This window comes from Zosterops lateralis, assembly GCF_965231275.1.
Source record: "Zosterops lateralis genome assembly, chromosome: 1".
NCBI lineage: Eukaryota > Metazoa > Chordata > Aves > Passeriformes > Zosteropidae > Zosterops > Zosterops lateralis.
Genome location: NC_139762.1, coordinates 95,062,205 through 95,134,293, shown reverse-complemented (window position 1 = coordinate 95,134,293; position 72,089 = coordinate 95,062,205). Strand labels below are relative to the sequence as shown.

The 72,089-nt window shown below is 35.4% G+C and overlaps 1 long non-coding RNA gene across 2 annotated transcripts; it reads right to left on the bottom strand.

Annotated features, from left to right (window-relative positions):
* Positions 1–27,434: 27,434 nt before the first annotated feature.
* Positions 27,435–46,859, bottom strand: LOC310918333. Of its 2 annotated transcripts, XR_014591640.1 has the most exons (5): positions 46,666–46,859; positions 37,764–37,857; positions 30,773–30,856; positions 30,158–30,197; positions 27,435–27,719 (listed from the first exon to the last, which is right to left on the bottom strand). It is a non-coding gene; the product is annotated as an uncharacterized lncRNA (long non-coding RNA). The 2 variants fall into 2 exon arrangements; XR_014591641.1 differs by lacking the exon at positions 37,764–37,857.
* Between the last annotated feature and the right edge of the window lie 25,230 nt (positions 46,860–72,089).

Below are 72,089 nucleotides of genomic sequence, written 5' to 3'. Positions count from 1 at the left end.
TATTCCAAAAGAAAGACAGTGTCATTCAAGATTATTCCTAATTACTGTCCAGTCTGTTGGTAAAAACTTCTTTTGTAAAATTAACTTTGGTTAATGAAGAAACATTTGGCTTCTTTAAGCTTGAATCCAAGGTGAAACTGCTGTTTAACTATATTTTGCTTTCTATACAAAGCAGAGGTCTGACGATGCTTTGCAGTGATTTATGACAACTGCTTATTGTCAAATGGAGCTATGAGTAAAATTGTATAAAACACTTGCAAAAAGAGTCAAGAAACTAAGCAACACTGCAAGGTATATTTTCAGAATCAGTCATCAAAAGATGTCTAAGACATATTTTCATTCAACTAAAATTCTCATTCATTTTGCATTCCATTTATTGCAAAAAATTTTTCTCTCAACAAGTTTGAGATTCTGTTGCTAACCATCCTGAAATTTGTATGACAGTTCAAGCAGCAGCTCTGTCTTTTTAACCACATTATTCATATCTCTGAATGCTTTTGTCACTTCTTTCCTTTTACAGTAATAGCAAACTTCTAGAATTGGTCTTCAGTTCCACTTGTCCTTTAAACTCTTCCTACAGGAAATAAGAAAGATCAGTTTCACTTTTGACTGCTTCATGATGACAGCTCTCACTGCCCTTTTGTTTCTGTGTGTTTGGTTTTGGTCACTCTTCTCTGCTTTATGCTGGCACTCAGCATTTGGAAAATCAGCACTGCAATATCTTTCTGCAAACCTCTGAATCCATGAAACCTTCCTAAGAAACAGAAATAAAGCTGAAAATGTGCAGCAGTGACTACCTGTCATATCCACAAACCTGTCATTTACTTTGCTTTTTACTTATGACCACAAATCATCCCTTGCATATCTATTTCATGTGATAAACTTCAAGCAAACAATACTGGGCACTTTTTTTGTCCTACATTTGTATAGTAGCTACAACAGTAGTTACACAAAAGCATCTTGTTGGAACAAATAAAAACACAATTTTTATTGAGATCTGGCAGTTACAGAACGTGAACACTATTGTGTTACATATTCAGCCTTAAATCATAAAACCACTTTCAGTCTGGTATGATCCACTGCTTCAAAAGGACAGTCACTCTGTGAAGTCTACCATTCAAATGGATTTTATCAAGATGGAAAAATTCACATCCTACTGATTGTATTAGGCCAACTGTTGGAAATAACAAGATTCCATTTAGAATGAAGAAAAAAAAAAAAAAAAAGAAAAGAAAGACAGCAAAAGCTTTCTAAAAAGATTTTACTTTGAAACATTTTTTTTAAATAATCCACATCTTCATTTTAAATATTTTTACCATACTGTATATTTTTTTTAAGAACAACAATTACTATAATCCAAAGTATGGAAATATTTTAGCATTTATTTGCTCAGACTCTGGGTAGCATTTGTAGTCCTTTAGAAGGCAAAACAATGAAAAAAATTTGGTCGTCAGGAAAGGTAATCAAAAGCAAGCAAGAATCTCCACAACAGAGGAGGGAGAGAAAGATGTTCCTGTTCTCTTCCAGGAATAATGATGCTGATGCTTACAAATTTGCCTTTCTATTTTGTCTCTGCTTAACCTTCACTTTCCCAAGAGGAACAACACTTGCCACTGACAAATTATTCACATTGTGTCAAATGACACTAATCAAGTAATTTATTAGCATAAGTTTTCAACTGTTCCTCAGAATAATAGCACTAAATAGACAATTAATTCTCAAGTCATGCTGTGGGTATTAATAGCAGCTGAAATGGAGAAGGACAGTTTAGCAGGAACAATTTGGTCAGTTGGGTAAACAATATATAAAACCTCATGTAACTGATTTATTATTTATCTATCTAATATTCAGGTTGATCTATGCAGTCCATAGGGGAAAAAAAAAAGGTTATTGTGAGGATCAGAAAGAAAATACTGCTCACTGCTCCAGGGAAAAGTGAGATTATGGAAACAATATTTGTGATAATTTTGTTTTAAAAATAAAGAATATCTGAATTATTATTTGAATCATAAAGAAGATTTTAATTTCCTTAGTGAAGCTTCACTTAGTTTCAAGCCAGATTTTCAGAATAATCCTGACAGCCCCCTTCAAAAATTGGTTTTTTACTCTTACTATGCCATTTCTTTTGCAAGTTCTTTGTTCAGAGCGGTCAACTGCAAAATCCCTGCAAATCATTCTGTGGGAATGCCTAAAATAAAGATCAAAGCACTGTGCAGCATGACTTGAGCAAGCTGCCCCAAATGACACACAAAAAAGAAATCTGCCAACAAAATGCCTAACACATATTTTTGGTCTGGAAAAAAACTCAACACATGATTCTGATCCTATTCATTTTCATAATTATTGAAAAACTTGATTAACAGTAGCCTTGAAAAACCATATGAGTTCTTCCATCATGGTTTATACTATGAATTGTTGGTATTTCGGCTATTCAAAGAACAAGTTTGTCAATCTCATACTTGAAACTTCATAAAAAATATCATCAAACATGAAGTAGAAAGACCTTGCACACTTCATGATTTCCTCTCCTCACATAAAGAAATTTTGAGTTTGGGTTTAGGTTTAGTATTTGCCACAACTTCTAGAGGAACCAAATTATTGCGTGAGATGAGCAACTAATTAATGCATCCATAACAGAAACAAGGCATGTTTTATCATCCGCCATCTACTATCAGCAAAATTTTGATTCAGAATTATCCATATGTTTTTATTTCTATGTACATTATTTCAGACTTACTAGCACATCATATTTCCTAAAAGATACCATTCTCTGCAGCTGTCTAAACAAAGAACATTATGCTATCAGACAAGTTTGTCGCAATTTCTGTTGGTTCACCTCCTCCCTGATTCATCTGGTTAAATCAAGTTTATGTGATTAAATGGTAATGGGATAGTCAGGAGTATAGTAAATGAGTGGATGTTCTGCTAATATACAAAGCTCTGGCCTTGTCATTTGCACCTGCTTGGCAGAAATCAGGTTGAGAGCAACACTCCCAAGTGCTAAACAAGTTTGACTCTACATCAAAACAAAGCAACTAAGGAAAATTAACTGATTTGAAACAAAATTCTGAAAATGAAACAAATCTTAACAGTATGTTGATCATACCATGTAATATTACAGTAATTTAATTGTAAGAAATATCTGGCATTATTAGGCATGTATATTGTATTTTTATTACTATTATTTCTGGTTTACTATTTAAAAAATCCTTCCATATTTCTATGCATTTAAGGAATACTATTGAAAGCAAAGTGTGGTGTTGTTTGTTTGTTTGTTTTCTTCTGTTAGAACATAAATTGTCTAGCTATCTGTAAGGACTCTAGGTCAGCAAGCATATAGAGAGTTGCTACTGAGAGTATCACTGAAACTATGGTGTTTCTGTATTTTCTCAACTAATTCTTTGGGTTGAAAACAAATACCTCCCTGAAAAAAGCCTGGAGTTACAAGGCCTCTGCCAAGATAAGCATTGCAGCAATATCCAGCTGTCTGAGTTATATTCAAAGCTCTGATCTCTATGCTGATGCACATACTCTGTCAAAAATTGAGAACAGCAGTGGTGCTGCTCTCTTCTGTGATATCTTCATCCTGGCTGACAACTTTGTCTCTTCTCCTCCTCCTCCTCCTAGGCTAGTCAGAAGATAGCTGCTGAGAAAAGTTTGGGTTTATTCTGTTTCCATCAGGCTGAAGGTGTTTGTTACTTCTCCCTTCCCTCTACACATTATATCTTCCCACTAACTGCTGTACTGCTCATTTCCGTGTTTCCACTGATATTATCATTGCCTAGAAGAAATCTGGAAAACTCAGGTGAGCAGCAGGCCAGATCTTAGTTTGTCAACTGTAGAGCTGCTGTGCATCTTATTCCTCATTCCTGGCATCCTATTTTTAAACCAACTACAATTTAATTATTGTTAATTGAAATTACTTTGAGTATATTTCACTGCAACGTTTGCTGACTACTATGTTGATCAAACAGATGAGCTACAATTTTCATTGTTGGAGCTGGCTCTGGAAGGACAGCTCTGTATATGGTAGCAACTGAGTCTGTGTTTTTTATATATGTTTAAAATTTAGACAACATTTTGGCATGCTATAATAACACTTTAGAAACACATCTAATGTGATTACCTGGACACGTGCCATGAATCTGCAGTCAATTCTCTTTAAAAGCCATGAAGCATTTTCTTCTTGTCTATCCAGACACACAAATCTGGGTGTTGTCAAGGTATAGGTGTCCACTGAGTATCACAGTTGGTGGGAATTAGCTGATCATTCAGAAATCATTTTCCCTGGAGTCCCAAAAAAAATATTCACAAGTCCTTGAAGACTGACCAAACACACAGGATGTGCACTACTGCACCATTCTCATTTCTCTGCATCACTGTAGCAAAAGGCAGGCAAATCAGACATTGACAAAACATAAGTGGTAAGAGGTAGGGTTTGATGGGAAAGAATTTGTAGCATTCATCTCTCACACAGAGACATGAACTGAGTGGAAAGTGTGTGAGGGCAATAGCCTAAAATTATGATACTTTTCTTCTGATAAGCAAGAAAAATGTCCACAATTCACTGAAACTGTCAGGGAAGCTTAAATGGAGACACTACAATGAATTATAGTTTATGTCTTATCCTTAAAAAATTTCAAAAATATTTCTTCTATTTTGAAATTTCACAGACTCCTGAACATTATACATCTAAAATAAGGGGAAAAAACATTAGGGAATCAGGAGTCATTTCTTTAAATATTTTCCCCTTATTTTGGAATCAAAAAGTAATGTCTGTATCAAGAACAGTGTGGCCAGAAGGACCAGGAAATGGATCATCTCCCTGCACTCAGCAATGGTGAGTTCATGCCTCAAGTGATGCATCGGGTTTTGGCCTCCTCAATCTATAAAGGTGAAGGAGTGGGTCCAAAGAAAGGCCACAAGGCTTGTGAAGGGTCTAGAACCCACATCTTATGAGGAGCAAGGAGGGAACTCTTATGACCCTCCCCCATGAAGCCAAGGGTAACCCAAGTTCTTGTTAATAGATCCCGTGGGGTGAATTAGAGTGAAACAACAATGAATGATCTGTGTTTGTAAATATAGATATATGCAGGCTTTATTTTAGAACAATCTAGTTGGAGTGAAGGACAGATATGTATCTATTTTGGTTGTTATCTATGGTAACAGCAGTATGAAAGCTTAAAAATACAACTTAAAAAAAAATGTATAAAGAAAAGATAGAAAGAGAAAGAAAGGATAAGAGTAAAAAGATACAATATGACCACCCATGGATCTCACAACAAGGCATGGTTGTTGCAATTTAGCTGTCCATTGGTGGAAGCGACGGTCTTGATCTGTCAGGACCTACCACAAATTCTGGTAGGTTAAAATACACTCAGGCTAGATGGGAACACTCTGGTGACTTTCTTGCGTGGTGGCAAGTTTTACACGGTCTCTGCAACAGACACTTTTGGATCATGTGCAGTCCTTTGGTGAAAGGCTTCATACATGGACCTGGACATCTCTGATTGTTTATGACACCTCCTTGGCTGCCTCTTACACGAGTGTAGTTGAGCCAGTTATGCCCCATCAGACCTTCCCTGGGGGAAGCAGCGTGGGGCAGTTTTACAACTCAGAGAGTTGTGTAAAGGAAGGAAATTAGCCCTCCTAAATCCTCCTACTGTAGGATTTGCCTCTTATTGGCCTCAAAAGTCCAGTTTTTAGCCCCAAGTGGTGATAGCTCACCCCCTCTCTCTTATGCAGACTTGCCATTACACACCCAAAAACTCACCTTCTCCCTCAGAGGATGCAAACCAAGTCCCACCAAAGCATCCCAGTGTCTCCTCAAATGAGAAAATGTTTTGAGTAATTAATCATTAATAGTCCAGTCTCTCGCAGGAGCTGAGTTTGTCTAGTTTGGAGGAGAGGAAGCTCAAGGGGAATCTCATTGCTCTCTACAACTACCTGAAAGGAGGTTGTAGTAGGTGGGGGCCATGTTTTCTACCATGCCTGCAGTGAGGGCCAGAGGAAACAGCCTTAATTCAGATGGGATATTCAGATTAGATATTAGAAAAAATAAATTCTGTTAGAGTGCTCAGACATTGGAATAGGTTGCCCAGAGAGGTGGTAGAGTCCCCATTCCTGGAGGTATTCAAGAGGCATCCAAATCCGGTAATAGGTGATGCTTTAAGGGATTTAGGCATTTCAGTGGTAGTGCTGGGTGGATAGTTGGACTGGATGATCTTGAAGATGTCTTCCAACCTAGATGATTCTCTATGACTTTCTTATTCAAACGTTCATTCAGAAACAAAAAACACACTTCAGTACATAGAAATATCCATAAAAATATTTCTAGTGCCGAGTATCCATTACACTACTATTAATTGGTCCATATTCCATGTAGGCTGAGGATTTATGAAGGAAAACACGCTTCTCCTGGTTTCAATACTTTTCTTAAATATTATTATAATAGATATTTGAGGGACAGAAAGAGGAATAATTGTATTCTTGAGGGAAATATTTGTACATAAAATTCTGCAAAGTCTACTATGACAAATTGCATATCATCTTTTTAAACATGTAGGACCCCATGCTTACACAAGGAGAATTTAAAATAATCCTATAGAGGAAAATACCAATTTTCAGCTTTTTTTTTCTGACTTATTAAACAATTTAATCTCAACATTTCATTATCCAAAAAAACCCCCCTAGGCTAATTTTTCTCTTTAACCCGATTTGGTGATCAGGAGAGGTGTCTGCTGGAGGTGGTACACAAGGTCTTCACATGTAAGCAAGTAATTTTTAAAACCTGTAGTCCAGGGAATACCACAGATTTTATCATCATTACTCAATTAAAAACTGAAGGAACATCACTGGACTCTGATTTTTTTAAGAGTTATGAAATTTTGCACATATTCCTGGGAAAAGGTTGTGACTTAGGAAGTTAGGAAAGACTTCAACAGGTGAAAATCGTCTCTTTCAGTGCTGACTTGTGAATAAGGGAAAGCATACATCATTATCCTTCTTTGTTGGTTCACCTAGACACCTCAGGAGACCAGTACATGAAGCCCTGTGATGTGACGCTGTATCAGCATTTGAGGTACAACTCTCCAGTTTAGCCCATTCCAAGAAAATTATTAAGGAAGCTTTTTCAATTGCCAGGACTGCAGTTTAATCTAGCCCTCAGGTATATAATGAATAGGAACATTAGGACTTGATCAATCACAGCTCCTCACTTTACTCTAAAAACTTCTTTTAATGAAGTGGAATAAAAATATCTAGCAAACAATATTTGGTGGTCCTTTAAAATAAATGGTAAAATTTTATTCTGCATCATCCCATGCAATAGCATCATTCAAAATAAAAATCCTTATTCAGCCTTTTTATTAAAAGATTGAGACATTTAACCATCATAAATCTACAAAGGGGATCTATGCCTTCAATTTTAGAATGTGCAGAAGTAATTAGGCTGACATGTCCAAAGTGGATTTCTTGAGAATCTAGGATAAATAATGAAGAGAGTGAAGAAATTTACCTTTTGGTACTCATGTCTGATCTGTGGAAGGATTTATCCATTTTTCGATATACGTAAAGAACTTCCATTAAAGTTACAGAAAATCTCCAATTTGTTTAGTCATCCTCATTCAGTCAAAATAACCAGGGACTATAGTCACACTTATACAATCAAACTGTCAATTTTTCCCCTTTCCTTTGCTTGTTCCCTGTATTCAGTCTTGTGACAAATGTAGAAACAGTAGACTTTTAAAAAAATTAACCATCTAGGGTTAAATTTCTCATGCAAGCCCACAAGTATTTGATTCCCTTTCCTTTTCTTTTTCCCCATCATGCAAGTATTTGATCTCTAAAAACTTAGGCTTTGAGCTTCCATCCAGAACCTTAGACTTAAATTAATAATCTAAATCAAATTGTGAGTTCTAAGAAATAAAGCCAAATCCTGTCAAAGTCAACCTCTCTTTTTCCAAAGACAGCCAGAACCTACAGAGAACATTTCATGTATCTATAGTTTAGGCTTCTCACGCTAGCAAGGTATTTTGGAGTGGGCATGAGAAGAGGAAGATACATTCTCCACTCTCTCTTCACAGGTGCTGCCATATGGTACAGCTTTGTGCTGGTGTATGTACATCTTTCATTCTTTGCTTTCTCCCATGGGCAATCATCCATCATCCATCACTGCGCTGTGCTCAGCATGCTGCCAGTACAGCCTGCACCTCTCCAGGGGTGCATTCTGCTTCACTTATGCAAACCCCAACATTATTGCTGATTTCCTACAGGCCAATATGTTTCCCTGTGCAATTTAGGTTCATTAGAGTTACTGTACAGCATGCACAAGAAGATAATTTCTCTTTTTAAGTGTCTCCGTGTAAAACATTACAAATTCAAATTAGGAGTTCATGGCTTAACAAGAGATAACCCTGGCCTTTCTCAATGTAAGGTCAGCAAAGATTTTCCTTTACTGGCAAAAAACATGATCTGTGAATAATGATTTTAGAAACTATATTATTGTTAAAAGGGTAATTCAAATGGTTTCAGCATGTGCAGGAAACTTACTTCTAAATCCAAACACCAAATTGAAAAATATGAAGTGTGCCAACATCAAAAGCAGCAGCTCACTAGGTAATAAGATGAAAGCAGTGTGAAAACTCAGGGAAATATGTTGAAAATTACATGTCTAGAATAACGATAGCTGTAATAATTATATAAATATTTCATATGCTAATAGTTCTGTATGTACTTACAAATCTATATATTCATTTTTATATACCATATATGTGTGTGTAATAATTTCCCTTTATAGGAGTTTTTAATATATTCGCATATACACACACATACATATGTACTTTTATATATGTATGCATGTGTATATGTGCATGAAAGCTTTATTTTTTATATATATCCAAGAGTTATTAATTTGAAACTGTGTGCAATTTTGAGTTTTCTTTTACTAAATACAACCCATAGGGCAGGATAGGTGTGGCAAACAGGATATGCTGATTATAGTTAAGTACAGACTGACCTTTTAGAGAAGCAGCAATGATTTGCATGAGGTAATCTCTGCTCTGTATTTTTTCCATCTCACTCTTCTTGCTCTCTCAGACTCATTAAATTAGTAAATCACTTTGTGGCTGATATATCTAGCAAGAGAGGCTGTTTAGTGAAGTGTGGATCAGCACGTCCTGCTTGAACAGTATGTGATATCTTCAAAATCCCTTTCTTTCCTGTTGGGGAAGCAAAAGCTTCATCAGCACTGCTGTGCCAAATGCATTCTCCTGCAAATGGTACTTCCCACAAAAAACAGAATAGCAAAAATCTTCAGTCCCAAAGAGCCACCCAAGTTATACCTTGCTGCACCACAGTGGCAGCACAGACATCTGTCTGCATGACAGCCCTATGCAGGGATCACTGGCAGAGCTATGATAATGCTGAGGGCCAAGGCATTGCACCACATTTGTGAAGTGCATCCTGTGAGGAGACAAACGGGAGGCAAAGGGCCAAGGAGGTCTGGGGTCACTGAGTCCATGATTGCTTTGCCCAGGGGCTAGAATCACAACATCAGAAATGTCTCCAAGCTCCTCTGGGTGAGTAGACAGAAATCTGGAGCTGAGCCCTGTATCCAGATCTATCAGTGAAACAGTGCCAGTGAAAAATGTTTCATCCTTGAAACTGTTCTGGCAAATAAATATTAAAAATACAGTTCCATTTTCACTTCTAGGTAACAGGGAAAATAAATGCAGCTTGTTTTTTTTGGCTCCATGTCCCAATTTTTGTAGGTTCTTTTCCTGTGAATTTTAGTGCAATTGCCTACCACTGTCTTTAAAAGCTAACACTTAAAAGAAAGAAACTTTTAGCTGGGTTTCAGTCAAGCCTCTAGAATTAATTCTCTTCTGACAAAAGAAAATGTGATCCTAGTGCATGCAGTGAACTGCAGGGGAAAATATTCGTAGTTAGATGTCTAAGTGGATAATTTGCTGCTGCTGACACATAGTCGGACAGATACAGTGTCTAATACCTAGCAATTAAATTACATTAAAAATGAAAGAAGGTTTGAAACTGAGTCCATCAAGACAAAGTACACTAAAATTTGAAATTTTAGGTACTGGAAGACTACTGTTTTTAGACATACTACCCTAACTACTGTTAGGGTTTTCTAATCTAGTATCAATACTTAAAAAAAATTCAATATTAAGTAGGCAGTGGAAAATCAGTAAACTAAGCACTCTATGGATTTAGTACTCATTCCATAGAAAATTGTGACGTACACTGCTAGACAGAATACAATATTAATTCAGTGTCAATTGCAGAGTTTTTATTCTGAAGTGCACTTTTTGGTTACAATATTTTATGTGAATCATTAATTCTTACACCTAAAAATATGCATCCCTGAGCTATAAAAGATATGGTACATTCTCATTCTTTACAGTCTGCAAAAAAACCCCCATCCTGATACCAATAATTTTGAAGCAGATATAAAGAATGACAGCACTAGTTGGTTTCAGTAGCACATACTGCATTCTTCTATGAAGCTATTTAATACAAGTCTGCCTCCTATAATGCTATTTAATGCAAGCCTGCCTCATGCTGGTTCCCATTTCCATTGATGTTCTCTACAGCTCATCTGCTCTAAAAAGAGATAGATCTATTTTCAGGATATCCAGGGTAAATTGAAGGGACCAAATTACTCTTCCTTGCCACAGACCAGGCTCAGGTCCCAGTAGTTGCTCAGTTTTGGTAGGTGGCTGTTGACCCTCAATACCCACAGTAGCCATAAGGGCTGCTTAGCAAGGTGCAAGCTGCTGTTCACAGGCTTTGCAATATCCAGCAAAACATCAACAATAACAGCCATGGACAGAAAAGTGAGAATGTGCAATCAGTGTACAGTTCTATATTACAAATCAATGCTTTTAGTTTAAGTGTTTTCCTACATTTTCAAAGCAATCAGAGAGAGAAGTTATTAAGAGCAAAACAAACTGACAATAGATTTTCGAGAAATTGGAGAGAACTTTTCCATCATGAATGATTCCTCATTTTTTTCTGCTTTATATAACAATTCTTCAACACAAATTATGTGGGTTTTTTTAAAATTTATTGTTATCAGCCTCAGCTTCATCAGTTTTAATGGAATTGTATTTGCCTGCAACAATTATGGCTTTCTCTTTCTTTTCTTCAATAGTCTAGCTTCATGACTCAAAAAAAAATCTTGTTGAGCCTCTCTCTTTATCCTAATACAAAAGACAGCAGTGTTGGATGGATTCAGTAACAAATACTCAAAAGAGATTGAATATTCAGCATTAGAATTAAAATGAAGACTCCTCCTCTCTATCTGGTCAACATTGAAGTAGGGAATTGAAGACATTCTAGGGGTAGGAGATTTACAGAAAACAGTTTTTAAATTTCTAATTATTAACTAATTCTATTTATTGACTCTAATTATTAATTATTAACATCTACTTCTACTTCTAATAATTAAATTTCTGCATCATGTGAGGATGAGCCTTGATCTGGTAAATTAATGAGCAGGAATTTCTACATGCTTAAAAAAGATGCCAGGGTGTGATTAGGAACTGTAAAACTCTAAGAAATAAGCAGACAAATTGGGATTTTTTTCAGGGAAACTGGTCAGGCAGACTATAGAAATATCGGAAGAGGGAATTGCAGTTATTTTGATGGTTTGCAAAAGGGATGGCAAAAAATGTATGCGGTTTTAAAAGTGCTCTCAGAATATTCCCATATTCTTCCATACACATGCTTTATCTGTTATATTTTAGTTTCACTGAGAAATGCAGTGGAAAGATGAGGCCTTGAAGAAGCCTAAAGTTTTAGGCTAGTTCCACTTATCTTTCCCTTAATAATATGTTTTGGTTTTAGTTATGGTATTTTGTGATAGCAGTTTGATAACCAAGTAATGTCAAAATCTTTAAAGATTTAGGGATTATAGTATGAAAAATAACAAAAAATTATATTACAAGTGTATATTTCTTCATTGCAAAACATGAAATTTGGAAATTCTAGCTTGAAATCCTGTTCTTTTTCCAGGTTTAAAATTTCTTTCAGCATAATTAGTAAGTGAGGTTGTGAAGTTCACGGACCAGATTTTCTAAGATACTCAGATATCTAAATATGCAGCTGAGTATCTAGAAGGACTGGCTTTAGGCATGTAAGTGCTGCATAAAGTTAAAAATTCTCAGTAATGACCTTTGACAGTACAAACCTATGGGAAGATTACTTTGAATACAGGAACAAAATATTCCATCTTCTTAATCAATTACTGCTGAACAGACATATTCTGAGATGCAGCACAAAAAGTACCAATGAATGAAGAAATTAAGCAATTCAGATGAGCTAAATGAAAATTTCCTGTATACAGTTGAAAGATAAACACTAATTTTTTGTGCAAGGCATGTTTCCTCAATTGTATGTGAAAAATATATCTGTACATTCAGATAGAAAAGAAATAAGCAGAAACTACCTATCATAAAAATGCAATAAAATAGGTTGTTATTGTACTAATACATCTATACAGAAATAATTAGCACAATTTAAGCAAATGGAAAAGTTTGCATGCAAGTTATGGCAGCATCAGACTCCAGTTTATACTGAGATAGTTGATCCTGTTTATACTGGTAGTTGATCCACAAATATATCGCTATGAGACATAAACCAGCTAGTTTTGCATCATCTTGTTAGCACTATTTTATATTGCACACCCTTCTGTGGCTTCCCTGAAAGCATACCCTCTAAAGCAATGTTGTCAAAAAGACAAAAATTCAGTTTCATCTTTTCCTACATGGAGTATGTGGGGTTTTCTGAAGGAAAATACACAAATCTTTTTGTAGGCTCCACTGGGACCTGCAGTGGAAGTGCTGTTCTACATCCAGGCACTGTCCTTTTGTCAGCATATCATATATATAGTCAGCTGCAACTTGTACTTCATACCAAGGACACAACAGTACTTAATGGCCATTAAAAGTAATTAATGGTCTTAGAAGTTACATGTTTGGGAACCGCTGCATATGACTCCTTAGCAGAGAATGGCTTTCTGTAGGCCACCTCGCACATAAAACATAATTCCCAGACCTCAGAGCTACTGAAAATACTTTCATAGACACTTTGATGTGATTGAAATTCCAGTCAGGCTGTAATTTTTCCAGTAAGTTTTCCACTCAGAAAATCTTTGGTAATACAGACTGGTGGCTGCCTGGTTTGGATACTTTCCACAGTGAGGTATTTTCTGCACCCATCACTAGTAAACTCCAGGCTCTGTGACTCTGTCCAGGATTATATTTCTGATCCTCTCTGGTACTACTCATCACTTCCCACAGCATGGCAGACCTTAAGACAAATATTTTGTCTTTGTCACAGATCAAAAATTAAGAATCCACCTCCCATCTACTGTCCCCTCAATGTTCAGACAGACGCTGGCACAGAAACAGGAGCATGCCATTTGAGGTAGAATATATTTTCTGTGCACAGCAGACCTTCCCCTCACAATTTCAACAACAGCATTTTTACCTTAGTTTGCAAAAACGTAAATTAGATTGCAGTTCATTATTTTATCTAATACTGAAAACCAAGTCACAGAATTCATCTCCATCAACCTTCTGCAACCTTGAATTCCAAAATACTGGAAAAATACTCTGTTGGGAGAGGTTCTGTTTTCTTTCTTTGCCTCATATTTACAAGGTATGATTTTGCATTCCTTATGTAATGGTAATAGCCAATAGATACCTTTCATTAAAAAAAAATCATTCAATTGCTCTGTTTTCATCATGCTCATTGATATCTTAGACATACACATGCACACAGCACATGCACGCCTGAGCATTTGTGGACTTCTCTTTTCTCAAGCAGAAAATATTAAAGGAATGTAAAAATTATAAAAAGGAAAAGTATATAAACAAGTCAAACATATAATGATCATTTCCTAGCCCCTGGATATTAAATGGACTTCTTGACCTGGAAGTAGAATTTTCTGATGAAATCAGAGAATAAAATTTAATCTAAGACTGTGCAAGTCAATGATTCTGGAACACATTCAAATGTTTAACAAGAAATCTTGAATGCACAGCCCTAAATTTTGATGATAGTTTAAGTCTTAACTACATAACCATAAAAAACTACAAAGCATTTAATGAGTTAATCAGGCATCCCAGGCCAAAAAGATAAATTACATCCAAATTTGGAGTTTTATTCAAACATTTGTATTCCTCTCAACACCTCTCAATAATTAGAACAGGCTATTTTGAATCATTAGCAAAACAAGAATCAACCATTAGCGCTGATAAAAATCATAATAACACCAATCAAGTTAGTGAATTACAAAGTCAAAAAATAAAAGTGATAAGTGGTTTCTGTTTGAATTAATTAAAGCTGTACAAGTTTATTGCTCAGGAGTAACTCAGCCATATGTCTATCCCTCGAGAGACACTTACAAATTATGACATATTTGAATAAGTAAATTGACCTGAGAAAAGTTCACAACACAAATAGGCAGCATCAGCCTTAATCTGCTTTTAATTTACTTCACACACAGAAATGAGCTGGTGTGAAGGCCAAAGTCATACTGGAATCAGTGTAAAAACAGTGGAAGCACGACAAATAATCATGTCCTATTTTTATCTCTTTGCCCTAGCAGTCCTTCCTTTGCAATGACTTGCTAAAGAGAACAAAACACTCATTAAGACTGATTTCAATTTGTTCTTGCCCTGTGCTGCAGGTCATCCTTTTGTTTTCCTTAGGTTGAAAGCCTGCTTGATGCTCCCCACCCCACTCACCCCAGCTTGCAGAGCAGGGGTGACTCACCCTACACTTTGGCCTTTAAGGACACATTGCAGAGCAAGTGTTTTGTCTATGAGGAACAATGGAGAAATGCAGCTACACTAGCTGCTTTCATCTCAAATGGAAGAACAATACTGTGGAAAGGGCCCTTGCATCTAGGATATAACATCCTAGTGAAGTTCTTTATAATTAAAGAAAGATTCTTTCTACTGAACAAGCAGCTAGAGCCTCACGCTGCATTAGAAAGATGAACACCGGGGACTCATGTCTTCATTCAAAACTGTCATTAGAGGGGTTAAAAGAAATTATTAAAGACTCTTTTATCCACAAAACCAAACAGCTGTAACCAATGCTAACACTGCTAAGCTCCTGTAAAAGAGAGCTTAGCCAACTCCCTTGGAACAATCAAGAGTAACAGCTACATCCTAATTGACCGTACCCATAACCTGAATTCAAATAGTCTTTTTACTCACCCATTGCTAAAGTTAATCCATTAAATCACGTAATCAGATCAAGGGGAAAAATGGCAAGAACAGGAACGGAACGAAAGCCTGTTTTTCAAAACCATAACCATTCAAAATGAAAGAGAAATGACGTTGCAAGATGACTGGGTCCACTCCATTAGAGCATAATATTTTTTTTTACCTCTGCTCTATACTGGCCATTTTCAAACAAAAAGCTTTTTGTTAAACTCATAATAGGAATAATAATTTCAGTGAATAATGCTCTTAAAAACCACTAGACTGAGGAGATCAGCTAGGCATGCCTATCTCCTTGATGTATTTTGTGATCCCAAAAGTACCACCATAACTTGCACTACACTACACAGAAAAATACTATCCGACTATGCTGGCACATTATTGTAACACAGAATGGGAGACTGTTCCCAGGGCTCTCATATGACTATATTTATGCCAGTTATAGTTTCTATATATCCACACTTGCAGTGAATGGTCTAAAACACTGTTTTGAAAACTGCATACTGCAAACCTTCAGAACTAATCCTTAACAATTTACAGCCATATTCAGGTGTAAATTCTTGGTCATTTTTCATCAAATGAGCACTATGTAGAATTTCAAATTTCTGGATCCCTAGAGAATATTTGATTTTTTAAAACATATTTTACCTTCTTAGAAGAGGAAAAAGAATATTGATCTTATTACACAAAAGACCATTTTGAATAATACCGATGAAAGGTTTCCATTAATATTAATAATGGTAATCTATCTGTTTGACTAATGTGTAAAACATGGACTGAAGAGGTCAGAAGTTTAAAAAAATTGCTAAGTTGCTCCAGGATCTGATCCAAACTCTCTGAAATATAGGCAGGACTTTTCAGTGGGCTGACCTGTAGTGAATGAGACAGAATGCTGAAGTCCTTTTGAGCCCAATGAAACATATTTGTACAGAGTATTCCTGATATTCATTCGCACATAATATTAACTTTGCATGCAGAGAAATCTTTGTGAATTTTAAAAGGCTTTTTTGCTATTTTAAATATTCACAGATAAAAATCTGGGCAGGTGTCTTAGTTCTTCTCACAGGTGCTGCGAAGGGGGGAAGTCTAGAGCCATGTGGGCAGGACTAGTTTGCTATTCTATACCACCCACATCACTGCTGGTGGGTGTGGTACTGGGAGAGGTGGAGCAGTGCAGTGCAGTCTGGATGATTCTGCTTGGGTGTTTTTCATTGTCTTGGGGAACGCCAGCTGCAGTAATGTCCACCATCCTGTATTTGTCTTGGGAAAACCGCGTGTCACTGCAGGGCTGCGGAATCATCCACCTCGTGGTCTTTGCCTAGGCAGCTGTATGGAACTCCTCGAGGTGCTGAGCGCCTTTTTGTGTGTAATTCACCTCCTCTTTTATATGCTTTTATATACTTTTGTTATTAATATTGTTGCTGTTTCTGTTTGCATCTTATCCCGTTGGTTGTCATCAGTAGATGGTTGTCTCAACCCATAGTCTCTGCTGTTCTCTCTCTCTCACTGGAGGAGGGCAGGGGGAAGAGGGAGGACTTATTTGGAGTCTAATTCCCTGCTGATTTTAAACCACTACAGCAGAGATACAGGAAGGAAATCCTCTTCTGTGCAACCCAGTGTGCTCTCATTGAAAAATTATACCCTGCTCCAAATTAATAAGCATTTTCTAAAATATTTTTCCTAACTATTAGAATCTTTTTTATGGGAGTTTTATGGGAGACAGTTGTATTTAATTTATGTCAATAACACACACTATTTTAATTTTTCACTATTTTACATTTAAATCATATTCATATTACATTTTCCATATTCACACCTACCAAATAAATTTTAAATATTAAACTAAACATCTTAGCATTATGATTTTCCTTTTAAAATTGGGCAAGTATTGGCTGATTCTATCACTATTTTATGATGTCCTTAGTTTTATTTGTGCTAAACTTGTATTAAAGAATGTGCAGCAGTCTGTCAATAGATCATACTGTAATTATACAAAACCTGTACTGATATTCCTTATTTTATGGCATCAGCCTCCACTGTGTTAACCAGAGCAGAACTCCGCCACTGTATCAGACTATAAACATACTATCAAAATGCAGTTCGCCATGTGCTGTTGCACTTCCTCACTCTACTCATCCCTGACAGCTCACTCTAAATTACGATTTTGCAGAAGTTGAACTCTCTTGAATAAATCTTTTAAGCTAATTTTCCCTCACTTTTCATTTTTCACTCTATTACTCCAGGTTCAATCTATTTGTACTGCTGTCAACCCCTTATATGTATGCATATATATACATTCCTAAATGTGCATATATTAAGCATGTTTGTACCCTTTTTCAAGCCATTAGGATAGAAACACAGTCTTTATCCCTTTAGACATCCTGCTATACTTCATTAGACCTCTCTCTGTGAACATGTTGCCTGTGCATTAGTCATTTTTAGTATTTCAAACACTGATTTCAGTCTCTAATAGTTCTGAAATTCAAACCAGACAGTTGAAATCTTTCAACAAAATTTTCATGGATTTATACCAAGGCCTTTTTAAAAATGCAAATGCACATAAAATAATTTCCATTAGTCTGCTAATTTTGTAATGCTGTGGAAAAGTAAGACTGACAGGAATTCTCAATGAAGTATTAATTGGATCCAATTAATTTGGATTTATGCCTTTTTTCTCTTGAAATTGCTCAACTTCTGCATCTTCTGACCTGACAGAAACATAGGATTACTACTTTTAATACATTTTCTAGGATTATTACTGAAATTTGATGATCCTCTGTGAAAACTAGACTGGATGCTACAAATCTACGTTTTTACCCCTTACCTATCCTCATCAAAATGAAAAAATGTTTAATAGACATTTAAAATATACTTCTCAACAATTTTTTTTTTTTTTTTTGCTAATTTTTTTTGTACTAAAAGTAGAAAAAAAAAGGTTAGGAAAAGAGAAGTTCACATATGACCACTCAGGCACAAGAAGAGAAAATTATATACCAAAAGAGAATGCTTACCTTACATATTAATGCATAAGTCATTTCTTTTTAAGGTCTCTGGATTTTTAAATTTCTTTTTAGTTTTTAATATAATGACATTTTGAAGCAGAAAACTGCAAAATGCAGACCAATCATCATTACTATAGCACTTGATTATAATTAGAAAACATGATATAGAAGCTTCAGAGCTTATATATAGAGCAGAGAAGGGTCAAACTCGTCTGTTGGACTCTGAAGGAAAAATCTGTCTGGTGGGAATCATCATCATCTTTGGCTCCAAAACTGTCCTGAGAAACTGGTTTGACTCTGAATCATAGCACTTCCACTACAAAATACCCCAGGAGAAAAGTTCTTGAAGAACTATCTAGAAATCCCAGATGAGGGAAGCAGAGGAAACCAAAGAACAGGCATGAGAGTTTCAGAGGGATGATACTTAAGGCTGAAGACTGTGTTTTTATTTTGTATTTTTTTACTGAGGAGTGATTATCCACAGTAAAACAAAACGATTTGGCATTTTCTTGACGACTCCAGGGTTAAAATGACTGTTTGTGATCGTGTTTTGTGTCTATGTGGATTCATGTATATTTGTATGGAAATAACACTCTTGCTGTTCTCCAGACTAATTCTGTTTGAGTCTGGACACCGTCCATAAAGATGCTTGTACTACAAGCTAACTAAATTTTAATGTGGATCTTTTGTATGTAACAAACTTTTGTACGTAACAAATAAAAAGCAGAATAACATGCAGGGCAATCTGGATGTGTATAGCACAACAGCACAGCATATACTTCACAATACAGGAGGAAACCCATTTCACTGAAGTGCAATCCCCAATTTGCCCAAGAGTTTGGCTGCCTGGCACTGGCTGATTGTTTCTTCCAATTCTCCCTTCCTTCAATTTCACTTAACATCTTCTGCAGTTTCACTCTTCTATTTTATCCAGTATTATTTGAAGTGCTCTCCTGTAGGGAACCTCATGGAATTAGGCACATTATGCTTTTTGTTTGATAGGTGAGACTAAAGACTCTACTCAAAGGCTTCTCTTTTCATTAAGAGCTCATATATAGGTCTATTCCTATATAAAAAAATATTTTTCTGAGACCTTAATCCTTCCAATAATAATAATTATTATTAATAAATTGTAATAATATATGTGAAATATAAAATATAATAATGGGAATCCATCTCCTTCCTTTAACTGACAAGAAGCATGCACATGTGTTAACACTACCACCTCAATGACTTCTTTACCTATTCTGAAAATATATGAGAAATCTAGAAGGACTTTAAGTAACTCAACAGAAGTTCTCAAATGCATATTTTACAGATATAAAATCTAAAATTAGTTGAAACTGTTCAGAATATACTTTTTAATGAGCGTTTAATAAACATAGTTTTGATTGAACATATTTATAGGTTTGAATTTCTTAAAGAAGGTCTTTAATTCAGAGCTTTGAGCTTAATGTGGGTATTTTAGATAAAGGCTATGTCCCAAAACTACAACAGCATCCTACAAAATTTGACTGTAATAAGATTTTTTTCATACTTCATTCATCACTAAAATAATGTTCTCAAACCCAAGAAAAAAAAAAAAAAAAAAAAAAAAAAAAAGGCAGATTTCAAAGTTTGTAGTTAAAAGTTCAGTCCATTTTCCAGATGGTTTACAAGGGAAAGCTATCTGTGAGCAGATGCAATAATTGCAAATAGAACATGTTCATAATGCTTATGCCCTGGTTTGATGGTGATCTTCTAGTTTCTCATTGTTAGCAAACTCTTTTGGAGCATTGTTTTGAAATAACTTTAATATTAAAAAATCATACTTTTTCAGCAAAAGTTGTATTAGTTTATCAGCTAAAAAGATTATGTATTCTGGTATACCTTTATTACACAGTGTTTGAGCTAAAACAGTTTTGGTTTTCAGACTATTATATTTGAGTAATAAGATAAGATTTGTGCAATCATTTTCAAGAAAATCAAAATGCGTGCGTTAGTATTTATATTTCTTATATTTTCAATAAAATCAAAATACTTAGATTTCCTACTTAATTGCTGTACCTTTGCCTTTATTACATTTCCTGTAGGTATAGGCTGCTCAGAAATATCTGAAGGAAGGATTTTGTCAATGTATTATGAAGGTCAAACAATTCCAGATGCTAAATTTTACTGAATGCTTAATTCTATTAATATATTTATGACTATGAGCACAGAGATAATTTTCTAGAAAGCAAATACAAGGTGCCAACATATAAGTATATGATTATGAATAAATTTCATGGAAAAAAAAATCAAAATTATTCATCAATAGAGGAAAAGAAAAAAATAAATTAAATAATAATAATAATTTTTTATTATGGTACTGTGCAAAAAATTAATTTAGTTTGCTTTCTAGCACATACTCTAGAGTGCAGGCATAATGTAAGTGGATTTCTACATGCAGGTGTTTAGGTTTTTTTGAAAGTCACTCTTCCTTATTTCTTCCAAGTAGAGTTACTTCTGCTCACTTAATTCCTGTCTTCGCATGATGATTTGTCAAACTAATAAAAGCCTAAAATAATTAAACTCAAAGATTTTAGGAAGTGGATTGTAAAATTCTGGCTCTTGCTTTATTATTTCACAAAATAAAAATATGCAGATGAAAACTGTCTCATATTGTATCTGTGGTATTTAGACACTTAACATTCTAATTTCATATTTTGGATTTCAAATAGGATGGCATCAGAAACTGTTCTGAGAAATTGAATCTTCACATATAATGTCATTCCATAAATAAATAAAATAAAAAAATCAAAGGACAGAAAAAGAGATGGATAAAATCTTATTTTAAAATTCATAGAAACTAAAAATTAAATAAAAACATCCAAAATAAAATGTTTAATTTATTGAAAGATTATTTAATAGTAAGTACCTTATCATGGTGTATAGAATAACCCAGTATCCATATTGACAGAAGATGAGAACATGGTTTTACCTTTTATTCATAAAATGCCTTTCACAATGCAGTCTTAATCCTAAGATCACAAGGCAGTCATAACAAGTAAGCTAAGCCAGCAGCATCAGCAGGAAAGATTATTTTAAAATAGAATTCACACAAGCTAGAACCTTCAAAAAGGTATACATAACACATTGAATTTACCCACGTGCTTAAGCATTTTAAGGATCAGGGTCTATGCTAATGACAAAACTGGTAGGCAAAACATGCAGATGGGTAAGGTCAAGAAAGAGGAAAGGAAGAACAACAGTAACACAAAAATATGTTCCACACAGAATGTGTGAGCTGCTGCCTGCCAAGTGGTTAGCAGTAGGCAGTACTGTGTAGGCATCGTGGAAGGAGCCAGGCATGCAGAAAGAGCATGAGCTAGAGGTCTGCTTGGTTTCACATATTGGAGCTCCATAACTATTTGTTCAAAGTCGGTCCTAATATTTCACAAGTGAAGAAACATCCGAATCATGCCTACTGTTCCCATGTCTTCTAAATGCCTAATTCAGCTAAATAATCTAGCTGGACAAATTTACCTTTTCTATTTAAATATTTTAGGGACAGAGCAGTGATTCAGCATAAAGAATATATGCAGCTGGAAGTTTCTTATATTACTTTATATGGCATGTTTTCCCAAAATCTATTTTGCCAATAAAACCTATGTGGTGTGTTCAAGATTTTGTAGCAGTAACATTTAGTCTTCAATATCTGGAGAAAATTTGAGAGCAGTGGGTTATCAAGAACAATATGATGTTTAACCAAGACAAGTACAAAGTCTTGCACCTGGAGGAAGGTAAGCAAACAGCCCAGTACAGAATAGGATTGGTGTGGCTGGGGATCAGCTTTGCTGGGATGGCTCTTGGGGTCCTGGTGAACAAGCGGAACATGAATCAGCAGTGCACTTCTGTATCAACAAAGGTAAATCACATTCTGTATTTAATCTGCAGGAACATCACTAGCAGAGCTAGAGTCATGATCATCCCACTCTACTCAGCACCCCTCAGGCTGCTCCTGGAGTACTGTGTTTGATTCTGGTCCCAGCAATTCAAGAGTGACATGGAGAAACCAGAGGGGCTCCACAGGAGGACCAGGAATAGGACCAAAGGACTGGAAGACCTGCCTTGTGAGGACAGACTGAAGGTGTGAGGTCTTTCCTCCCTGGAGAAGAGACAGTTTATGGAGAACTTATCACTGTATTCCAATACTTAAAACGTGGCTACAGAGAGAACAGAGGCTCTTTCTTCACAAAGGGTGACATGGAGAAGACTAGAAGCAACAGGATAGGTTTCATCTCAGCACAAAAAAATATCCTAACTACCTACAACCATTCACTGGAATGGGATGTGGCAGAGTCCTCATCAATAGAGTTTTTTGAGATGCAGTTGCACAGCATGCTAATTAATCTCATCTAGGCTTCCATTCTCATGAAAGATTGGATCAGATGATCTTCCAAGGTCTCTTCCAAAATGGTCTGTCCTGTGATTCTATGATATTTGTCACTTTATTTTGTAATTGTGGTTTTATAATCTTAATTTATAACACATTTTCCTTGCTTTTAGATCTAAAGAGTCTTAGACTTGGATCTGCTGCTTACATATGATTATTTTTACCAGTTTGAAAGAAAAGTCAATGTAGTTCCATTACTTGAGCAGATTTTATATTACTATGAAGAATCACAGTAATCTTATACAGTTAAAAAGGAAATTTAAAAACCAACACTATTTTTTTAACTGCAGTGCTATTATGGTATTCCACTACAAACCCACAACCACAAGAGATAAACATATTTCCTTTGTATAAGAATTTAAATCAAGTTAATAGCACTGCAAATTTCATAAATTTCCTAGATTAGAACCAGCATTCTGAATCTGTAAATTAAGTTCCAACCTAATTAATCCACCATTGTGTGTTTGAGAAAGCTAAGTAGAGACCATAAATATTCTTTAATCTTGGTGAAACCTGAGTTATTTATAACCCTTTCTTTTTCATTAAGAGAAACAAGTCATTGACCTTGTGTGTAGAAACACAGATTTACCTCTGAAGCATCTCTTCCATGTGTTGCACAGAGCACTGTTACTACAAAGCACTGTTGGTTTAGTATATTTCCTACTAAATTATCTGATCTCATTTGCAAATTTTTGTAAATCTATCACACTGACACGTTGGACTGAGGTTTTGCATCCCAGACATCAGCCAGGTGAACATTTGTTTAGTATTGTTAGGGCTGTAAGGGAAACTAAAACAAAGGAAAGGAAAAAAGAATTGGTCCAGACCTTTTGTTTTTTAATGACTAGTTAAATATGTTTGAAAGCAAGTAATATAAAATTCTGCTGTGGAAGACTGTGTCTGTACTTGTCAAACCAAAATGCTGTGGCTTTCCAGACAGAATCTCTGGGAAAATATGATTTTAAACCTGCCTTGGGAGGGAAAGAAACAAAGTTGACAGTCTTCACTTGATTGTCTCCCATTACAAAACTATTGCCTAAAATCTACTTCTACTGCAAGTCTGGAAAGGGATTGTTTTTAATTTTTCTTTATATCATCTCATAATAGAAAATACAAAGAGAATTCACTTTTTAAATTTTGGCTTTTTTAGAAGTTATCTCTTTTAAAGATTCTAATTTGTGGTGCCTTACTTTCACAGCTCTATCAAATTATAAACAATATTCCAGGCGAGTAACTTTTCTCTCAAAAATCTTCTTAAATCCAAACTACACTTAACTATGATATAAATTCATTTTTCTAAGTAGGATGAGTCAAAAAAGCTTGAAACATAAAGGTTAACTAAACATTCACTCTACTGCTTCCACTGTATACCCACATATTTTCCAGATTCCCTTCCTTTCTCTATTAACTGTACACAGCTATTAACCATGCATGGACAAATTTAATTACTCTGTCCAATCAGTGTCACTCCATAACTTTGTCTCTAAACATTTTTAATGGATTTTTTTGGCAGTTGTTGCAAAAAACCGACAAAAGTTTGGCTTACTAGGTTAGAAAATCTCTTCCTATGAACGTATGACTCTGTTCAGCTGCAGTGTCTTACTGAAGATTATAGATACTTAGCATCTTGCACGCATTGATTTAAAATTATTTTTTATTTGCCTTTGTGCACACTATGTGTGAGGCAATAAGCCTAGCTTATCTAAGCCTCTCTGTAACACAAGATTCATCTTTGATTATGATGTTAAAAGGTTGTTGCCAGATCTCGAAAGCAAGTTAAAATTCTTCACTCTTTCCTAAACAGCAACAGCTAAATGTAAGAGAAAAAAGCATCTAAAATAGCTGATTGCACATAAAAAATAGAATTAAATTTAAAATTCTATAAAATCACAAATTTTAAACCAAGGAAATTGAATGCAAATATTTTGACAAAATATGGATGAAAGAAAGGTCTTTCAGGTATTATAAATAAGTATGGTTTGATTCCAGGTTGGGTTGAAACAAATATTCCAACAGCAATATATCTTTGTGAAATGCAAATGCTGAGTTTCAAAGTGTGAAGAAAACAAAAAAGTTGCAAGACACTGTACTGATTTAGGACTTCCTGGAAACCTTTGCCAACAGGATGTCTATAGATCTCAGCCTTCTTTTTCAGAAACTAATAATACTTTCTGCCCTTTCTCAGAAGTCTGGCACTTCTATGCTCATGTTGAGTGCAGAACTGTGAACTCAGCCAAATGGAGTCTCCATCTGCCCAGATCTATAGAAGCAGTGCTACTGTGCTTATCTTAGTAAAAATATGCAAATTTTCTCCATGTATTTTATTCTAATCATTGATTGATTTTCTTTCTCTGTTTTTGACAACTTTTACCCTGATAACAAAAAGCAAGATGAATTAACACCATACCTGTTAACTGAGACTTTGGCCAAATTAACTCATCACCACCTAACCATGTTAGATTCATATAATGCAATTTATTTCTAGCATTTAATTTCTATTAATTTCCCATAATTTTACAGTCATCATGTCAAGGGTTAGTGTCTCAAATGCTTTAAGCAATGCAGTTACATTCCAGGTTCTTGGGAAGTATTGTCTCTCATGCAAATAAATTACAGAATCATAGCATGGTTTTGGTTGGGAGGGTCATTTAAATATCAGCTTCTCCAAACTCCTGCTGTAGTCAGGGACACCATTCATTAGATCAGAATGCTCAAAGCCCCATCCAATCAGAGTGTTTTCAATAATGGGGCAGCAGGCATATTCATGGCCAAAGACTGTGGGGGGTTTTCCAGCCTTTCATTGTAAGTGGAAGTTTATTAACAATTTCAAACATGTAAGAATTGCTTCTTTTGCTATGAGAATTCTTAATAGAACAGTTGTCATTTTTATTTACTCCTAGTAATATGATTGCAATGAGCCAAATCACTTGGTAAAATTTTGCTGCTCAGAATGCAAAATTCATTTTATAAATGCTCATTTCTATGAATGAATACACTATTCTCTGTTCATAAATTATAGAAGAGAATTCGAAGAAAATATAGACTTTGAGTTAGAGGTCTAAGAGTTTATGCACAGAACAAATAGAGCAAACAGGTCTACATAGCAAGGTCTTTATAACCTCCTATATTAAGCTCATAATGACTGCTGGGATAATGAAATTTGGTTTTGCTTGAAGTTTTGCCTCCATATGTTTTATGTCCAGCAATGGTCTGAACGCAATGATGAAAAACACTTATGACTTATTTCCTTCTTTCTTTTTTAATAATTTAAACTGTAAACCTACTACCAAAATATGTGGTCTGTATAATAAATATTTAAACATATATTTATTTGCATTAATATTCAATAAGAGAATTACTCTCAAGTAAGAAAAATTTTAGGTGAGTACAGTAGTCTTTCCAAAACACAACATTTTCTAAAATCACACTCATCTGAATCCCACACAGAAGACTATGAAATCAGTCAGCTAAATTCCTGTGCTTTCTCTCTGCTGCTTTCCCTACTAGTTTGCTGGTCTGCAAGTGTGGTGGTTTGATGCTGGCTACACACCAGGTGCCCATCAAAACTGCCTTATCATCCCAGTCTCAGATGGGCTAGGAAGAGAAAATAGAGTGAAAGACTCATATGTAGAGATCAGTTCAAGGAGAGATCACTCACCTGTTAACATCACAGACAAAACAGATTTGGGGAAAATAATTTTGTTTAATACCGATTAAATCAGAGTACTGTAATGATAAATAAAATTAAATCTTAAAAACACCCTCCCTTCCCCTGCCTTCTTACCAGGCTCAACTTTATTCCTAATTTCATCTCAACCTTTCCCCCCACAACAGCACAGGATAGAGAATGAGGGTTATGATCAGTTCATCACATGTTGATACTTCTCCTTCCTTCTCAAGGAGAGGACACCTCACACAGTCCTACTGCTCCAGAATGGGGGCTCCCTCCCAAAGGAGACAACCCTCCAACAACTTCTACAAAATGTGTTTTTTCCATGGCAGCTCAATGAACTGCTCCGGCATGGGTCCTTTTCACAGGGTGCAGTCTTTCAGGAACAGGCTGCTCCTGAGTGTGTCCCCTGTGCAATCACAAATCCTACCAGCAAAACTGCTCCAGCATGAGCTAAATTCCTCACAGGGCAAGAAGATCTGCCAGGAGCCTGCTCCAGCACAGGAGCATGGAATAACAGCCTCTTTCAGATGTCTACCTGCTCTGTGATGGGATTCTCCACATACTGCAGGAGGATCTCTGCTCTTTGTGTTCCTCCATGGGCCTGCAGGGGAATCTCTGCTCTGGTGCTTGGAGCACCTCCCGTCCTCCTCCTCCTCCTCTGACCTTGATGCTGCAGAGCTGTTTCTCTCACACAGTCTTACTCCTCTCCCTGGCTGCTGTTGCAGGCGCACAGCAGTTTTCTTCTTAAAACCACATTATCCCAGAGGCACTACCACCATCACTGACGGGCTTGGCCTTGGCCAGCAGTGGGTTTGTCCTGGAGCCAGCTGGCCTGTCATGGAGCCAGATGGTGTTGGCTTTGTTGGACACGGGGGAAGCTTCTGGCAGCCTCTCACAGAAGCCATCCCTGCAGCCCCCCACTACCAAAACCATGGCAAGCAAACCCAGTTGAGGAAGAAAAGCAAGGAGATAAGAATTGTGCAGGTTTTTATTCAGTGAAAAGAACGCTATTGCTACAAATGAAAACAAAATCAGGAATCCAAGTTAAAAAAGTAGAGACGTGTCTCCAGGTAATGTTTCCAGAGAGCTATAGCAAACATTTAACTAATCAAAATGGTAAATTCCTTCAGAAAGGTCCTACCACAGCATGTGTTAATGAACTGCTGTCTGCTGTCTAGTCTGCTTTAGTGGATAGTGATTCCCTTCAGAAGCATTGCCAGCTATGTTGGCACAGGTTACATGAGATAAAGGGAGTCTGAGTGCTGGGATCAGATTTCTGTCCATGTGTTAAGTTTTATTCAGATACAAGACAGCACTCAGGCATTAACAATCTCTTTTTATATCTCAGTATGCAGGTGGAAATTCTTCTGGTTTCCCTGCAAGAATATAAAATCAAGTATTTTTAAAATTTATTTTTAAAGCAATTTTTAAAAAATAAATATTTATTTAAAAATCCCATAAAATAATGTGCTCCCTATAACATTGCACAAAACAGATTTTTTTTTTGTCTCAAGCTGATGCTCTCTTGCATTTTTCGTATTTTTTCCAATGCTGACTCTGGGTTCAAAGGATTTCCTGGGAGCAGCTGGGTCAGAAGCAGCTGTGGCAAGACTTAACTCAGCCTGTCACCTTACGAGAAGAAGAGTGAGAGCAGAAGCAATTTCTATGTCATTCACTGGAAAGGAACTCTGACACTTCGGATGAAAGCTAAATAAAAAATGTGAGCGATGGTCTGCCACTTGCCTCTGCTGAGGTACAACTCACTTGCCTAAATCTGATCTTATCAACACACTCATGCTCAGGACTCCAGTCCTTTAGTTGTGCCAGAAAATATACAGATCTTGTGACAGACTTTTAAGTCTGGTTGAACAGTCACACAGATGCTACATGCTTGCTGTGACTCTTGAAATGCAAAAAACCAAGGCAAACACACACAATGAGAGCCAAGTATTAACAGAGCACTTGTAAAGTGAATAGATTAGTAATCTTAAAAAGAGAAAACACTAAAGTGAAACTTTTAAGTACTATTGAGATCAGTAAATTTCTCAAAAAATCCACTCTGTGCTTCCACTTCTATGCAAGATCCACCAGGTCATATAAGCTATTGTTTCCACGTGTTTGGGTTTGTAGGTTTTTTAATTGTTTTTTTCTACAGAAATCACCATAGGGCTCTCAGAGACATGTGAAAACAGAGTTTTTTGTTTTAAAAAATGTCCTTCAAAATGCCATAATTAAAAATCTTCCTCATTCCCTACTTAGCCTTAACCATCTATTACGTTCATTTGTGTCTGCATCTGTAAGCTATTAACAGTATTATAAGAAGCACTGCAAATTATGGACAGAAGTAAGTGTTTGGAAAGTTCTAGCTACACTTTCTCTGGGAATTAGAAGGTAAAAGTATTAATTGCTATGATTCCTTAAATTCAGGTGTCTTTAAGATTTCAGGTGGGAGTATGTCATTTCCAATGTGCCTTAATTATGCTGCTAAGTACAGCTGAGTATGTATGTCACTGATGTTCTTTAGTGCTTTACTGTTGTTGCATCACGTTGACTACAAGGTGATGATTCATTAAATTAATAAATAAGGAAAAGGAAAACTGACGCAAAATTTTGAGATTCAAATACAGAAAAAAATCCTTTCCTAGAATGCACTGTCAGAGATCAAAACCACCACACAGTACATTCTAAAGATCCCTGTTTCAATTAGTTGTGCTGACAATAAGTAATAAACCTGCTATCTGATGTTCAGAAAAAGAAAAGGAGAAAAGTATATTGGGAAGCACTACAATACTGACACCTCATATAAGCTATGACCAGGAGTTATCAGCAATCAAGGAGGAAATAAGGAACACAAGGAGGTATGAAAATGTCATACAGGTTTTTTTACAGCACAAATATTAACATTATTTCAGGAAAACAACAAAAATATTGTCTCAGTTTTGATGGAGTAACAAAAGAATAGACAAGCAAGTCTGCTATACAAAGCTTTAAAGCCTGAAGTTGAAAGTCTAGACTCATCCCCTCTACTTTCTGGCAGAAAGACAATGGTACAATTCATACTTTTTCAGCATCAGAGTTCCCTGAACATCAAGTAATGCTTCTGGGGGCACCTTCTAGCACCTCACTTTCAAAAGCACCCATTTTGGCTTGAGTCCTATGCCAAACTATTAATTTTTCGGGACCTGTGGCTGGAAGAGTTTACTGATTTATGTATACAAAGAATCCTCATTTTCCTTTTTGCCCATCACTCAATGGTACCAGGCAAGGACAGACCTGTATTCACCACATCTGTAACACTTAATTTTCTCTTACAGGAGACATTCATATTGGTTCACACTCATCTCCTTTGGAATGAAACAATTTCGTGAGGAGGAAATAAGTTTAAATATGTAATAGGTGAATCCAGGCAGCTTCCATTGTACCCAGATCAAATGGCTGAGCTATACCATTCAAGGTTGCCTCTTCTAGAAATGAACAACAAATTCCTGTAAATAACCTCAGAGGTCTTCTGGCTCCCATTTGTGTTCTTGCAAGTCCAAAAACATTTTATTGATCAATGTGTGTTCCTCTGTGATGAGGGGTTTGCAAAGTGCAACATTGCCCTCAGACAATTCAGGCACACAGAGCTGAATCCATCATCCTGCACCTTTTGGGAATTCTTGCAGAGCCGTTTTTGGACGTTTAAGAACATGACATAGGGGCCAGAGGAGCTGTGAAGCTAAGCACAGGAATGAGTTAGTCACTCCTAGAAGATGGCAACCTTGCTCTAATTGCACCAAAATAATGAATATAGCAGAGAGTGAGGGTATTTTACCATTTGCAGTCTTGTCTTTCTTGCTTGCTGGAAGTAGACACTACAACAAACATTCAGATGGGCAGATTTTTTTTATTTTGGAGAGTAGAAGATGGTTTGCAGTAAAAGGAAAAAAAAAAGGAAATTAAATGAAAGAAAAAAAGGATTTTTTCAGAAGAAAATGAATGTTTGAGGAATGTGGGTAGCTGAGGAATAGGGATCTGGGACCAAATAGAGAAGCTGAGTTATAAAACTTAGATATATTCTTAGCATTCTTACAACCCACCTCCAGGTGATTATGGTATTCTGTGGGATACAAAACAAAATTGAGATTTGATTCCAAAAGATGGAGGAGGCTGCAGATGCTATAGTTTCAAGGCAAGTTCCATAACTACTAGAAAAGGAGATAGAACTGTCGCATCTTACAGTTACGGGCAGGGGGAGGGGAGAGAGGGAAAAAACCCCAACCAAGCCAAACAACAGGCTCATGTTGGATATAACAATGTATGCACGTGTATTTTTATGAGACAGTTCAGGTTAATGAACCTCAAGTGTTACTTAAGCTTGAAGTTCTTATGCCCTAAAAAGCCATAAGAGATTTTAATGTACATCAGTGAAATTAGTGTTTCTTCTTACATCATGCCACTCCTCTCCAGTCAGCTGGAGCTTTTGCAGTGGGGGTTTTGCTGCTTTTGTTGCTTTGCAGGGCTGATGGTCTTGCTGTAATGACAAAATATAAAAGTTTTTTTTTCTACTACAACCATCTATAGAAGCAAGAATTAGGTGACTGCTTCTGTCACAAGCAGTTAAAAAACTGCTGAGATTAGTTAAATACAGTAAGGTATTCCCTTCTCTGTGCCCATACACAGATCATTCTGTTATAATGACCCAAGAACAGCAAAATAATGGATCAAAACTACCTCTACCTAGCATTTCTCACTAACCTGATGACAGAATTATATTATGCACTAGAAGAAATAATGAAATATTTATTCTTTTTCTAATAAAGGAATAATTGCATCCTAGACTGTAGAGCAGTTATCCTAAGGAAAATCAAATTTGTTTAATTCAATTTTTTTGTACATCTAATTTAAGTCATACCATGTTTTGACCTAAAACAAGGTATGCAAATATACTTCTTCACATATATGAAGAAATACAAAATTATTTTTGACAGGAAAATGCTGGATGACTATTATTATCTATGTTTTCCCTCTACATTTTATAATTAGGAAAACTTTATAGAATAACATATGAAACAATAACTACCATATCACATGAATGTAATTTTCTCCCCAGGCTGCTGATTGTCTTTTTTTTCCCTTAAATGTGAATGCAAATTTTTACATGTGGGTCAGAAACTCGTTGGTCCCAAGAAGATAAACATTAGAAGCACGTAGACTTGTAAAGGTTGTTTCGAATATTAACTAACAAGGAAAATAAATAAATAAAGCTGTGCATTTTAATGAGCTTGTCCAAATCAGAAGTACTCAGGTATAAGAAGAGGTTATTCCATGTCTAAGATCAAAGTAGGAGAAGCAGAATTTAAAGCTCCAGGAAGGAGAATATTGGCTTAAGTGATCAAGAAGTGTAAGTGATTCATTAAGTCTAATTGGGCTGCTGCTGCTCCTTGAGGGCTTGTCTGAACAGCAGATCCAACTTGTCGGGAGCCACACTACCACATCTATCTTGTAGGATCAGAATACAAATTACTTTCTATATGTTAAGATCATCATCATCACCACCTGGAGTTCTCAGTGGGTTTTCAGCACTCAGTATATTATTTTGAGGGTGTTATACTCCCTCTATACTAAAAAGAATACATAAGAAGGTGATTATTTCCTGCTGACTACTGAAGAAATTTCCAAAATAATTTAATTCAACAGATTTTCAATCAACCGTTTGCAGTCTGTTTTGTTTTGTATATCTATATATACATTGCCATCTTGCATAACAAATGTATACACACACAGAGAGTGCATGAACACACTGTGTTTTCGTGTTGTTTAACAAGGATCAATATGTCCTGTTCCACCCCAGAATTTCCACAGACTTTCAAAAATTGACTGATAAAATTTACTGATAAAAGTCAGTGGATTCACTAGGATAAACCTTGAGCTTTCTTTGTTCCTAGATGCATTTCAGTACACTTTCTTTTAGATTTCTTTAGATGCAACTGTTGGTATCTGCTTGAGGAGAGGTCACCTTCATTGTAAAGATGAAGGCAAACCTGCGAGAAGCCTATTGGGATTACTTTTAGAAAACCACTGTATTAATTCCATCTCTGAACGTTTACAGATCTTTTTCTGTCACAACAGATTTTGTTCTATCAGCAGCAAGCCACAATCAGTATAAGGAGCGTTTTCTCCTGTTTATGACAGGGGACATGGCATTTCCAGGCTTTTTTCTAGCCCCAGCAATAACACAGTAAGTCAGATGCCACCCTTAGGGAAGTGTATTTTAAATTAAACAAACATACATTCTTGGCTGCTTTTTTTGCCTTATTTTTTTAATAGCCTCTAGTAGAAGGAAGTCAAATCTAGTTTCTCTGCTTTGCTTTGTTTATTAGGGTGCTCAGAGATCTTGTTTGAATAAAAGACGTAAACATAATTCACAATGAGGATTTAAAAAATATTTCCTTTCTTCATCTCCTCTCTTTCCTTCTCACGGTGGTTTGGCAATAGTTTCCCTTGCTCCTTTTATTGGTTGCTGAGAGGTTCTTATCTATGTGATCTCATTTCCAAAAAATAGAAGCAGTTGGAGACACTTCTGGCTTCAAATATTTCTGTAGAAGGTAGTACACCCGAAGTCCTTTCTCCTAAATCCCTGAGCTGTTCCTCATGACAGAGTGAACTGAAATCCATAAGGAAATACTCCTATGCCAAAAGCTGCAGCAGTTTGGCCTTATTTATTTTCCTGTCCATAAAACCAGGGAAGCCCATTAAAAATGGAAAGAAACCTCATCTGCTAACTATATCTAATAATATCTAAGTGAAAAACTCAAGTGGTTTTGGTGAAGAGAACCAGTAGATCCCTCACTCTTGAGATGATTTTGAAAGAAAATTTAATGTGGCAAGGCAACTTAAATTAAGCTTTTATCTGGAATGTTTTTGTAAGGAAAGAAGTATGGCTGGCATTGTGCAGCATGGATAAATTCAGTTATTTGGAACAAAGTTGTAGCCCTTCAGTGTTGGTCAGTTTCCTCCCAATTTTAATAAATTAAATAGGCTGTAAAATTTGACTGAAAGTTACCAGCAAGAGATTTGATTAGGGTAATAAGCAAGGGGATAGGAACTGGGTCAGGTGTGACTAGTACAAATTCTATAGAGGGAAAGAAAATTAAATAAGACTTTTTTTTTTTTTTTTTTTCTATTGGATGACTGGGACTTTTTTTATTACTCTTTGTTTGGGGTCAGATTGTTATTCTGGGTTAAGTGAGTGGGACAATTTATTCCTTAAGGTTGGGGACTGTATAGTAAAATAGGTTAATTTATTCTTCAATATGATTTATTGCTTTCTATCCAAAATTTTATGGCATAAATCAATAAGAAATTAGAGAGTGAGATGTGATGTCTAGAATCAGTGATGCTCAACATTAATACAAAAGCTAATCACACAAAAGAAAAAAATCATTAATTTTTTCCATTTTTTTACTAAATCAGTGGAATTTGTCAACTGTGAAGAGAAGCTCCTTTTTAGCTGCTTCTTTCCTGTGGTCTTGATGATTGTGTATTTTTTAATATATTTGAGATCATTAAGAGGAAAAACAGTGAAGCCTGACATTTATTCAATGGCATCATTAATTTTATGTAAAACTCCAATATTGTTATCAAGTCCTCATATTTGTAAATGAATATATGCAAAATAAACTTCTTAGAAAAGTATAAAACATCTCTATTCCTATCTTGCCTTTGTTCTTTGAGTGCATCCTGGGGGACGTGTGGACGTGTATATACAGTGAATATGAATATATTAAAAATACGTGTAATTTGCGGGTACCATATTGGTGTTTCATGATCTTACTAGTATCAAATGAGCTTTTTTCCATAAATCTTATTCCCTGAGTTCTTGTCAGGGTTGTTCCTGGGTCTGTCTCTCCTTTCTGTACTTTTTCTTTCTATTGTGTCAGATTTGGGTAATGTTTTTCAGTGGACAATTTTTCTGTAGTTACTGCATTTTATCCTCTTCCCTGTTGATGGTACATGAGGATACACTGCTACAAAATATTTGTCTAGACTCAGAATGTAGTACCTAAATATCACAGGACAGTGTGAACCTATAATTTGTAGAAGAATGGCAACTTTGTTTTTTATCCAAGTGTGACCTCTGTAATGGAAAGATTATTAATTGAGGAGCTAAAAGTCAGGAGGCACTGGAGATAAAAAAATAAGTGACTTTATAAATCTCTGGGGCTGTGACTGCTGTAATAATCCTCCAGAACTGAACTGAGGTATCTTCTCCATTTACATGGGCTGGTTTAATGGAATGGGAATTGTTATGGCTACAAGTGCCAAACTTAAGGAGGTTTGGAGGGCACCCCTCCAGGGAAAGAATAATATTGATGATTAAAATAGATTGTGATAGAAGATAGAAATTACTTTCTAAAAGATATAGGCCCTTGGGCTAAGAGTAAGTGTGGTATTATTCAGCCATCAGTTTAATATCTGAAATGTCTTTTTTTTTTTTTTAACAGTATTCACTTTGGCAGAGAGTGTGTAAATGATTAATTAGATCTTTACCATCTCTAATGGCTCTTGTCCTGTGATTTATATATTCAAAAAAGCAGAAGAATGTCCTAGCATGAGGGACACAGAGAAAATATGTGAGTAAAGAGGAAAGCTTGAAATCAAATGCCATGAGTTATATCAGTTTTCTCTGATGGAGTTTTAAAGCCTGAATGATCACCTAGCCTGACCTCTGTAATATTACAGACCATAAAATTTCACTTTGTTATACCAGCTCTAAGCCCAATTTATCTTACTAAAGAGATTAAAAAGTAGGAGTCAGATTTTCAATGATATTTAGGTCTTTAAAAGGTGGAGGTAAAAATATCAGTACAAATTAGCTGCTTCTCATTGATTTCATGGAAGGCTGACATCCAACAACTTTACACTGTGTGTAAAAACCTGAGTAGGTCTCTCTCTGAGGATTTTGAATTACGTTGAATGTCTGGTCACACACATGGCCATATATACAAATAACAGTACTTTACGCGTTTCTAAACATAATTCATGGGACGAGATAGAAAGGCTCTTGGCAAGAGGCATGTTCATCCCCTTGACTGCACTATCTAATAAGAAGCTAACATTTCTTCATTGTTTGGATGGGGATTTATTTTCTGAACTTGAACTTCTCTCAAATGACCCCTAAAGCTAGTATCTGTGGGGTAGAAAGAGACCAGCATTCTAAACATCAACCCTGAAAAGTGCCTTGATCTCCTAACCTAATTTATTTTTAAAAAAGCCTTATAAATTAGAGAAAGGGATCACAAGTATGTATTCTAAGCATTCTAAGTGCCATTTTTAATGACATTTTAACAGGGATTAATACAAATGTTCTACTTATGGGCATGAAAAATCCTTCACATTGTGATTTGGTAATTAAATAGCATTGAAAAAAATATGTTATGTTCTGGAGAATATTAGTTTTCCAGATGTTTTAGGTAGAAATTGTGAAGGAGTTCAATAACAATCCCTAAACTAAGTTTTACCTTAGCTTTTCTCTTCTGTAAATTACATAATTGTTCTTCTTTTTACTGCTGAGCAGAAGGTAAGTAGGAGTAAAATTACAAAACACATAGAAATATGTTATTATTTTTTGCTGTGAAAAAAATGTTAGAGAAGCAGAAAGAGCAACACTAAAAAGAAATACATTTCCTTCCACCCTCACTTGAAATTTCCCAGTATGCATTCCACTACTACCCACCATCTCATAATAAAGGTTAAGCCAGGTGTATGTTTCATTAAGTATTAGAAATTTCTTAGCAAACTTTCTTCACTTTGCAATAGAATGCAACAGAAATAGGGTACTTCAAACTGTCAGATACATTTGAGGGAAATTTGAATTTTAAAATAAATCTAAGTAATTGTACCACTCAAATTATATTTCTCTAATAGTAAACCAGGATGGAAGAAGAGCAACAGGCATCCTTCACTGCCACTTAATCAAGGTTTTCAACACTCTCTCTCACAATACTTCTGCATCCAAGATAGGACATTAGGATCTGGATGAGCATAGAAGGGGTTAAAAAGAAAGGGTTGGGGATTCAGATTTCGAAGGTCATGGAGGATGATATTCAGTGGTATTAACTGAAACTGGAGATGTTTATGTTGGATATGTGGAAAAAAGTCCTCACTGAGGACAGCCCAGCACTGGGACAGGCTGCTCAGACAAGCTCTGCAGTCTCCAGCTGTGGAGGTGTCCAAATTCCAACAGGGTAAAGCCCTGAGCAGCCAAATCCGACCTCAGAGCTATCCCTGTTTTGAGCAGGAGGTGGGAATAGAGACTTCTTGATGCCCTGTCTGAACCTGAATTGCTTTTGATTCTGAGAAACATTAGGCAATAATTATCTCAGCTGCTCCCCAGCCATTCTTAAACATGTAGTTAGAAAGACCAATGTCTTAAATTGGTCTTTCAACATTCAAACAAACAAAAGACAAGAGGAGTCATTGGATCTCCAGTTTCACAAGCTATTTTAGCTACAAAGGCTGAGAATTGTAATGTGCATGCCTGCCACGCTGATTTCTGCCAGGTCAGAGGGTCAGTCTGAAGGCTAAGAAATTCATGTCTTGAATAAAAATCTCCTTTGGCAGACAAATCACAGCATTCCTACAATTACACTGATATTGGAAAGATTAACTTTGCTTTTCACCCATTGCAGTGGATGCTCCCATCTATTGATAATTCAGTCAACCATTTCCTTCTTTATTAACTTTAATTATCATCCTTTACATTAGCACAAAACTTTTGTTAGCATCATTGCTGGAAATGTTTCACATACACAGGACTGCAAATATCAGTTTGACCTGGATTTCCTTAGAGACCATTAATTCCCTGAGATATTTATTCTTCATCTCATTAAATAAAATTTGTTTCAAATGTGATTAACCACCTTCATCTGATAAATACCGGATGAACAACAATTTCTGATTCATTCAGAAGATATTAAAAACAAACTGGAGTAAATAATGTAACCTACTTAATGTTGCCTAGTAGTAAATGGTATTTTAAATTGTGTGACTTTAATTTTTCGGTCTACTTAGACAACCCAACTCAAGTACTTTTCAGGTACTTAGAAATAACTTAGTCACTAGTATCTTTTACATAACTACTTTAATCTTATTTTCTTTTAGAGCAGTGTGCACATAAGCAATTATCTTTGCTTAAGACAATGACTTTAAGAGAACCAACTACAGCAAGCATAAGAAGTACATATTATTTTACAGTCCTTATGCTTTATTGCTAATTTAATTAGCTCCCATTTACCCACAAACACAGCTTGATGGATATATTCTCTTCTTTATTATGTCAATTAGCACCCTGCAACATGGTGCTTCCTAAAATTATCTCATCTGTTGCAGATGACAATGCTCCTCAGTGGTCATATTCAGAAATATATAAGGCTTACTAGATCTGGTCGTTGGCAGCTCTTCCCAACTTCTGCTTCCCTGAGGCTAAGGATGAGACTGTGATAATTAACAGGACCCTGAAAATTCTCCACTCTGTAGGTGGAGAAGAGAGAAACAGCTCCAAAGGCAACTCTCCAGAAATCTTAGTTTTGTCTATCAGTGTTAGAAAAGCCAACATACTGAAATGCATATTTTTCTTCTGTTTGCAGAGGCACTTGCAAACAAGCATTGGGAAAAAAGACCTGTTGGTCTTTGCTAAAAGCAGAAAAAGCAGAAAAAGCAGGCCAGCTTCACTGCTTTCACTGTTAACTTTCAGAATCTCATGTTCAGAGGGACCGAGCACCACTAGTAACATCCAGGAGACACACATTCTAATTTAATAGGAAAATCCACACTTTCACAGTAAACATCTAGTGCTGGTCCTGACAATTCCTATTTACTTTTATAAGGAGAAATTACGACCTGTCCACTGTATACCTAAATTCAAATATTGCTGTAGCTATGGATATTCATTTAAAACAAAATGTGCACAAAAATACACCCTTTTGTTTGTCTTCACTTCTGTTCTGACAGAGCCACTTCATGCTATTGTGGAGTGCATGATTCACTGTAGAATTCATGTAAACAAACATCACACATGTATTTGCTCTTAGTCATGACTATGTGATTTCATCTCACGACTGGTGACAAACTGGAGGCACTTTCGCCTTCTTTTCTAAGAGCAAATACCAAAACTTTCAAATTGAGCCAAATACTGGCTTTTCAGTGTGGCTCTCAGTGTTCCAGCTAGTCACACAGAAGAGCTCCCTTTTGCCCATACACAGCTCCCTCCAACTGCAGCAGGATGTCTGCACTCAGAACTGGATTACAAATTCAAAAGGCAGAAGAGATATCAAACTCGTTTGTGACACCTTCTCTGGGACAGCCTGATTAAATATTCCTAAAACTAAACAAATAAATCCCCCAGGACTCCTAAATTTGAAATTCTATGTCCCTCTTGACTGTAGCAGAATTGACTCAATTTTCTTTGCAGACAGTTTTCCCATCACAGAATCCTTTCTGTACAGACCTCAGTCTCTGAATGAAACATATTCATATGCATAAGTTGAAAGCATTTTACATAAAATGTATAAAATAATACAGGCTTATATGAGCCACTAGAAAAAAAATTTGGGGATTTTTTGAAATAGTAATCTCTTGTAATAAGTTACTTATACTTGACTGACAGGTGAGGAAAATGTTCAACAGAAGATATTTGATGAATTCTCTGGAAAATCTTTTCTGTAATATTAGGTGTAAATAGAATGCATGCAGAAAACTTCCTAACTGTAGATGAAACAAAGACACCATGTAATCGAACTGAGAACTAGTGTTCTCAGGAAATCAATGCCTTCCTGATTAATTAGCATACAGCTGCTAATCACCCTCTAAATTGTTGTTACAACCAGACATAACTCTGCCAATACACTTCATCAGAAATTACTTACTTGCCTGCTCACTTTAAATTTCCTGTAAAAAGACAGTGTCAAAAACAGAAATAAAAAAGACAGGCCTAAACCAGAAAATCTCAGTTTTCTAACTGATAGGGGCTGAATTTGTTCTCTAGTCTAGGAAAATAGCAGCTGAACAAAGGCAAGAATTCAGTTTTACTGTACTTAGACTATTGCCAGATATAGTAAAAGCCTATTTTTACTTCTGTCATGATTTAAATCCTATTTTTTTAAAAAATGAAATTCTAATATATAAAAATATTTATAATATATACATAAAGAGAGATAAAATTCTAATGTTTAATATTACCACCTTCCCTTCCTCTACTCTCTGATTGCCCTAAGGAAAACATGTGAATCCAGTACTACATTTGAATCCAAGCTATCACTCGGGTACTTTAGAAAGCAGATGAGTGTTTTCCACTGAAATTCCTATTAGGGATATTGTAAAAGAAAAAAAAAAAAAAAAGTAAAAACCATTTGAGAACACCTGGTGTTACATTGCATCAGACTTCTTTATCATGTTTTGGCGACTAATGAAGTATAATTTCATTTATGCAGAAATTTCCATCTGAAAAACAGGAAAATTAAGAGAAAGGAATTGAACTTAGTTGAACTTAACCCTTTTTTTCCCAACAAAAATTTTTTAATAGTGTTAATGAGACAGAGAAATACAGCAAGCCTGCCCCAGCAGATAAGCACTGTAGAGAAAAAACACATTACATCAGATATGGTGCGAGTTTAAGGATCAGAGAGAAGACTCGTAAGTCAAGCCAGAAATAACATTAGAAAGCATTAGATAAGGTTCTCCTTTACTATACAGTAGTTTTATGCATTTCCCTTTTGTGACAATCAGTGCCATCCAAACTGAACATTAAAAACTCATTGATGCTTCAGGGGCTTCTTCTGGCTTTACTCTTTTTGGCGCTGTGTCCATCAGTAACTAGGATGGACACAAAAAACCCATCCAGCAAACAAAAGAATAAACAAATCCCTTCATCCAAAATGCAAATTAACTGGAATGTGCCCATTTTAAAGTAATTTCAGTACCGTGGCAAATAGCTTAAAGTACCAAAAGTATTTTACCTTATTTCTGGAAAGTTTTGGGTTGTTTGTTGGGTTCTTGTTTTGTTTTTTTTTTTTTTTAACTACAACACCTATTTGGCCAAAATAGGGTATGAATGTTAAATTTAGTAGTTGTGCTTGAATAAAACTAGATGGCTACAGTTCATAAACAGCATAAAAACTACATAAAAAACATATACTAGAAAAAATTCTTTCTTCTGTTTAGTTCAGCTCTTTTACTAGTCATTTTATCAGTGTTTTGCCTGAATCAAAACCAGAATTATTTTTTTTTACTCAAACAGTTAAGATGATTTTAATCTATATTCCTTAGAGCTTGCCTTAAAAATGAAGCTAATCTGTGTTATGTACTCAAGTACATCCCGTGTCAAGTCTTAGCAACACCTTAAATCATAGAATCATTTAGGTTGGGAAAGACCTCTAAGGTCATCAAGTCCAACCATCAACCTGGCATTTCCAAGCCCACTACTAAACCTTGTATCTGAGTGCCCCATCCACGTATTTTAAATACTTCCAGGGATGGTTACTCAACTACTTTGCATTTTGATATATTTCTTCCTAATGTAGTTCCAAAGAAACTTGAATTGAAATTCTAGTCTAATTATTTGACTTGATTTCCTGAAATGACAAAAATTTCACATTTCTTTAAAAAAAAAAAGCCCTAAACACCTTGCAACTTTTACTTCATATCTGAAGCAGTAACCAATCAAAACATTCAGTAGGAATGCCATGTGTAATGGTAATGCTAGAAAGAAGATGGGATCTTGTCATAACACATGGAAACTGGATTGTTTTTCTTTACAGTTTTTTGCATGCTTCATAACAGCGGAGATTTACTGTATATCTTTTATATAGAACCCATAGGAATGTTAAGTGAATAACAGAAAACTAAAGAAGACAACAAGGAGTAGAAATACCATGAAAATTTCCCTAAGAGCATTTAAATTTTCCCTTCTGAAATGGATATATTGTGGATTTGGTATCTGTCGCAAATTGATGTTAGATTAATAAAGACAAATAAAACTGGTGGGGGGGGAGGTATTTGTCTGTTTCTCAAATGTTTTCCACACAAGTGGTCCTACTACAGAAAAAGATTTGGGTTAAACAGAAAAGAAAACATAAATTAATGGCAACTTCATAGAATCATAGAATGGTTTGGGTTGGAAGAGATCATCTAGTAGAGATAATCTTGTTTGAACTTCCCTGTCATGGGCAGGGACAGCTTTCACTAGACCAGTTTTCTCAGAACCCCAGCCAATATGATTTTGAACATTTTCAGGGACTTATTTATCTTTCAGGGTGCAAATAATGGAATGGTATCAAGGAAACAGTTTCTCCCGTTTTCATGTTTCACTGAATTGCCAGTTCCTTTGCCATGTCCTCATCTCCATTTTTACTGAAGTGCTGTAGTCACAGTAACTCCTGCTGTGCCAGTAGACATGAAGTTTCTGAATTTCTGGGTCTAGATATTAACCCATCCCATGTTCTGACTCCATGAGACTTCTTTCCCTCTACTCATAAGTAGTAGCAGCAAGCATATAAACTGGCACCTGGCATGGCAGGTACCCAGTCTAGACACACCTCTAATGGCTGACTTCACATACCAGAGAGCATAAATAAAGCATGAAGGATCCACACTCTGCTTTATTATTTTAGTGTCTGCAAGTATCTGCTTGGGAATAACTCCTCTCCTTATCTTGTCTGATGTATATCTTGGTCCAAGTGACCATACTTCTTAGGGAAATTATCATACAGATACCTGCTTTTGTCTTTTTGTAGTATAAAATTGTTCTAAAGATCCCTTCTGTTCAAGTCTGCATAAGAAGGTTGTAGCTATCCACAGGTTTGAAGGAAAAAACATAGGATTTATGACAATAACAACATAACCTGTCTTTAACTCTCCCTACAGTTTACTTCTGGCCTTTTAAACGGGTGTTTTTGTCTTTAGTAAGGATTACAAAAATCCATAGTAAAATCTGTTCCTCTCACTTCTAATATATAATCAAGAGACAACACTGGAACTACAATCCATGATGCACAGTGTGAAATCAGACGTAAAATATTAGGTCAGTAACTCATCTTTCCTAATGCATTTTCTTTTTCTGCCAAAGCTTATCACTGTTCATAAAAGAAAATTATATGAAACTGAGATTTCCATGTTTGCAAATTATGTAAAAGCCTTATTAATTTTAAGATAAATAAAATGCCTAAAAAGAGACTCAGTCATAAGGTGCTTGAATATAAGTATTTTAATATTTCTGTTAGTAGTAGAAAAATCCCAGATCAACTGCAATATTTCAATGCCTTACCTAAAACTACTGCTGGAAGCTAAAGGCTTGTGACTTCTACCTAATTTATTGCTGGATGTGGTAGAAATAATAGAAATATGTTATAAACAAGCAGGGTTAAGACTAGGCTGACATTTCACTGATTTCTTGTACTTGCTTGAAGATGAATGTTTTTGTCTAGACATTTGCCTTTTTTGATATCATGACAAGCATTTGTTGAGAAGAAATATTTAAAGACAAAGTGCCAAGGCTGAGAGGCCACAAATACAGCTTCTGTTTTTACCCGTAAGTGTAGAAAGCATTTCATTCTTCTTAGAGGAAGAATGCTTATGGCAAAATAAATTTTACTATGTTCTTTTCCTATCTGAAATATGTTTCTCTAAATGCCTACAATTCATTTGTGAGTAGAGTAATAGTGATAAACTTATGGCTCCATGCAAAGCAGTGAAAAAGTAATGAAGAAAGACTGCAGCTTTTAAAGAATCATTTCATGTGCCTATTTTATATTATAAAAAGTAATGTTTAAACATATTCAATGTTGCCAGACACTATTTTGTCATAAAATAATTTCAAATGTGCAGATCGAAATAGTGAGTTCAAATGTAATTGTCAAGACATAGAAATTGCTTTCCAGTGTGTTCTGGTAACTGAGAGCAAAGTCTGGCCCAAAGATTTTTATCTCATAGATTATAGTTAGAGGAGTAATTGCTATTAAAAAGACCCTGTAGTCTGCTTATCTTATTATTCATTATCTTGAAGAAGCATAGAACTCTCAGCACTGAAGATGTGTGTTTATATCATAAATAAAATCCTGCTAATGAGAAGTTTGTAAGACTAAAGCAATCCAATTAAACGCCTTAATTAATGTATCTATTCATTTACTTCTTCATTTAGCAACGTGCTTCTTTTGCTTTTTTATTATATCTCTGCCATGAATATCTGTTCACAGAGTCATAGAATGGTTTGGGTTGGAGGGGACCTTAAATTTCATCTTGTTCCAACCCCCCTCCCATGGGCTGGGACACCTTCCACTAGATCAGGCTGCTCTAAGCTCCGTGAAACCTTGTCTAAATTGCTTCTGGAGATGGGGCATACACAACTTCCTGGGCAACAGCTTTACCACCTTCATCAATTTTCCTGATATCTAATCTAATTTAAGCCTATTCTCTTTCAGTTTAAAGACATTACCCCTTGGCCAGTCACTACATGCCCTTGTAAACTGGCGACCCTCTCCAGCTCTCCTGTAGGTCTCTTTAGGGACTTTATGGAGGCCAAAGACTCAAAAGAGGAAATAGAAGAGGACATAGAGTTGTAAGTTGCTCCTCTGGACATCACAGGCCACTGTGTCATAAAATCACTTTCAAAAATCTTCAGGTATTGTCTGAAAACTTGTCATCTTTCTTGTCCATTATTCCCATGACAAGACAATTCTTTCAGGACTCTGCAAACATTTTCAAAAAAGAGTTGTGGGGGTGGGTTCTTTTTTAAAAATTTCATGTTTGTCGATTTTCCATGTTTAAATGGTTTTCCAGTTCTACATATCTTTTCTTCATGAATAAGGAACTCTGCCAAATCCTGTTAGTTTTGTACAAAATTGCTGAAAATACATCCTTCACCTATTTCTTGCTAGTTACTTGGTACAGGTAACGTTGAGTTCATTGAAGAAAATAAAATATTTAAGAACTATATTTTTGATACTCTATTTCATACCGTGATGTATACTCCTCTCATTAAAAATGAATGAAGCTACAAGCTCTTTCAAGAGTGAGGAGACCATTTTCAGAAGTTCATATTTGCATCTCAGGAAGAACACAATCCCTGTCCTGAAAGAGTGAGCAAGTAAATGAATATCTACTTCTGGAAGAAAGGCAATTTGCTTTAGCAAAGTGATGGCAATCATACTGATAATGTTGCAAAGAATATAGGTATTGGAAAGCATGAGACACAATGAAACATCCACTAAATTTTACCAGAGGTAGTCTGTCAGACTGAATGCCAATATTTGGGCATCCTGCATCAAATGCCTTGTTTTTTGGAAAACCACACATGAAAAAGAACATGGCAAAAAGCATTGGAAGAGGCATCAGTGATGTTTGCAAATCCTCATCCTTGATATTTGCGGAGTAAATTCCCCAAACTTTCTTGATGAAAGTTACCCAGAAACAGTCAAATTTTTCATTTATAATTTAAAAATACCCCTGAAATGGAAAATACTGAGGTGATTTGGTGATTTTATTCTCTTGTGAGGACTTTCAGATTTGCTGTCTCTTCTTGAAGCTGTTCTATATTAGGGAGTCTGTCTCTGCTGAGGATACAGGGAGTGCTCCTCCAGGTTTCAGCACATCAGACCAGCTGTCCATGTGAGGCAGGATTATACAGACCAAAATTCTGATTAGAGAGCTCCTCTATCAAGTGGCAGCATGACCCATTCCTAGCGTAACAATCAGGAAAATTTTCCTTTTCCATCTGAAAATAATCAAGTAGCATTGACAAAATTTCTTCAGCAGGTGCTTAATTTACAAGCTCCTGAAAATAAAATAATAAGCCCTAGAGCTTTGAAAGCCCTTCAAAATTATTATATTCATGCTTCCTATGATAGATTAAATGCAGGATAAGATGTGAAGACTCAGCACAACAGTATACTGCAGAAGGTAAGGAGCTGCTCTGCTGACTGCTTGGTTCTGCAAGTTTAAATCATACTCCAGGGTCTTATGCATCAGATTGGGGAAAAATACAAAGTGTATATTTAGTGTTTTTCTCCTACACAAACCATTACTGTCCTTCCTCTTTTCCAACTAAATTCAGAAGTCCTTCTTTCTTCCCCCATGGCAAAATTAGGGCCTTAGTTGAGCTAAAAATAACTCCTTCTAATTTAGCATTTTACCTTAGAGTAAGTACATTAAGGAAGAAACCTCTAAGTGGCTTTTTGAAATGAGATAGACTGAATTGACAAGTGCTCTTCTGGGGGTATCTGTGTCTTTCACTAAAAAAATAAAATCGTTTTACCAACTTTTTCCCTCAGCTGTAACCAAAATTACTGTACAGTAAGGGTTCAGTTAGTTTATGGCAATTCTGCCCAAAAATCCTGTTAAGCAATAATAGGATTTGTTTCTCAACTGCCAGTTTCTGTTTTGAAAATACATCCCCGTGTTCTCTGAATTCTCAAAACAAATTCATATTGATTAATGTCTCATCTTTCTCCTCTGAAAATAATGTTCTCGCTCTTTACCATTTTAAAGCATTTTGAGAGGCATTTAAACTGCAGACACTCACTTGTTTTTTCAGATTTATAGAATTTGGTCCAGTGGGGGCTTAAATTACATGCCTAACTGCAACCAGAAACTGATCTTTTCCAGGTCTTGCACTTAAAAGAAACTTTCAATTCAAGTTACTGCAAGAGGTTTATTTATTTACTTGTAGTTTTATAAATATTAGTACTAAAATAAAATTATCTATAGAAATTTCTGCTTTAAATGCTCCGTATATCAAAGGAGATAGTGGATCTTTGAAAGAGAAAAGTCCTTGCTTAAAAGGTTTTGTGTAACATAAACAAGATAATCTCTACCCCATCTTAAACAGACAGGATTTTTGCTTGGTGATTTTGAATGCTTAATAGGGAACGCTTTATGGAATGAACATTAAACCAACTGCCTTTCTGAATGCTGAAAATTTCATGCTTTAGCTTTCAAGAGGCTTAGGTAGCTATTTTCAGAAGGAAGGAAATTATTAACAGAATTAATGTTGTATTTCAGCTAGAAAAAAAAATAAAAATAGGAGAAGGAAGGTGAAAGAAAGAAAAAAAATGTTATTTGAAAAGATAAATGTGCTTTCTCCCTCCAGTGGATTTTTCAGCCAAAACAACTTCAGTCCAAGATCTAAAATTTATTCTGCAGATGTAATGGCAGGCATACAAACACAACACTAATGGGTACATCCCTATTTGAAAGGTGTGATTTGTTTGAGAGATTTTCAAAGTATATATTAAACACACAATTCCACACGTAAATAAAGTTCATACTCCTTATATTCCCACAGCTTACTCAGAGTTCCTTCAGGTGCCTCCTTCATGCTCTGGCTCTAGGAAATACTGAGCACTTTTTGTGTCCATGGAGGTCATTAACTAGTGCAGGTGGATGAAGAGGAGTGTCCTGTGGGACTTTTCATTTCAAGGCACACTGGTCAGATTTCTCTGTAAATCACTCGTGAGTATTTTGCCTCAGAGTAGGACATAACCTCTCCCCTCTTTTAGCTCTCTATTCTGATCTTTGACTTTCTCTTCACTATCCAGTGGTTTGCTAATCAATACCCAGAGATTTTGATGAGAGTGTCCCTTTGGATGTACATGTTCTGTGGATCAAAGGTCTCATCCTTTACTCGGGGCTTTTTCTTTTTCTCTTTTCAACAGAGTGCCTATTTTTCTTGACTAGTAGTTTTGCAGAGGTATTTCATATTAAATAATCCGGAATTGGCAGCTGACTACTTGTATCAAAAATTATAGCAGATACCTCTCATGTCTGCACAGGAAGGACCTGTTTCTCTTTGTCTGATATATTTTCCTTTTTTATATTACGTTTGCCATTTCTAAAGTCTAATTACAGGCTATTACTTTGTGACTGTGAGCTGAGAAGAGTCCTTATTAAAATTATAACACACAAAGATATCTGTAAATATAAACATAGACATTGTGAACGTGGGAAAGCAAGAAATCATCTGATCAAATACTAGCATATTTCTAAACTACTAAATAAAAGATGACAAAGAGAGATGACAAAGGAGATCCATTGAATATATCCTAAATATTTCCAGTTTTGAACAAGGAGAGTTAAGGGCTGTTTGTTTCTTCTTCTAAATTAAAAGTCAACTTTTTTGGTCTCAGGAAAACATAGAAGTTGGTAATTAGAATCCAACACTAGAAAATTTTGAAGTATAAAGGAAAACACTTGGTCTTTCTCATTAGCTTTTATTAACAACATCCTGAGTTTGTGAAATTAGTGTACCAAGTTACAAATGATGCATGAAATTAAAAATTTCTGTTTACCCTATAGAGCTTTCATCCATGTCTGGCAATCCTCTTCTGGAATATACACAGTGACAGGTTGCCAGTCTTAGCCAAAACGTCTCCAAAATATGTGCTTTTTTTAGCCTAAACAGAACCAATAAAATGTTGTAAGGTTTGTATGTTTTCACACAAAGTATTGTTTTTACTTTGTTCAGAACTAGTATCTCAGATTCATTCCAGAAGACAACCATAACTCTCTGGGACCAGATGAAACAGGTTCACCTCAGAAACCTGCACACAGAGCACAGGCTGAAGGGCACTGGGCAGGAGCAGATATCAGGCTGATATTCACATCAGAAAAAATCCAACAACCCAAAATCTAATATTTATGACATACTGTCTCACTAGACCACACGTTAATCATGTCCATAAATTCAGGACTTACTAGGTCAACACTCAACAAAACGGTTCTGTGCCTCCATCAGAGATGATTTGTATACAGCTTCTGACAGGAAAGGTACCCATAGGTCTTAAAGCAGTTCTTTCAGGGTAACCATACCTTTTGAGAGGCACAGGATCTCGAGTCATTATCCTAAATTCAGCTGTGCTGAACTGAAATGATTTCTCTCTGTCTTATGCGTGCTTTCGGGCTGTTGTCATCCTGTGATTTGTGCACATTGCAGGTCTTTCTGTGGCCCCATGTTCATGTGGGAGACTTTATACTCACTTTTTCCTCCCCTCCTCATTGTTTCTTCTTTCTTTAATTTCCCCCCAGATATTTCTCATGAACAAACTGAGAATTATAAATGAAATATTTTCAATCCAGAAAATGTAAAACTCACATTCTTCTAACTTCTTCTTTAAGGGTGTTAGGTTGCAGACTCTTTCTAAATTGCTTCTGTGTTTGGAAGTATTTTTAGCCATAGCTGAATGTTGTCTTAGAGTAGAAGATAACTTTCTGTTCAATCAAGATTAGAACAGGATAAAACAATGAGATCACAAGGCATTATCTAAGTTATGAGGTCTTCAGGGAACCAAATGATGCATAAAAACCTTAAATTTTCTCCACCATTACTCTTAACTATTGCTGCTTATTTCTAGTGCTTTCTTAGGCCTGAATTTGATAAACATAAAGGTTTAGGCAACAGTTTCAGGTTTCAGTGTTGAATTTGACAGCTGTTTCTATAACAAACTGCAGTACTCTCCCACCACTTATTTGTTTTGGAGTATCAGTAAGTAAACCAATAAATATAAATCCAGTTTAAATAAACACAGTTTTTTGTTGTTCAGCAGTGAATAGTGAGAGCCATGCAATGAAAAGAACCTGCTCAATTGCCTCTCAAACACAAAACTTCTTTTTATGTTGCAAATTACTACATTTAGGCATAGTGCTTTGGCTTCATCTTGGTTCAAATTATATCTAAGCATTTTTTCATTTCACTATAACTTTCATTAACAGTTGTTTTCCAACTCCAATGGACAATACCACAAAGCAACAAAAAGTGCAAAAAGCATTTTCTGTATTTACAAACTGTTTTCAAGCACAAAATCTTGTTTCTTCTTTCCGTGTTCCTTCAACACAGGATATTACCTTATTCTTTCGTTGTTTGGGGTTTTTTTTTGTTTGTTTGTTTTGGGGTTTTTTTAATGTTTTGTTTTGTTTTGTCTTCTATAAGTTTTAGCACTATAAACAAAATTTCCTTCTGTCAATTGACTTTAACATGTATGAAGTACAAAATTAAATTAATATTAAATCCTACTTAGTGGAATATTCTCCCAAATAAGAGATTTAAACAAAATTATAGCCACCAGCAACTGAAAATATACTTGAACTTCAGTTGGTGAAACTTTATAATACAAAACTAATACTTTTATCACATGCTCATCATATTTAATGTAAAATATCAATAACGATGAAAGCCAAGTGACATTTTGACATTAATTAAGTTAAGCATAACTGATATTTGTATCTTTTACTGCACAGTGAAGTCAAATTGTTAAGGGGAAACCCCTGATGGATTCCCTTTTTACTGAACTGAGTAGTATCTAAAGTATCTTGCTGTTCTGAGAATTTCTTCACTTTCTTGTCCAAAAAATAGAATTATTTTTAAATTACTTTCATTTGTGTGAGAGATGCAATGAAATGTAGACTTTTGGTATTTATTTCTCCTTTACAGTAGTTGCTATGAAAAAAAGGAAGTAAAAACCAAAACGCTTACATTATTCCTGTAGAAAGCAATTGCAACATTTCTGCCTGCATTAAATCTTTTAGAGCTCCGTAAGTTCTCAAGTTCCTGAAATGAACTCTGGCCAAATTATGCAAACTCATAAATACTTAGGTATATTCAGACAGCTACATGTTCAGCTTTGGGCAGTTTACATTTGCTGCTCAAGGAAACTTGTAAACTTTTTTAATGATAACATCAGATCTATATGGGACTTGTCTTTGTAATCAGCATCGATAGTCAGCTCTCACCTGAAAAATAAACTGTTGCAGCCAGCCAATTCACAGAATTCTTTGTGGCTGCTAGGGACCAAGGATGATAGACAAGTGATCAGCTGATCTTAAATATTTCTGTGATAGCTATTCCTGCTGTGTCTCATTTCATTAAGGAACTTCTGATATCTTCAGTCATCCCCTTCTACTGCAGATAACCACATTACTTAAATTATTTAATAAACTTATCAAACTCTACCTTAAAATAAATTTAGGTATCTTATGCATGGTACTTCATTTGGCTACTGCTCAAAATTTCATTCTTATGATTGCCAAAATATTTGTTCTGGGTTTGTGGGGCTTTTTTTGCTTGAATATATTTCTGTCCAGTTTAACAGCCACTTAAAGCTATGCTAGAACTATAATTTTGTTTGAACAGCTCTTGTACCTCAAGTAATGTGCTTCATGTGCCCCTTATGCCTTCATTTTGCTAAATAAGCCAGTTTTTGGTGTCTCCTTTTAGACAGAGTACATCCTTCACTGTATTATTTTAATAGAGGAATGTTTGTAATTTTTTCCATCTTAACGATGTGTGAACAGAGCTGTATTTAGCATTGTAGATGACAAATCTACACTGCATGAATTGATGAATTGTAGTACACTGACAAATTGTTATACAGTGCTTGACAATTCCTTTCCACACATGGAGATGTTTCTTCCTTGTTGTTTCCAAAAATTAACTCACCTTTTAGCAGCTAGTAAAAATTACAGATGACTTACAATCCTATCAAGGCTTCTGCATTCAGTGGTTAATTTTTAGCCAAAACATATGGTCATATTTTTATAATAATTCAAGTTCTGTCATTACAGACATTGAGCCATACATATGTATGAGGTCATACCTCCAACATAATATTTTGATCTTCATTTACACTGAAAATATCTCCTATCCTTTTTTTCTTAATGGAGTTTTCTTCTCCATTTGTGTTTATGTCTTTTTGGTTTGCTTTTTGTTTTGTTGGTTTTTTGTTGTGTGGTGTTTTTTTTGGTTTTTTTTTTTTTTTTGGTCAAGGTCATAAAAATACTAAATAAGATCTCTGACCTGTGAAAATTCCACTAGTAATCTCTTCTCTTTTTTTGACATAAGTCAATTCTTCTCCTTCAGCTTTTTCCCCCGCTTTATCATTCTTATAAAAATCCTGTCTTTCTCATTTTAGCCTAAATTTTTCAACATGGTAGTGCATTACATGCTTCACTTACACCAAGATAGATGAGATATACATCATTTCCCTTCACTATAAAACTCAGTTATCTCAGAAAGATATGAGAGTACTCTGTTGAAATAGTCTTCATAAATGTAGTTGGGAATTAAAGCATATGCAATATAGCTACATTTAGCAATCTATTTCCCAGTTTCTCCAGTACTCCAAAGAGAACCTTTCTCTACTGAGCCATAGCGCCCCAGAGGCTCAAATTTACTGTCCCTGTAGAGTTAGGTGTGACTGCTTGGAAGAGAAAGGCATTTTTTTCCTCAAGCCCTATGTTTCTTTCTGAAGCCTATTTTGCTGTAAGATTCAGGAACCTTGGAGAAGGCAAATTGCACATGGCAAGAACTCTAAAGTTTTAATGACAGCCTTTTCCATGATAACCTACTGGTGAGAGCAATCACTCACAGAAAATAAGACTATGTTCAGTCTAAGAAAGGAGTAACATCTCCCCAGAAAAATTAAAAATCATTAATCTCCTTGCAATAGACATTTGGAAACCAGAAATCAATGAATTTTATGTGATATGGCCAAAACAAGGGCAGCCTAGATCTAGCCAGCTCTTTAAGGCTGAAAGTGTAATAAAACTATTCTGATCCCTGCTCATGTAGCTTCTGTCTCAGCCAGATACCACTGCAGGTAATGCATGTTACAGATAACTAGCTCTGGAAGCCCACTCTCATTCCTGCGCCTTGACTGCCTCCAATATTAGGTAAGAGGTGGATCTCCTCATGTCTCCCCTGCATCCTATGGCACATGAACTCCAGAAATTCCTCCATCTAACTTTAAATTATAAAGCAGTAGTTTTTCCAGCTCAGGTTGAATGTCCTTCAACTCAGGACAGAATGCTCTAATGATCATGATTCTATTAATTATAAGGTTATTTTTCCAGAGATTCAACTCCATTAAGTACCCAATAGCAGTAGGCAGAATGCCTCATGGGGATTTTTTAGATGAAGACATGCCATAGTTTGTTTTTTTCATTTGTTTTTAATATTTTTTTAATTTTTTTTTTTTTTAATCTTTAAGGTTTCAGAAGGCAGATCCTTGCTTAACTTGAGAGATGCTCCAAACATGTCCTGGAACTATATAGGGCCATTCAAGTCAATGGAAAGAGACATCTCAACTATGTGGCACTGCTTTCTTTCTTGCACACTTCTCTTTCAAGTGACTCCCATCAGTGGCACTTGGAATCAACAGGATTTGGAGACTCTGTTACTCCCATCATCGTAGCAGACCACAAGAAGTGCTTATAAAGGTATGTTTACACAGCAACTCTCACTTTGTCTAGGTATGTTCTTAAGACATATGTATTAATGAGCTTCTATTTAGTACATTAGTAATTTTCAAGGCTACATAAATTATAATAATAGATTTATTAAAATGCCCAACTTTATTGTTTTTTTTTTAAATTTTCTGCTGAAGTTTTGGGGTTTTTTTCCCCAATTACATTCTTTATGAGTTTCAATATTGGTTCTGTTGATGTTTTTGGCTTCATTGCAATAAGCTTTAAGAAAGAAAACCTGAGAAGGCAACTCAAATCAAGAAGAAATCACAGACAGAGAAAGCAGATTTTTTTTTTTCCAACCATGTTACTGGTATAGCATGTATAGATCTTCAAAGAATCAATACCTACACTACAAGTGCATAATTGTATTGAGTGATAACTTTTTGTTAGTGGCAGGGGCTACAAGCAGAGGTCAGGGTCTGATGCATATGCAGCTGGTTCCAGCCCATTCCAGCTGGATCCAGTGGACCACCACTGATTAAAGTTAAGACCATCAGTGTTGTCCACAGGGAAGCAGGTTGATGAAAAGCTGAAAAAGTGCTGCACAACAGATGTGAGAGAAAATAATACAGAAACAACCCTGCAGACATCCAGGCCAGAGAAGGAGGAGAAAGATTCCCCAAAAATTCTTCTGGACTTAGCCAACTATTTAGAATACTCCTTAACTATTTCAGTCACTTGGTCTTCATTTCACATCCACTGACATTGTTTTGGCATCTAGAGGATTTTGGAGCATAAAAGTGACATTAACAATTGCTTAACAATCCAGGGCTCAAGACGCAAAAGGGTGTCTTAGTCAAGCTGATTTTAAAGGTGCTTTGTGGTACCTGTCTCTTGCAAATCTGTCCAGCTGTACCAAGGCAATTATTTGAAATGACCTGCAATGTCTATGTGCAATCTACTATTCGAAGTTATCTCTTCCTTAGGTAGATTAATGTCCTTGCATTGCATTTGTGTAAAACATAATATGAATATGTATACAATTATGTAACTTATTAAATCTAGTTGAATTGTTTTCTAAATATTTACATTACTGCAGATATATATACACATGAAAATCACTGTTGTAGTCCAGTGTAAAAGGAAACAGTAAATCTCTGGTGTTTGAGCATGTGTGATATACCAGCTTGATTTCTGTATTCCCATCACGTACTATCAGCTGTTAGTTTGAAAACAAGCAAGCTAACTGTAGGAATGCAATAAAGGATACAAAATGCCTTTAATTTTGAACTAATTTGCAATATGTTTTGCATTACTGTGGAATTTTTAATATAGTCTTTCATTCAAACACCCATAACATCCCATCATTCTTTGACAAGCTGAAATGCATAAGTAGAATATGATAGTGCAATAACAACTACTAAAATGTTTAAATGATTTATTTAATTTAAATTTTCCAATGGGAGGTGAAGGCAGATTAAAATGTTAGTGCCATTAAAGTAAAACTGATTTAGTTGGTACCATAGGGAAGCAAGAGTGAAAAAAAAAATTACAATCAGAACCCCAAAATGAATGTTTTTCCACATAAGGCCATTAAGTACAGATATTCAAGAAATTTTTTGATCATGATGCCCACAACATTTCTCAGTTCTATCTGAACCCAAAAGTCTTCCTAATATAGACATAAAAATAATTCTTCCTATTGCATTTTTTTGCTAGCTTACTCTTTTTGATGATAGCTGATTGTTTTTTATTGTGTGTAAATTTCTGGAAGTTACTCTTCCATGGGTTCTTCAGCAGGGCTTACTTTCCTTGCATTTCCAACTGCACATCAGTCATGCTCATCTATTATGCTTGAGGTTAATTTGTCTGATATATCACTACTTAAACTTATAAATTAATACTAAAGCTTTTTAGAATACATTTATTCTTACAGCTTTCCACAAACACTTTTCAATAATTAATCCTGTAAGCAGGAGCTGAGAAATAAATAACAACTTTATTAGTGGCATATGATTATACACCACATAATGGTAAAAATAAGATTGTATACAAATACTTGTAATTGCATAAAAATAAATAGAATTGCACAAATGCTTTGTCCTGTTCAATAATAAAAGTTTCCATTTTGTAACACATTCACATTTATCCTTGAAGGTTTGATCAATGATTTGGAAGAAAAGTAACATAAGACCACAGCATTCCCATTGATGTAAATAGTTAATGTCTCTTTGCTCATTCTGTGTGGGATATATCATCTAATCCACATTCAGTCCACCAAATATATGCTACTTTTCTTTAATACCATTTCAGATTTATAATAAAAACATAGTACAGTAACCAAAATTCATTAGCTATATTTAATTACCATTCTGTTAATAAAATATAAAAAAATTTAATACTTAACATTTGTAATACTTAGCAAATATTTAATAAAATTGCATACAGTTAATTTAGTGAAATCAATTTTCCATAAACTCACACTGAATCTAGTATCATTATTATTTGTGTACTCTTTACTTTGTATGAAAATAACTACGATCATCACGATCATTAAACTCACATGTATCTAGTATAATTTTTCATGCATTGCTCTGTAGATAACCAGTGATATTTAACCACCCTGAATCCTGCTAGAGGCACAACAAACTGGGGCACAAAAACCTAGGAGATTTCTGGAGGTCACTGATAGCAATTTTGTGACACAGGAGTCAGAGACAGTCTTTGTGATACAGGTGACAGAGGAGTCAACATAGGTGATGGAAGAGAGAAGGTGCTCTGCTAGGTCTGACAGTTAGGAAAAAGGAAGAGCTGTTTGTGGCTGAGAAAGTCTAGGCCAACTTTGATGCAGTGATCAGTGCACTGGTAGATTTCAAGATCCTAAGAGGAGGGAGCAAGGCAAAATGAAGGACCGCAGCTATGGATTTTAGGAGAGCAGACCTTAGTTTAATGTCAGCATGATATTTCAGAGCTTTTATTTTTTTTTTTTTCTGAGAATTACAGTCAGTTTTATCACTTTCACTATATAACCAGCATATCCATATAGAGATAATAATCCATATGTAGATAATATGAACACATATTTTTTCATTCTCTAGCTAAACAGCATACATAACACTGAAAGTCAAAATTTAGATTCAGAATCTCCAGCTGTCAAGAAAACTATCTGGATGTCAAACACAGAATGTATTCCTGTCAGAAATACTTACCTAAGACTCAAATCTTTCTAGCCTACAAAACCTTCAGGTAAAGGAAAACCTGAATCTTATCAAAACACTTAGAGAGAATCCAAGACTGATTAATGTTTAGGTCAATTATTTATGATTGGTTTCAGAAATAAATCCTTTCCTTTCTCTTTCTCCCTCCTCCTACTTCTCTTTTCCTTGAACTCTAATTGTTGACATTAGAGGTGTGAAATCCTGTTTTCTTCCAATCTCATTTCTAAAAGTTACCTTTTGCCAGTCTTACACCCACTGAACTTCCTCAGTTCACATTATTAATATATTTCTAGCACTATGCACATACAACCTGAAATGTATGAAAGGACTATGAAATACAATACTGGATACCATTTCCTTAAGGCTCCATGTTGTGTACAAGGAGTCCAGATTTATAACAGCTTCAGCCTGCCTCTCTTACTCTCCTTCTGATATGTCTCTCAACAAATCATTATAGGAAAGTTTCAGTCAGTCTTGGGAACATGACTACCTCAGGGGTGATAAGAGAGCTGGTGATGGAAAATAATGCTTGAACAATGGTGGACCATATTTGTAAATATTAATAAAGTAAATTGAAACATAACCAAACATAACTCTCAACAGTCCTTAAAACACTTTGAATCTATAAAGTTACAAAACTATTAAGCACTAGGTGCAAACAATTCTTCATCTGGCAACACCATCAAACCCATAACTCTTCAATTTAGCAAGAAGAATGTTACAGGGGGAATCATATCAAAATCCTCATGGAATTTCAGGTAGATCAATAGCTCTTCCATTGCCCAGTGATGCAGTCATGCCATTATAGAAAGTAACTAGATTAGTCAGGCAAAATTTTCCATTAGTGAAGCTAAGTAGGCCGTCTGTAATGCCCTTACTTAAAATTTGAGCAGAACGGAATTTCAAAAATATTAAGTCAGACAAATTGAACATAAATAAAAGACTGCTGGTAAGCAAACCAGCAATGTATTGAGTTGCAATGCAATGTTCTGTTGACTTCCATATGTTAGTTGAATTTTCACATAGATGGGACATAGAAATAAAGGCCAGAACTTCCATATGGCATTTCTTGTCACAGAAGTTTTTAGTAATTTAAGGAGAAACTCTTTATTTTGCTACACCTTTACCTCCAGAAGCTGGTAAAAGACATTCACAGTGTCATTTTTTCATTTCAGTGTCTTCATAGAATTGGTGTCATGTACAACAGCAGATTAGGTGCAACTCTCGCCTAGATTATTGCAATTAGAAAACATAAGTTATTACATATTAATTATCTGCATTAATTGTGTATTTACATTTAGCATATTTACATGGACATTGGGCATATACATTTAGCATTTTAGCCAAAGGAGAAAAGATCAGATGTTATCTATTGACTCAATGGGCTGTTGATCAGTGGTTTTAACACCCCGTGTGCAAAAATATAAAGTTATATGAGAAAAATATATTCTCTCTTGACTACTACAACATATATATAGTCTGATGGACATTGTAGATATCTACAACTGCAGAAAGCTGATGGAATTCACTGTGGATCCTTCTTTGTTTCCACATGTAAAGGGGATCTGTAAACTGTATTTGACCACATAACATATACTTGATGGCCCATCGTATGCATGATTTCTATCTCAGATATCAAGAGCAACTGTGATGCATTTCTGATTAATAAATCAAACCATTCTAAAAGAAGAAAAAAGGTTGTGAAAGAAAGGAGAATTCTGAAATGTAGTCACATTTGTAGTGCATTTTTTCTCAATTTGTTCCCCATTTAATAGGCTTTTATGATGATTTTAGTAATTATTAGAATCAAGTATTTCCAAGGATCAGAACATATGAGGGCCATTAAAACTAGAAGCAAACGAGTGTGTATAACCAAAAAAGAATGCAGGCTTCAAGAATTCCACATTGGACTCGTAATAACCAGTGACTAATATACATTTTAAAGAATGATTTACTTGTCAATGCTGCATTAATATGCTAGGAGCTTTTGCTGATCTTTAAATTGCTATCAGCACAATGACTGAAATTATATGCATTTTTTAAATATATGTTTTTATAAATTACATTAGAAAGTTACAAAATACATCTATATCTTTGAAGTCCTCACAGTTCTAAGGGCCACATTACAAATCTATGCATTATTCCTTTTGCTTCCAAACACACATTTTAAAATAAAAGTACAATTACAAAAGTAATTTTCTCCTCTATCTTATGCTCTGGTAATAAAGACTCTGATATGTACTTTTGTGCTTCAATTCTAAAGGAAAGTCCTCCTGGAGGAAGAAGATCTCACAAAAATTCCCACACAGAAGTTGCATAGCAACTGTTCAGGGTATGTCTTATAAAACAATAAGCCCCTAAAAATGAAGAACCTGCTGTCCAGTGTGCTCTTGGTCAATCTCATGATGTATTTACATCATCAGAAGAGATGGCTTCCAGGATAAAGTCCTTAAACAAAAGGCTTGGACAGTAAACATCCTTAGCTTTAAACGTTTTCCTGCTGATCCTTAAGACAAAATGCCATCTATCCAAGTGAACAAAAACGTCAAGTGTAACTGGAAAAAAAATTCATTGGGAAAAAAATCGGCATTCAGTTTTTCCCATGTCTAATACACAATAATTGTTTTTCCGAAAGTAGAGGTCCATCCAGTGTTTTGAAAAATTATGTTAAGTAATAGACAGCTACTCATTAGTGTACTTTAATATAAACACAAAAAAGTATTCCATCTCCAACCTATACTGAGTTTAGGCAGAGAAAAATAGTGGGCATGCACTGCTCAAAAATTAAACTACCGGAACTGCCCTGTACTCTGACTGTTCACCAGGACATTGGTTAAGTCAATAAAGACAATCCTCATCAACAATGAAAAGAAACAAAAGTCCTCTTGATGTATCCCTGACCTTGCCTGGCTTATTGTATGTAATCCCTCTACCCATTCAATGCAGGACATTTTGCCTTTAACAAAATCCAGAGTTCATTGATCAGTCCCATAACACTTAAGCTTTCTGCTCAGCAATCTGTTCTCATGGAAACAAATTCTCCAAAATGCACCATCCTAGAAAATAAAAAAAGTAATGCACTTGCACATTGATTTTTTTTTTTAATGTCTGTGCAGACACCAGGCAAAAATTTAAGAAAGATCTTGATGTAAGTTGAGAAAAAAACAAGAATCATGTATTATTTTAACCAAATAAATTTATTCATTATATTTATTCTTTCACAATTTACATTACTTCTCATTGCTGAAATATCTATGTTATCTTTTAAATTAACAATAGAACAGGGAAGATTGTTCAGCTACTTACTTAAATGATCAAGATGATAACCTTATCAGAATTAACACATTTGTATGGAAAAAAAAATTAGATACCTTTCTACAAGTATACCACAACTGTTCAAAAATCGGTTCTCAACCTGGCCTGGATACACTACAAATCATACAGAAGCTCAAGGGTTTTGATTGTTTATTTTGGGGCTTGGGGGAGGTTTTTTTAGCTGATGAGAGGAGAAATTTAAATGAGGTTACTAGTTGAGGAATATCACACCATTACCTTTATATTTAAGGGAAAAAGTTAACTAATTCTGGAAAATTTCCGTCTAAAGAAGGACTTTTATAAGCAGAACCAGGACCATATGCCATTTGTATCACAGACTCATGGCGAAGTAAAGGAATATCCAAAAAGCCACCTCAATATCCTTGAAGTTTGTACAGTTTTCATTTTTTTTAACATTCTGGTTGAGACTGTAAAGTATGGCAAGGACTCTGAAAGAACCCTTGACCAAAGACCCATGGAAATACGTAGAGTAAATGCCCAGCACCAAAATTCTGTTCTTCTGTACTTTGTTTTCTTTCACTAGCAACAATAGGATGTACTATGGTGGTGTTGTTAGACTTTTCTTCTCACTCTGGTTTGAATTTTAGTTTTTGTCCAGTTTAGTTTTGTCCAGTCTATCCATTTTATGTTCCCATATTAGCCATAGAAAAAAGATAAAGGAAGGAAAACACTAAAGTAAAACAGAAAAAAATAAATAAAGCATTGTCTTTTTCTAGATTTGGTGGAATAAAGAATAATTTTCCTTAAAAAATTAAAATTTTAAAATATTGTAATACCTCCATATGCTCAGCCTAGAATATTCTGACACCCACTGAACCTGGCCTCTGCAGTACTGTCAGGGTCTGCAAATATATGTGGGGAACCTGATGGTTCGTTTTAGGGATCTCAGAGCGTAAAAGACACAGCAGGGTACAACTCAGTTTACTCAATCAAAAAATGCACTTTTATTTAGTGCCAACAAATGTAAGAGTGGGGAGAGAAAATATAGAATAGTGAGAAAGAGGGGAAGGGGATTATAGCTACCAACATGGAGGGACGAGTCCTCGAGGTCTAGAGATGACTATAGATGTGATCTTCTCTGGTGGGGTGTACATGAAAGTGAGCGGGGTCTCCAGAGTTTTTATAGGTTGGTCAAGGGGGACCAAAGTGAGGGGCACAGAGCCAAAGCAGGAACCACCTGTGTTGAGGTTGGGTGCTCAGGAACAAGCTGCAAACCATACCTCTGGTACGGATAGACCAGTTTGGACAGGCAGCCTTGGCTCAGTCCACTGTGACCAGCCCATTGTTCTTGCACTCCGTTCTCATGGAGATGCAGACCAGTCCTCTGAGACTTGGCAAACGTTCCACCTCAGCCAGGCCAGGGGCTCCCTTCAGAGTCCAGGGTCCCAGTCCCCAACCATCAGAGACAGTCGTGAGATTTATCACATCCCTGGACAGACTCTGACAAGTACCAGAAGTATTAAATGCATCACAGAGAATAGGCATGGAAAGGACATACACTGCTGCAAGGATTATACATATGTGCTGGAGAGAATTCTTGCTACTTGCCAAAAGACATTTGAGTGACACGTCCATTAATGAGTTGGACTTGCAGAATGTTGGAGGCTTTGTCTGGGACAGATGGATGTTATGAAAAGCAAAAGGAAAAAAAAATCTGTTGCTTCTTTTTCTCTTTTTTTCAAACTCATAGTAAAGCTTTCTTCTATAAAGGACAAACAGGACAGTGACTTATTTGCATCAAATGCTTAAAGCCAGTGTTAAACTCACTGGTGGTAATAAAGAAAATGTTCAGCATCTGACAGTGATACAGAAGTGGAATTGTCTCAGACTTTGCAATTACTGACATAGAGATAAGAATTCTATGGGAAAATGATCCAAAAGACAAAACTGTTGCACTATGGAGATATTTCTTTCCTTGTGGTGCAGATTAGTAAACCAAACTATTGCTCAGGTAGGTAGGACCAGTAGCATATAAAAAAATGCATAGAGCTACATCCATCAAAATATACTTCCAACATTCAAATTTCTTAAGCATTGTTTCACTTCAAGTGATTCCTCAGACAAAGTTAGGAACGATTGGCATCTTTCCATAAAAACATTAATACATTAACCTTGTGAACTGTTGAGCCAGTGAACAAGACTGATTGAATTAAAAACAGACAATTCACTTACGATATGGAGGAAATGGATGCATTGATGCAAGGTTTATGTTCAGAAGTTAACTGAATAAGCAACTGGCATTTGATAAGTATTAATTTACCCATAATTTGGCGAGCTACATAAGAATCCCAGCTTTGACTAAGTCATTGTCTTTATTCTGAGTTTAAATTTTCACATTGCTAACTGAAGAATGAAACATCAGAACAAAGTTAGAAATCATGTTTAAAATACTGAATCTATTTGTTCTGCAAACCTAGAAATATTCATACTTTACTAAGAATTTTACCACTCCCTAACCAAGTTGTTCTTCCTTCATGAATCAAAAAAGGTGAATAGTCAGGGGGTGGTGGGCTTAAGCAATGATAAATATCATCTTACATGTTCTTCAACCACCACAGATATGACATCCTCCCTGCACATCTGGGGTGCTTCAGTGAATTGCTTGAACATGGCTCCCCATCGATACAATTTGGATCCTCCAAACAAAATGTATTTAAATAAACCTTCTGTCTGGTATTGCTAATATGTACTTAATTAAACAGGATGAGCCATGTGTTTAATCAGGAAAATAATTATTTGATTTGCAGGCTAGGAGAAATTAAACAGGGCAGATATTCTTAAGGGGAATCATTTTTACCTACAGAGATTCTGGAGTTGCTGGCTGTGAAACCCTTGAAAGATACCCAAGCCCTTGTAATATATCTCTCTGTTGTATGCAAAGAATTTATCAAACACTCTGAAAAAAAAGTGTCCTCTTTCTATATACAGAAATTATTTTTGAAAGTAAATATTAATATCATCTTCATGAAAACAAAACAAAACAAAAAAACCCCTACAATCTACTCAGGATATCTCTTTAGCCTTTAGAGAGAATCTAAACCACAAAGCCTTTATCTTACACATTCACTGGACCTTTTGGCACCACAATGCCAAAAATAGGTATACCATCAGCACTTGATTAATATTAGTCTCATCAAAAGCTGGCAAAATGAAGTTCTGGAAATTCAGCAGTAAAAATGTGGCAGAAATCGTCTTGATCCAGGATGATTAGTTTCAGCTAGAAGCAGAAATACATCTCTTTGGCACAGATAGTCAACTTTAAGCCAAGTAGCAAAAACAATAAAATCATAAGGAGATTGAAAGTCCCTCCATGAAAAAACAAAACTTTTTTTTTACGGAACCATATTTGCGTTTGTAACACTGAAATTTCAGAATCCTTACAAGGATGAATACACAATTTATAATTTATAAACATTTTAATAAACCAAGATACTGTTAGTTAAAGTTTGTTGAAAGTAAAGGAAGGTGCCTGAAAACAGCTTTCTAGTGAGATTAATGCTAAAATAAAACTAAATGTTCAAAGAATGAAACACCATATTTACAGGATACTAGAAAATCAAAAAATCTAAGGTTCTTCAATGAACTGTTCATTTATCATTATTGAAATTATTCAAAGAGAGTCATGAGATCTTTTTACTTTACCATTTTTGTTACTTACTAGTTTTGTATTTACTAAAAGGCATTGCTCTTACAGAAGCATGCTTATCTGCTTTCTGATTTTCTATAACAAATGGGATTAATCATGAATGAAAACAATGAATGCATTCTCAAATATTAATGATTTGAAGCTGACAATTCTATGCTAATAGAAGCCAATATCTGTGATGAAAGCTATACCATCAACCACAACTCTTTCAGACTGTGTTACCTTGATTTTACCTTGGAGGATGGTTTCCCGATGCTCCCCATTCAGAGAAAGTTGCCTCACCACATCCTTGATGGTAACAGCTGAAAAATAATACAGATCATGGCATCATACCATTTCTCCAAGCAACAGCCAGTAAGTGTGGAAGGCAAGGTATGGTTTACAGGAACTTTAATGATGCTGAGGAGAGGAAAAATAGAAAAAACACCATCACCCATCACTTTCCCATCTCAATGGGAAATGATGATTATAGTTTTGTATCTCCACATGTAAAAGAAGATATTCTACCCCACACAGGTGTATTTTATCAACAGAGCAGTAATTTTATTTCAATATCAAACTATGAGAAGTGTTTAAGATGTCAAATAGTCTCCAGTTAGATGCATGTCTATTTTGCTTAACTTTCATCATGATTTTGATTAGAACAAAAATTTTAAGAACTTTTCCTGTATCAAGACTGTAATGACAATTTTTTGTGACACAGAAATGGTCAATAATATTCATTAATGCTTAGTGCATTTGTCAGTCTGACACAAGCAACTTAAAATGAAAATAATCAAACCCATAAAACAACATCTTTCCACATTTAATGTTGACACAAATAATGGTGTCAGCTAATGCTGAGAGATAGAAAGTCAACAACATCATTAATTTAAAGATTATCTGCAATGAAGGAATAAAAGAACAGATATATTTGTAAAGGACTATCAATTTAAAATTCTTCTAATTACATTGACAGTAAAGCAGGGCAACGGTGAGGAAAAATACATATTTCTGAAGTTGTATATCATTGTGGCAGGCATGTTTTACACCGGTACAAACTGCTCTCCACATAGTAAAATACAGCTTTATCCTCTTCGGTGAGAAATACTTGAAGTAATTGCAAACCGTTGAGATGAGGTCACATAAATTTCCTTGACTGAATTATTGGAGTCAGGGATTGATTATTTACAGTCAGAAAGGCCCAACAGACCCTTGCCTTGGATATCAGCAGAAACAGGAGCAGTCTCAAGGTCCACTAAAGTAGAGGTCTTCAAAAAAGTAACATTACTGTGCTTTGGGCCCAATACTTAAATAATTTCTCCAGAATGTTAAGTTACTGTGCAGTGAGCCAAATGCCTAATTTCTCATTTGAATTACTGACATTGAAAACATGTAAGTTGAACTTTAATTAACATTAATTCTGCATCAAATACCAATAGGGCTTATCAGTAATAAACAGCAATCAGCAATAAATGAGATTACTTTAGCTGTATATTCTGCCAGCAATGAGAATTTTAGGTGCACAACAAATGACTTAAAATATAAATACCATCCAAGACGGCTATTAAACAAATTCTACTGTTCTTTCAAATTACTTGCTACAATCTTGTATATATTGTGCTGTAGAGGTGCTATAAAGGAGATAGAGAAATTTGAACCATAAGATACCATCTCATTTTCATTATGCAAAATGATGCTAATTACTTTTAAATGTGGCTTTTTTACTGCAGACAATATATCACTTTTTCAGTTGTCTGGCCTAATTGTTGTCATGATCACACACATACATGCCCTTTTGTCCTTAAAATACCAAGAAAACAAAGTAAAATTTTGTCAGCAATGTTATTTCAGGGTAGACATAGTTCACATAGAATAATGTTAAATCTCAGAAATAGATAACATCTGTATCTCATTTTCTGAAAAGCACTATCATCCAAAAATCTACTAGTCTCAATTCCATAAAGGAAATCTGAGAGTCCTTTGCTAACATTTTAGGAGTTTCTCTTCTGCACTCCTACAGCTCGTGGATTTGAAAAAACAATAAGCATATCCTCCACTTTTCTCCTAGATTAACTTGTTTTTCTGTACTTGCTTTTCTCTTTTAATGATTTTGGTGCTTATAAAGTCTATGTTAAAACTTCTGTATTCTCTTTCTGACTGCATCTGTCAGACGAATCAAGTAAAGCAGTAGCAGACTACATTTTTGCCATGTAAGATAAGAATTTTTTGTTAGTCCAGTCAAGGTTTTATGGCTGATGATTAGCCATCCAATCAATCAATTATTTAATTAATAAATACCTCTTTAATGATATTGCTCAGTGGCTATTCTTCCCAAATATTTTGCTCTCTCTGGATCCTGAGGTGGGCAGTTTTTTCTACCTCAAGAATAGTGGAGCATTAAAACCAGTTGTCATTGTCCTAACGCATCAACTGGGAAGTGTCTGGTCATGGTGATAATGATGGGGTCCTTTTCTCTCCTCAGTCTCAGTGACCACTGAGGTCATTTTTACATGTGTACTTATCACAGCTTGCTTCCTCCTCCTTGGTTCCCAGCTACAGCTTGCACGACACACCCTCTCAGTCCCAGTTATCTGCAGTTGGACGCAGTGCCAAACTTAGGTTTGTTAGACTGTTTAAAATACATAATGCTCATGAAACTTACACTAAAGCCTGTGAGGCTGTGGTCATTCTACTACCATGATATCAATTAAAAAAACCAAATCAGTTCTGCCTAAGGCAAACCTACACAAGTTCTGAGATCCTGCACTCCCACATCCAAAATAGATGCCTTTATTTTAGCAATGGCAGACCTATATTAGTCAGCCTACAGTCGTGAATGCCCTCCTGCCCAGCACTGCCTGGTGGAAAAAAACTCCATTTATATACTACCTGGGCATGCTTCAGAAATGCACCAAGACTGATGCTGTCTGAAGAGCAGTGTTCTTCCCCTATGTATAACTCAAAGTTAAATTAATTTAGCACTCCTAAAATTTACCTTGCAAAGGATATTTCACACACCATACAGTTCAAGACTTCATTACCTAAAAATGTCAGGAAAAGTCAAGAATTCTCTCATGCCCAAAAGATAAAAACTGAACCTGGTGACATTATGAGAACCTCCCTTGTGAAATTTAAATTATTAAGGGATTTAACCTTGCATTCTCCTCAGACCACTTCACATCACAAGGATGAGGAAATGATAAAATCAAAAGAAAAATGTGTTTCTGTAAATAAATGCTAACCCCCAAAGTGGCTTCACTATAACAGAAAAAATACAAACAGGGCTGGTAACAGATGATTTATTCTGCCCTTGAAAAAACAGTCAGTAAATAAATTTATGAAGTGCCAAATTTTTTAGAGGCAAAGGTCAGTATCATTGTAAATGCAAATAGTTAATACAGAATTTTACACTGAGTGCTTATTATTCTTAAAAATCTATCCTTATAAATATTTTTTGATTAACGTGAAGCTTGTATTTATTCTTCTAATGTTGCATGGAAAAATACATTAAATTATAAAATATTTTTTTATGCACAAAGGATTTATTTAATGCTTTCCATTATTTAGGCAAAAGTGTTTCAAAGTCACATTCCCTTTTGTTTCTACTGCTATTTGCAGGGACAAGCATTTATGGTCCCCATTTTTAAAATAGCCTGGACAATGGGATAAAACGCCATTAAATTTTTGTTTTGAGATCAGCAGAAGTCCTTGGAAAAGAGACTCAGGTTTTTTAAGTTCTCTTAACTCTTAGATGATTTATTTTAAGGTATTTGCCATGTGAGGAAAAAGTTCAGATGAACAAAGGTTTTTAAAAACCTTTAAAAAGTATGAACAATTGTTCACGTACCCCCAAAATGATGCTAATTAGACAATTAAGTCCCAATATTCCAGAAACATAAACACTGCAAACAGATTGTTTCCTTTCTACTTGAAGGACCTCAGACATATCTCTTAATAAATAATCAAAGATCACATCATAATCATGAAGATTAAAAGGAAGAAACAGGGATAGGAAATAATTATCCTGAGAACCGACATTCTTACTAGGACAAACTTTAATATTGAAGAAGTGACTGATAAGAGAAATTGTAAAACAGTAAAAAAATCAAGTGGAAAAGTGTTTGCTAAAATGGATAGAGACTGTAATCTGAAAAGGTTTCTGTAATTTCAAAGGCATGCACAGGAATGGGGGGAGCAGATTTTGAAAAATATTGTTAACAATTTTGACTTATCATAGGAGAGTTTAAAAATGATAAAGTTTTCATCAGCTGTGCTATTTACTGTTTCTCTATTCATAGGTCATACATAGGTACAGAACTCAAGGATAATATCCTGAATCTTTAAGTGCATGTGGGCTTCAGTACTGAAATTCTAATCCACATAACACTGTCCAAATGAAATGGTGCATCCTCTGAAACAAAACTTCTTGTAGAGGAGGAAATCATAAACAGACAAGCTAGCTAATTTTTATCTACTAACATGGCAGATACTATTTTTTAGGTGATGTGATCTAATCTTAATTGCTCATGTACCTCTACATGCTAAAATGAGATACCAGGTGCACATCAGATGCCTAAAACTCTAACCATGCCATGTTTTATGAAAAGCTGCTATTTGGTGGTTGGAGCAATTTCTATTTGTAGCAGTAATACACAGAGATTTCCTGTATCTGAAACATATTCTTTCCTTTCCAAGCTAAGCAAAATAAGGACATTAAAAATATTTAAAAATTAAATCTATCCAGCTCACTTGATAACAGTTGATGAAATGAAAAATTGGTTAAATGTAATGCCATTAGATTTCAGTAACTATATGAAAGTCAGAAAACCAGAAAATCATCATGATACACACATTACTCATGTGCATTTCTGAATAACCAGGGAGCCTCAAAGTATAATTAATTCTCAGCCAAAGACCTTGGTGAGTGGGTGTGCATCTTAGGACCCCTCAGGGAACAATTCCTGTTTCTATCTGTTTAAAAGGTTGTTAGCCAGCAAAACAACAACGAATTCCTTACTGAGTGATTCTGAAAATGGTACAAACGCAAAATACAAAAAGGAATGGGTTACAAAAAAAAAGAATGGTCTTTATTTTTCAGTCAGGTGGTTAAAACCAAATCTTGCATGGGATTACAGCAAAGCTTAACAATGCAGGTAGTACTTGCAGAATGGAGAATGCTGGCAAGCAGAGGCTCTGAAGAATTAAACCTCATGATACAGAAAGATCTTACAACCTTTGTATCTGCTTTGAAGGTGAAAGTTACTAAAATTCTGCATCCAGTTTTATTGTTCAAAACAGAAAAATAACTGGAGGATGACCAATGGACTAGAAAAGTGAGATTAAATACTTCCATTCATTTATTCTGCTAAAAAAAAAGAATATTTTTTGTTAGTTTATTTATAGTTTCTTTATCAGAATGTGCATGTAAATACTTTTATATAATGCATACTGAATTGATCACACACTAAACTTATTGGTGATGACAGATGAAAATTTTTTATAGCAGTAATGAAGTCATATTGACAAAAGAGTTATCTTGTTCTAGCTAATAATTAGTCAGACACATTGATTTCAATCTTTTTTTTTATGAATGTAGGATCAAAACTGCTTATAGTCTCTTATTTGGTTTATTTGTATTTATCAGCCCAAAGGATCTAAACTAAAATTATTATGATGATGATGATGGTTATGATGATGATAAGACAGTATCCCATAGACCTCCTGAAGCCACATGGGTGTCATCCACTAATAAATAAATAAATTTTGACTTTTCATCTTTGTTGCAAACACAAATTAATGTACCTGTTTTTAAAACAAAGCTAATTATTAACAGCCTAGATAAATACCATAAATAAAATTAATAAAATTCCCTATTGCTATAAATTTAAAAATAAATACTAAATATTTTTTTAATAAATATTTCTACTCAAGACTCAGGTCCCAGACTTAAAAAAGGTATGTATAAAGCAGAAAAGCCTTACACCTTTCAAAATGTGAGAATAAGTCATGGTGCTTCTTCCTTTAACTTAAAAAGGAATTTTTTTAAAAGTTAAAGAAAAATGTACCTGTTAGGTTGGTACAGAACTTTTCCTTCACTTTCCTTTATATTTTTTCATTGTACTATGAAAGGAGAGAAGCTATGTAATATCTATTAGGAGTATAATGACCTGTCAGGCCTCTAAGGCAGCAAGAAAGGAGAAGAAAGGCAAGCAGACACTGCCTCTTTTTACCTTATGAATATGGATATTGGTTTTAGAGTTCTTCTTCTAAGCTGACTTCGGAGTAAAATTTTGTTCTCTCTCTTTTCCCTGCGCAGTATAACCGAAAAGACAAATAGATTAATTCAGTTATTTCCTAACACTTGTGGTTACACAACCAGAGAGTGAATGAGCCCCTGCAGGTGAGCATCCTCCTGAGACTGCCTTGCTTCTGCTAAACAGAACTGTTTAGAGATATCTTTGTGCCTGGCTGCTGTCTTTTGCACTATCTTTATGCATAAACACATAGTTGCTATAGGATCAAGAAAGCACCTTAAACTAGCCATACTCTTTTATACTTCTTCAATCCTCATTTTCAACTGCAGTTCAATTATTTTATGAAAAATTTCCAAGGATTTCAGGTAACTATAAAATGCCTGTGTGAACAGTTTTAGACAAACGGTTGAAGCTTAACATCATGAAAAGAAAAAAGACAAGACTTCCAATGAAAATTATTAGAAATAAAATATAATATTGTAAATAAAGAAAACTCAAATGCTTCAGTATTTTAAAAGAAAATCAATTGTCATAATTATATTATAGTTTTTATTCTAAACCTGAATACAACATCCAAAAATTCAGGATTTGAAACTTTTTTTATGTTTTGGTTTTTGAATTTTCTCATTTTCTTCCTACCAGCTGGCCTAATTAGTCAATATTCAGTGTCACAGATCCATAATAAGGACAACTATGATTAAAATCTGAATTATTCTTTTCTATGTTAATTATTAGTCTTCAGCATCACAAAACTTACTGCTTATTAGCGTGAAAACCATAATGGATATTTAGCTATTTATTGGGTTTTGACAATACAAAATACAAAGATTTTCACTTCTCAAGGCAAGGTGACTAACACAGCAGTCACTGGCCTGTAGTTATGGTTCTATTATTGACAACTACTCATCAACAAGATCCTATATCATACCCAAAGAACTGCCAATATTCATGTCTTGCCCACTGAGCACGGGCAGCCCCAAGAAAAAATGAGAAAAATTATTTGAAAGAGAAGTAAGCAGATGATGTCATACAGGAATAGCAGCAAACTTAGATGAAAGTTAAATAGTTAAATGAGTTCTTAGACATGCAAGGGCTAAGTTAATTTTTGCTTCTTAATCAGCATGGCACACTTAATTTTACATATGCAACCTCAGCCTTCTTTACTGGAGTCAAAGACCTGTCCAGAACTAATTATTATCTATTCATATTATATTCCTGCCTGCAGCTTCTCTCACAAGCTACAATGCCATTTTAAGTAATACTTGAAAAGCACAGAGCATGACAGACCCCACTTAGGACTTCACAAAAAGTTTACAAGTTTCACAAGTAAGTGATGGATATCCAGCAGATGGATACAGACCGCCAGGGGATTGCACAAAAATAATGGGATGGTAATGATTAGAGCAATGGAGAGCAGTGTTATAGAATTCATAGGTTCATTGTAGAAAAGGAAATTTAAGAAGAAATTTAAAGGAATCAGCTTTGTGGGTGCTTCTCTCCAGGTCCTGTGAAAGGCAGCAGAGAGAAAAGCCATTAGTTAAAGACAATAATCTCTTGGTTAATAAGACTGAGGCTGAGGGCTGATTAGAAAGGAGGTTAAATAGTAAGATAAAAGTAAGAGAATGACAAAGGAAATCTGCCATCTAAGGTTTAATGCAAAAGATTACAGGATAGGAGGGAATGACAAAATTGAAGTAGAAAACAAGATAAAAATTGTCAAGTCTTGAGACATGGAAGTTCTGGAAATTAAGACACCTACTGATTAGAGTTTTACCTGTAGAACTGTCAACTCAAACATTAAAATTAAAACAGCCCGATCACAGCAAATGTGTGTATAGAAGCTTGAGAAATCAGGTAGCACTTAATAGCATGGACTCATAAAGGGGAAAATCTCAAAAACAGATTTGTTACCCAAATTCACACCTCCAGCACACCTCAGAATGCTGCCTAACACAGTACCTTCCTCACACAAAGCAGTCCCTGCTTTATGAACTTCTGACATCAGTTTCATCTGGCAACATATTGTATAGAGAGTGACATAAAACTGACAGCCCACCTGGTTCTCATCCCACTTTTGCAGGCGATGGGCTCTTCTTGACTACATTGATTTTTAAAGTCTATAACGTATTTCTGGATTCACCATCAGAATTTGATTTTATACTTTTAAGCAGTCATACCTTACAAATATTTGGGATAAGGATCCCAAAGAAATTTTCTAGGGTTGCTACCACCTCCCAAAACTCATAAAGCTTTCCACATATCCATGCCTCTTTTCCTGCCTCGGTCTCTCATACTGACCCAAAGAGAAAAGAAATGCAATCACTGCCTTTAAAATAAAGTGATTTAGTGATTTGTTATTATATCTCTAAATTTTCCTGATTCTCTGAATTAAACGTAGTTCACCCTGAAATATCCAGGGAACAATATAATTTCCGGGAAATTATATAACCTTTCAGGTTATATTTGAAGTGGTAACTTTGATGGTGGTGTACACCATAGCCTGAGGCTGGTATTTAAAAACTGAGTATGCAGTAAATGCAGAGAGTAAATTCCAATGGTAATTTAGCATAGGCAACAAGGACTGTGTTGATTTGCAGCTGAGGAGTTTGGACTTCTGCCTTAGGACTAAAGGAAATTGCAAAAATCTCACGATTGCATGAATTTATAGGAAGTTATTTTGTGATTGTCTCCAGTTGATAAAGTAGCTTGGCAATAAAGATATGATAGAAAGTTTTAGGAGCTTTAACAGCTAATGCAAGGTAGAACAGGAAAAAGGCAGAATAATGACTTACATTTGAAAACCATCCTTGCAGTGCAAGGCAATGATTCTTCCGGCACATCAAAGTGACAGAATTTTGGAAATATCTCTCAATTTAGAAGTTTGGGCAGCATATTCTGCAAAATAAAAATTGAGCATAGTTTTAAGAGTATCTTGCCTAATTTAAATTAAGGTTGCAACCCCTTACAGTGGAATGTGTTGGTATGTGTTTTGAAGGAAGAGAGGAACTTCCCCATGGCCTATTAAGAGCTGGTTTAATTACTTGTGTAACTGTTCTGTCGCTGTGAGGCAGTGAGAGCCACTCCAAACAGAGCAAGGAG